We start from the raw sequence: 72,089 nt of genomic DNA, 5'->3' as shown, positions 1-72,089 counted from the left end.
CCAAGATTCTCAGTTTGTAGGCTCTCTGACTGTGATGAAAATCAGAGAATATTAAAATTTAATTCAAAGCCTAAGAATCTAAATAAGAAAAATAAAAGGAGAAGAAATTTGTGAATAGGTGGTGTTAACATCACAGTTTGTTTGTGACAAATTAAAACAATATCTTCATAAAAAAATTCTGTTAGGGTTGATAAAACTCCATTTTCTTAAAAGGGTATTATTTTTTCCAAAGCCTTAAATTCTGGGCTTGCAAAATCTAGAAATGTCCTTTGAAACATAACATTTATTCCTTATGGAGATTCTTCTTTTCCAAAGTTTTCAGTCAAACAACTGAAGACAAGAAGAGTTCTTATGTGGGTCACGAGGATCCTGAAGAGACATCAAGACCACCAAGTAAGAAAGTCCTAGAGAAACGTGGGTATTTGGAATAGATGAGGTTGGACATAACAATTCTACTGACACTTTCAAAGTCTGAAGATAGCAGATAATGAGAGATCCTGAAACCATCTACCTTTTCAGATAGGCTACTTAATTAATGGTCTTCCAGTGTAGACAGATAAGAGAAAAGTTTAGAAGTGTTATGTTTTATTGCTCTTCACTAAGCTCTGGAGTGCTAGAGATAACTGTAAAAATAATAATGTAATGATTAATAATTTCAGTAACTACTAAAATATTATTTATGGAAGTCTGAAAATCAGTTGCTGTAAGCCACAGAAGTTCAGGTAGTGGCAGAGACAGACAGTTGTATCACTGAAATCATTAATGAACACACGTGTGAGTACATCAGGTGCTGAACATTGCCATTGACTACCCAGGCAGGGAAACCTGGCTTCTTCCACTTCTGCATGGGAGTGGTAACAGGGCAAGTCGGAGCAGAAGACAGAGAAGAGCGGGAAAAACAGTTCCTCGGGCTGTGTGATAGCATATTTCAAATTTACAGTGAAAAATGTTCACTGTTTTCAGCACTGAGAAGAATGTAATGAAGAAATCACTAATGCATACAGCATACAACCGCTGCTGCTCATGAGGGATAAATGCCGAATATGGCTGGAGCTGTTTCCAGTAAAGCAATTATTTGTATTTTTTGTTCATTGCTCAAATGCAGACTGGCATCAGAAGGACCAAAAAGACATAGAGGCTGACAGAATATAACAAGTGGGATAAAAAGTCTCGTTCTTTACTCTTAGTAACTTCTCTCTAATATCTGTACTTGTGCATCTCACTGCTACTGGCTCTTTTCTGATGGATGTCATTTTCTGACGCTTGCTTTATAGCTGTTCAGCACTTTTATTGCCCTACCGTCTGTTCTAAACAATTAAAGACACTTTTATTCCCAATTTTTCTTCAGGGATGTAGAAGAGGCATCTGCCTCTGAACATTTAAAATGTCCTAATATACATTTACAAATTATTTATGCAAAATAACTCAGATACATTTTCAGTGGGATTTACAGATGTCTGACAAAAATGTAATTTGCTTACACCTTTAAATAAAACATTGTTGAAATCTGGCATGCATGCCAACATGGAAAACTGCTCATTTAGTATAAGAAATTAATAAAGTTAGGCTTGAAATTAGGGGAGTTCTTAACACAAATCCTTAATTTTAAACATGCTCTTAAGTATTTTGCTGAATGAGGACCCTTAAGTAACTTTGTATTGCAAGTTTTTGAATCTGTAGTCTGAACAGTGCTAAATCTACAGAACACATTTTACCAAGACTTTCCATCACAAAGCTCTGTGTAAACACTGATTAATCCAGTTACCACACTGGGAACTCTGAAGTGGAAAAAGAGACTTGTTAACAGCATCAGAGCAGATTTAATGAGTCTGTGCTGGGCTTAAAACTAAGCAGTTTCAGTCGTTAGGCCATGGAAATAAATCCTCTCCTGACCCAAGTGTATCAAGGAAAGAGATGATGGATCCCAGTGGGTCCTCACCGCTGTCTGCCGGCAGCTTCCTCCCCAGCATACCTGCAGAGTGCAATTTGTATGAGTTGAACTGTTTATACAGGTGACCTAAGACAATTTGGTATTTTTTTCAAATTCTTCAGTTGCTAGCAGCGCATGGGAGTTTGCAAACATTCGATAAGAACTGTTGCTAAATGCCTTGGGAAAAACATCCTCTTCCATTGCTATAGACCTCCCCTCCAGCCTCTGCTTATCACCTTTTCTATGGGGACAGGAAAAACCCAAGGGCTTATGGACATGACTGGGTGTAACTGAGACATGGTAGCTGAAGGAGCCACCCGTCCCCAGGGTGAGGTGGGATGTGCTAATTAAACCAGGTCTGCCAGTCCCTGCCCCTGCCAGGGATGTCTGCTGGGGCTGCTGCAATTACTGAGGGTAAGTGGCCAGTGGTCTCAACGTACAGGAGGATAAAAAACAACAAATCCATGTCAGAATAAATTTCTAAATAAGTTTTTTTTTTAGTTATTGCTATTCTTCTCTATAGCAGAATCTCACAGCTCTGCTTTAATCAGAAGTCATCTGTTGGGTGCCCAAGCAGAGGTCCCAGTCTCCTCGCTGTGTTGGGTCTACCAAATGGATTTTGCAGCTGCACAACTCCGACTCAGTGGCGAGCTGCTCAGCTGGCTTCACCTTCCTGAGCGTGAAGGATGCAAGGATCTGTCAGCACACAGAAATGTTTTGGTCAAGAATAAGAAGTAAGATGTTACCATTTAAAAACATGATGAAAAAATTTTCCAAGAAAGCTATTCCCTGTTGCTTGCCATAAATCCCGGAGGAAAGGGTGGGGTGCTGGGAAAAGGATGTTTGCGAGGTTCCGGGGAATTTCCTGCTGCCCAGAGGGAAATCTGCATGGATACGACCCAGCAACCAGGGCAGAGTGGGGTATGGTCCCCCTGGGGTGCCAGGGCTTGGGCGCCCCAAGGCATTTGATGGTGCCATGACCCAGGAAGGACTGCCAGTCCCGGTTACCGGGGGATAACCACAGGCAGAGGGCATTGGTGTTGGACTGTAGGAAGCAAACAAGGTTAATTATCACTTTTCGGTGTAGTGGCAAAGTTTGCCTGGATTTTCATGGGGATAAAAGGCCACGTTTCTGCAGCAGAAGCTGTCTGCAGGCAAATCTGAAATCCCTGCTTCAAATCGGAGGTTGCTGGAGCTGCCAGAAGAGGGTCTTGGTACTTTACATCAGGCAGAGGAGAAATGGAGACAAGTTTTTTGTTCAGCCTTTGCCCCAGAAATGGGCAAACTATGTTGGCTGAAGCTTTTGGTGAAGGACTGTGGGGGGAAATTGGCTGATAACAGATGCTCATTGTGTAAAATTTAATTCCAAGTTGTTAAACAACTGTAAGCAAGACTTTCTAGCTTTTACAGTTGTCGCTATCGCTTTGTATTCATCAAACAATTGCTAATACTGTGTGCCTTCTGTTCTCTCTGTATGCCCTTCATTCTGTTCAAATTTCTAACAATGCAGCAATGCTGTCAAATTTGAAATGCAGCAGCTGGAAGACAAAGAGGGCATCCTTAACAGCACGATTTTCATGCAAATACCATGCTCAGGGGGCTAATTGCAAAGTTCATTTACCTGAAAGACAGAAAACCATTTGGCAAACAAATGTCTTCACCAGGTCAGTAGATTTGAGGTAGAAATCTCTTACTGCTCACAATACTTTGACTTACTTATCAGTCACTCATGAGGGAAGATGGACTGCACTGAAGAAAAGCATTAAATCGAAGTGACTGAGTCCATAGCTCCCATTCTATTGCTTTTCTGCTTCAAACTGGACCTGATTTCTCGCAGGCAGCCCACAGACCCTTCTCCAGGCCACCCTTTCACAAGGCCCAAAAGGCCCTTGGTGCTGCTTTCCCCTTCGTGTGGACCTCTACCACCGCCAGCAATGCCGCGGGTGATAGAGAGGAAGATGGAGAACTACTGTCAGCCCAGGGCAGCCGCCTGCTCTGCGGGCTGCACATACCAGGAATGTGGCTTTTGATGGACCGGAGCTGTAAAGAGCTTGCTCTTCAGCGTTAACACCTCCGAGATACCCACTGGCTCATCTACAGTGCCTAATGTTTTACAAAGAGAAGTCAGAGCCTGCCCAAATCAATTTAATCAATGAGGGATATAAACATTATGGCTGGAAAATGCCATGACACTTGAGTCCTCCCCATGGCTTTCCCGACTGATCTACCTGTCCCACACTGTGGCTGGTCTGGATCTGATACTGAGGAATATGAGAGGGGTTTTAGAGATAACGATTGCTGTCTGAGAAGGTCTGGAGAGCCAAGGGAAGTACAGACATCTAAAAATAGTTTTCCTGCTAAGTAGGAGTTAATTTGTTAACACTTGGCATGTCTGTATGAAAAACAGTAGTTTCTGCAAGTGTAAATATCATATACAGTTGAAAGAACTCTCTGATATAATACATTTTCTATGCAAACTTCAGGTGCAATTAAAGTAAAATTCAAATTGTAACAGAAGCATCAAAAATATGTCCCATGTGAGCACACAGATCTGTTTATGCAGTTGCCTCTGTTAAGTAGCAATGTCTACGGAAATATTTATATGCTCCATTAACTGGGACAAGAAAATAATATATATCTGTTTAGCATTGCACACTATTGTGACATTCTTCAAACAGTAATGTATTGGGCCATGCTGGAAATGCAGTCCAAACAAACTAAAGATGTGAATTGATATGGCATGAATCAAACCGCATTACACAGGATTATGTGGACACTGTTAGCCAGAATTACAGTGTCCTTAATTCAATCTGCTTTAGTTCTCCTTGGAAATTAAGTAAATGAAATTAAGGCCACTTTAATTTTTTAATTCTGAATGAGAATATCCACAAAAAAGTGTAAGGAAATTAAACTAATCCACCTCAAAAGACTCATTCACATGGCTTTTCTTGAGGGTGCCTCCAGAAAGGATACACTGATTCACCTGTGGACTTCAGGGAAGATTTTAAAGGCTGACACCTACAGCTCCTCTCTTCTCAGTTGTCATCTTCTCTCTGTGTTGCTGCCCAGAGTCAGCAGACGTAAACCTGTGTTCATTCCTTAGCTCACTGCTATAACTAAAACCACTCTTGGTTGCCACTGGGGTTCTGATTTTGGAAAATGAAGGTACATGATAGAAGGGTGGACACCTGGCAGGGAAAGTGCGATGGTTACTTTATATGCAATATCGCTATTTTTTTCTTTCCCAAAAGAGATAAAAATGAGGGGTTGCTTTATATTCACAGTCAGATTACGCTTGAGTAGTTGCATAGGCAAAGAAACTAAGACACAAAATGCTTAAGAGGTTTCTCCCTTATTAAAAGCATTTTCTAGTTGGAGAATGATTTTACAACCAGAGAGGGAAGCAAAGGCTTAAGAGGGGACGCAGCTTCAGCATCCAACATGGCAGTGAGCAGCTTAGTCACTGGGCTGTCCTGAGAAACACAGGCAGGACTGCCACAAGCGTGTCACCCAGAATTTTGTGACCACCTCTTGGGGAGCACCTCCTGTGAGTCTCTCATAAAGTGGTGAAGTGAAGCACCAAGCCAAGCGAAAGTACACAGACCTCTTGGTTTTTTTGACGTATTAACATGTGAGACTTTTGCAAAACAGGTCATGTCATGGGGGATATATGCAGCTTCTGGGTCACAAGATAAGGAGCTCAGCCTAGAAGGAGGTTTTGCAGAGGGTGACTGTGAGGTAATTTTATGATTAAGCTTATTCTTGGTTAGCTGATCCTGGACATGCCCCATGCAAGTGAGGGCATGCTGAGGAACATGCAGAAGGGGAAAACAGAAGTATGCATTAAAAAAAAAAATCTAGATGCTTCACTTGAATTTTCTTTGAGGTATGGGCTTGTCTTTGATGCTAATGCAGATCAGTTACCCTTACGTCTGTCACCTTTACTTTTTTTCTTATCACCTCCTTGGATTATGGAAGAAAATATTTATATCGTGTACCATGAGGCTGCCAATGAAATACATTCGTTAATTCTGTTTGTTTATCAGGGAATCACTGAAACTCTTTCCTTAACAGTTGTTTATGATGAAGTGTAGAAAATAGGTTGAAACTTATTGCCTAGAATGTTGAGCAAATGTACCGTGTTCAGATCAAGCACTCATAATTTTCTTTTTAATATGAAAATACGCTATATTCAGCATAAACTACGGTTTGCATTAGAAACTTCAGTTTTCATTACTTGGAACCGTAAGCCATGGGCCGTGAAACCATGACAGCACAGATCCACAGCTATTGATAGAGCTGCCGTAAGTGAAGTGCTCAGGGAGCACTAGTGTGTGGGGCAGTTTTTAAAAACTGCTATGGTCTAAAAATTGCTGAGGATGGGGAACTCCATCTCATTACTAAAAATGTCGAGTAATTAAAACAGATTGGGAAATAACCACCCTTCTTTGTACTTCCCTTTTTCTTTGCTTTTGCATGAAGGCTTCAAGGCAAAAGACCTGGCAGTGCAAAGCTGTCATTCTTTCATGTCTAGGAAGGTGGTGCTAAACTACAAATTATGGCAAAAGCCGAGGGAGCGTGTATTCTTTGCAGACAAAGAAGGACTTACTGATGGTAGCTACTGTTTCTTGAAATCCGGAAAGATTGTAGAGGGAATGTTGTAGGGAGTCAGAAAAAGGTGAATGGTCTTAGGGTGATATTATTTATCGTCTCCTAATAAAGTGCCCATTTCAGTGTTAGGAAAGCTCAGTCCTTTCTGCAGCATCCGTTACTTTTGTCGTGTGAGAAGAATCAAGATCTGCTCTCAACTTTGTGGCTTTTTTCCATGATTGGTGAGAATCTATTATGAAAACTCCTAGAAAGCTTAATTAATGTGCACGGACATGAAATAATGTAAAACTTTCAAGTGTTGACTAAAAAGATATTTGAAGTTGTAAGGGTTCCCACTTACTTCTGCCAACTTTTAAGCAAACGTTCAATGAGAGCCAGGTATGATGCAGCTGGACCTGCTATTTGCAGTGAAGAGATAGTCATCAATTATTGCTGTCCTTTTTGCTTGTGAACTACAGATGAGCAGATTATTGCTTTATTGTTCCCATATATTTGTTCACTCTTACAAATAATTTGCTCGTTGCCAACACACTTGAGTTTGTGGATTGTTCCCTGGCTGTTTGCTGCGATGTGCTGGTTAGTTTGGAGGCACAGGCTGTTGGGAGAGGCAGCAGTTCCTGAACAGGGATCATCTGCATAATCCTGGAGCCAAAGCAGCTGTAGATTAAGGTCTATGAGATGCATGCCTGAGACACAAACCTGCAAATTTCTCTTTGCAAATGTTTCACAATCCACTAAAAGTCAGCCGAGCGAGCAAAATCTCGACCAGTCTACCTGTTAGACCACTTGCAGTGTAAGGTAATATACCTGTGTTCAGCTGGGTCTTGTTTCCAGACCTGTTTTTGCTCCCTCCCTCTCACCTAGGGCAGTTGTGCTCGTAAGGGACTCGTGCTTACAGGCTCTGCACCCTGTACCTGTGCTCGGAGATGAGGAGCCGTGCTCCAGCCCCACCTGCTCCTCCCCAGCCAGACCCACTGGGTTAGTGAAAGAAACCTTTCTGAGGGGTTAAGCTATAAAAGGGCAAAATGAAAACCCTGCAGTACCATGCGATGGTTAGGCTTAAAATGTTCTTCCAGATCACATTTTGTAAATTACAGCATTGTCATTTACAGTAGGTGGCAGTTCAATGACTTTTAATTGCTATTAGTCATGCGGCCCGTCATATCGTGGAGCCATGTGTGTGCTCCCACTCACGGTGTGCAGTGCTATGGCTCCTGTTCGCATCAGAAGAAAGCTGCTCAGAGAAATGTATTTTATTCTTTATATGCATAAATAAATCCATACTTTCCTCCAGTGATGGGTTATGCATAAAACTCTCTGGTTTGCTCTGTTTTTTAATCTGAGCTTAAAAGTGAGCTTCTGCTTCTTGCCACATTATTTTTCAAGTCCAAAGAGCTTTTCACTAAAACGGGAGATGAATTGCAGCGCAGGGACATGGGATGTCCAGGAATAACAGGCTTGGGCTACTGGACACTTTGGCCCTTCATTATCAGCACTAATACGATCAGTTTCCTATGAAACTTCCTGTATAATCACGGATTCCTGAGGTATGGCCTGAGAGAAAGGTTGAGATCATGGGGTTTTTTTCTATGTTGTGACATATTACGTAATCATTTCTTTACTCATCACTTTAACAGACAGAAGTGATGAATTCTTCTTCCTGGAAAAATGCTTTCGAGTACCTTACTTGAAATGTGTTTAAGAAATGTGCTCAAGAGTTTCTGAAAACCCATCCCCCTGGATTTCTCAAACTCATTGTTTTGTTTTGAGGGCTCCTACCTACCTGCCCCGGCTTTCTGCAGCTTCAGTTTGTTACCTGATTCTTACAGCACTCATTTGGAGCACGTGATTATTATAGCAGAGAGAAAGACAAAAATACACACTCCGGGCCCACAGAAGGGATGGGTGATAGAATTTAGTTTAGAATCAGTATTTGCTGAGTTCCAGCCTTGTGCTTATTACTGGTTTATGTGATGCAGAAAATATCTGTATCATTACTGACAAGTCCTTATTTCTACTAAGTAAATTATTTCAGTGTGAAAGTGTGCTTCCCATGTAACCCTGTATGTTGTGGCAGTGATGTATAGGCAGTTCCAAAAATATCCACGTTATTTCTTGTCTTTAAAAACCCAGTGAGATCTGGACGGAGGTGCTGCAGAAATCATGGCCTGAGGAACATGTGTGGCATGCAGAGGTCTGAAAGACCGGCCTGCAGCTGGCCTGCAGCAAACCACCTCTTATTCCCAGGGGAGAGATCAATGACCCTTGAATTAGAGACAGGAACCTTCCCCGGGGCTCCAAGACTGAATAGAATATAGTTTTTAGAAAGCCATCAAATGTCTGCCATTTGAAAGGTGGAGACTCCCACAAGTATGACACCAGCAGGCACAGCAGCAAAACCCTTTACGAGTCATCACAAGGACCTCAACATGGATATGTATGTGCTGGTTGCTCCTGAACTCTACCGCAAGGTACAGCGATGTAACCACATCAGATTGGGCATATAGCAAAAGTATTTCATACTCTCACACAGCAAGGTTGCTCACTGATTATAATGTTTCCTGACAATGTTCATAGAAGTGTGTTAAATCTAAAAACATAGACTTCACTCCATGGAATATATACTCATTTTCTTGACATTATGATGGTTTCATATTTTAGAGTACTAGCTTTTCTTTGATCTTATGCACGTATGTGTTGATTATTTTGGAGATGCCATGTAGGAACATGACATCTTCACTTAGGAAGGACAGGGCCAGTCCTCCATGAAAAGGATGTCACTATGTCACATCCCTCGTGTGGGTGGTACAGCACGATGGCTAGCCTGTGGGTAAACAGGGCTGACTGTGACATTGGCAGTTGGTTTAGAATTAATACTTTCAACATGAAAAGTGCATGTTTTTACAAAACCCCAAAAAACAAATCCATATACTTTCATTTTGGTATTCCATCCCAAAGGCTGACAACCACCAGCAAATCATAGAATCATAGAATCATTGAGGTTGGAAAAGACCTCTAAGATCATCGAGTCCAACCATCGACCCAACACCACCATGTCCACTAAACCATGTCCCTAAGTGCCTCATCTACTCGTCTTTTAAATACCTCCAGGGATGGGGACTCAACCACTTCCCTGGGCAGCCTGTGCAGCACTATTTTTCTGGCCTTTACCATTCCAATGCAGGATGGAGTGAGTGATTATCGAGGAGAAACTGCCATCATGATTCACTCAGTGCAGGAGAGAAGATTAGAGTTGACTGGCTCTAATCTTAGCGAGTCACATAAGCACATAGTCACAAGTACAAGTAGCCATAAGTACAAGTCACATCCTTGTACTTATCTGATTTCTTCTTTTTAGTTCCCCTTGAAGTATTTGCCACCGAGAGATGTCTGGAGCTTTTGTAGATGTCAGTCGTTGAAGGTTTGGATGTGGTGCTGCACATCAGTTAAAAAATGAAGGGGTCAGTCTGACCCACCATCCAGAATTCACCACTTGTGAGTTCCACGTGGCTTATGCGGATCACAGTGATCTCAGCAACATCACCGGAGACCTGCTCTCCGCTATGACTTGGTCAGTAATGGTAGGTGTCTGTTTTTGAATGGCCTCAGAAGCTGGTTTACTTTGATGTTACATGAAAAGCTTACCAAGGTGAGGTCAAGAACATATATGCGCATATATATATATAGGTAGGTAGGTATTTCTATTACGTATACGTAATATACATTATATAACATATATGCTCTACATTATATATTTATATATGTTTATATGTATATGCATATATATGTATTTATGTAGAGACATATGCCACATCAAAATGCAAATAGTTGCAGAATGTGGCAGAGGGCTGGTTTGGATGACATTGTTCTTCGGGATTAATTGTTCAGTTTTTGATGGGGCAGGGATGAATTCCTTGACTTTTATTTTGCATATAAACCATCGTGTATCATTATGTATATTGATATAGTCATACCTCCAGATTTTCATAGGCAATACATTGAACAATATACTGCCGCTCTTTCATGTAGAAATCAGACACTCAGTAAAATTAAAATTATTTCCCTGAAATAATTTCACTTTATTTACCTTAACATATGGTAAAATATTTGGTAGCTGTAAGATTACTTATCATCCAGATGATGCTGAATTACAGGCTGTAGACATTGACTTCATACCACCTTTTAAGTGAGTCAGCATGATGGAAAAGTTGGAGAAAACCACAGGAGAAGAGCCGCCAGCTCTAGAAACCTTGGAAACTGAAGGTGTAATGTTTCTTCCTCAGCTTTCATTCTGCTAAATTATATATAGGTAAAGAAGAGAAATGCAGACATGGAAGTTAGGCGTAATATTTTGAAGGAAAAGAGAAATATATGTAGAGGCTGGCAGGACTCCCAAAAAAAGTGTTAAAAGAGAAATTCAGGGAAAAGAAGTGGGAAGAATACAAAAAATTAGCAAAGTAGGATATCTCTCATGGATGTTTTCAGGGGAAAATAATTGTGGCTTATTACGAGGCTTTTATGCTCAAGAAAGTTGATAGATACTTTCTGTTTTAAATCTTGAGATGTCTCAGCTATTTTTCTCCACCAATTTTATCCTTACCAGTGTCACACACCTGAACACGGTGCCTTTGCAGCCACATGGAAGAGGAGGGGGTGCCTGGACCTTGCCAGGTATCATGCTGAAAAGCAACTGGTGGCATTCTGCAAATCTGTGCTCCGCTATTGGGATTTGGCTTCGTGTTATTAAACATAAGGTAATGTATGGCCCCAGACAGCATACAAAATAGCAGTTCGCTTCCAGCTCCTCTATGGATGCTGTAGCACTAATGAAGCAAAGCAGATCTCAGGGAATATAGCCACGTATTTAGTATGTGTATACACATACTAAACAGCTGTAATAAGACATTGTTATGGCTGAAATTGTTACGGCTTTAGTGGAAAAAAAGAATTAGGATTGAAATTGCAAAACTACCCCATTCCTATAAAAAATGAAAACACGCTTGGATAAATGAAGGTTAATGGACTTAATTGTGGCGAGTAGTACAAGAAGGCAATTCATGCTAGAGAACATAACTGTGATTCAGATAAAGGGGAATTGTAATTAAATGGAGGTTGGATAAACACGATCATCCTGGAAAGTTTTCCCAGCACAGTACTGGGAGGCTTTACAACGCAGAGGTGGATGCGTGTATGTGATCTGGAAGTAGAGGCGCCACCGCCGCCAGCCTCCCTGGGTGCTCCACCGCTGCGGCAGGTTGCCCGCGCTGCTGCGCCGCACGGCAACGCAGACAACAACGCCAATAATTGGCAATGAATTGAGTTAATTTTGAAGTCTATTTTGCCCGCTACTGTAACTGGCGAGCGATCTCCCTGTCTTCATCCCAAACCCCAAGATTTCTCGTTCCTGCTGTTCCCCATTTCCACCCGCTGGGGGTGGAGCAGGCGGGTGGGAGTCTGGGTGCTGGCCACGGCTAACCTGCCACAGTATGGCTCTGGGCCGGAGAAGGTGAGGGCATCCCACCCCCAGCCAGAGGGACAGGGCTGCACGTGCTCTCCCCACACCCCCACCTCAGGCAAAAGCCTGTATCAAAGTACATACAACAAACTTTTATATAGACGGGTAAATATTTGTACTTGCCATATATGACAACTAAACCTGACATTTTCTATTAGTTTAAAATCCCTGGTATTTTCTTTTAGATGTACTGTGTCATCTCCTTTATGTAGTTAATCATAAGCTTACTTACTACACTTTTTCCATAAAATTTTATAATTTCATGCTCAAGAAAGTTGATAGAAAGATACTTTCTGTTTTAAATCTTGAGATGTCTCAGCTATTTTTCTCCACCAATTTTATTCTTACCAGTGTCACACACCTGAACAAAATTTCCATATTTTATGTGGATTTTTTATTTTATTATTTATTATTTATATTTATTCTTTTTTATTTTCCATATTTTATGTGGATATTTAAAATGAAATGTGGTAGTTTGATACTGAACACTGAGAGGATATAAACCTTTACCTGATCCACAGCAAGCAGAGGCCTTCCAAACTGAACTGCTTTACTGAAACAGGTACTTGTGCTTATTTCTTTTATTTGTTGAGTTACAACAGTTCCTTGATGACCTGTATGAGATGAAGGGAACCAAATGTACTCCTCCTAGGACAACCACAAGACTTCCAAACAACCTTTTTAATTTTTTTTCCTTTTCTTTCCTTTTACTTGCAAAATATTTTTGCTACATTTTCAACTTTTAACTATATATTATTATTAAGAAAATCTAAATATGCTGAATTTGAATACAGGATGGTATTAACTCACATGTTTCTGTAATTCCTATAGATTATTTTACGTAACACATACAGAATAAAAAAAACCTGAGAACTTCCTAAAAAAACCTATCAAATACTTCTGCTGTTCAATTATTTACAGAACAGTTTGGAATCATTGTTTCATATTCCTTGGTATATTATATCATAATGATATATATTCCCAGCTGCCTAAGGAGAATGTGCACTGGAGTTTTATAATTGTCTATTCTGAGCTAGTGAACATCTCTCTAGGGATTAGGCCTTTTTTTAAATAAAAAAAAAGGGGGGGGGATCTTTTTGCTTTCAAATTCCTGTTTTTCCAGTGCCGACTGTATTCTAGATCTTCAAGCAGACTTCCCAACCCCATATACAGAGGCCAGTTATGATCCCTTACTCTCATCTTTAAACTTGCTCCTTGAAACTTTTTATGCTTTAACCTTTTTTTTTAAAAAAAAAAATCTTTGTGCTTTCCTTATGTGTTTCCATCAGCTTACAGGCTGTAATGAATCCTAAAAGTGGGCTTTGACTCAAAATGTGCCCCCAATGTTTTTTGGACCTAATATTTAACAGGTTAGGTTGCTGATAATTTACACATCGGAATAATCCCCTGAGTATTAGGACGGAGGGCATCCCTTGTGATAGTGAGATGAGGCTGAGAACAAAGTGAATTGAAAATAATTGTGAAAACTCCCAGCACATCTTCATTGTCTTTTTATTTCTGCAGTTGGCATGTGATACAATAAGTGTCTTACGCACATTTCTGTCTTCTCTGTCTGTTAAGTGAGTTTGTTGAAGTTTCTTGTATCAGACATGCCTTTATTTGCAACCATTCCCAAGATCATGACTCCATTGCCTAAATCGTTTGTTGAAACTTGATTTCCATGCTGGAATTATTTATGTATCAAGGTCATTTTTAAACTCAATCAGTCATGCACAACAACATTTTTCTTTCCCAGTCTAAAATTCATTTTCTTTGCATGACCTTCTGTTTACTGAACCTTAGTAAAAGAGTAGTCATTTTTTGATATTTTAAAGTTTTCGCAAAATTAATTTCCTGAAGGTATATTTTTTTTGTTACGGTACAGCAAGTACACGCAGGACCTAGACTCAAATAGAGGTCATGTAGATGACAGAGTAACATTATTATTCCCACAAACCAGCTCTAAGGATGTTGGCTGCCTATACTATATACACAAGTTTTGGCATCCACAAAAATGAAGGCAGAGATGGGAAAGCTAAGACGAAGTTGCACACCTACCTCAAATACATTTTGAGTAGTCTGCCATACGATGTTTCTGGAAAAACAGCTTTTCACTGGTGAGTGACATATTTTCATTTTCTAAAGGAGAACGGGGTTTTGAGCATGTATGTATTTATTAATTCTGCAACGATCAAAACTTAACTCTGGAAAATGTGTTTAATTTCCATGAAAATGTCATTGTTTTGGCTCTGACTTCCCGGCAGTTATTTTTTTCCACAGCTTTGGTAACAATAACATGACAGTTTTAGATCAGAAAGTAACTGGCATGTGCTATAATTTTGTGCTTTTCCAGAGAAAAAGAGGAAAGAGCTTTAAAAAGGAAACACTGAAATGTTTGTTGCTTGTGTTTACCAAAAAGTGACGGAACCTTCCAGCTACTTTGTTTTCTCCCCAGCCAAGCATCATCCAGTGAGAGGACAGAGCAGTCTGAGCTCCTTGCCATGCAGAAGGAGCTCTGCACGGCTTTTACTGGTAGCACAACGATCCAGTGAAGCAGGGACAACTTTTTAAGGAACAATCTAGGCTAACAGTCTTCAAAATTACAACAGGGGTGTTCTAAAACACTATGTTTAAACTCAGTGAACACAGTTGTTCTCCTCCACTGCAAAACTACGACCAGGTAAAGTAGTATTGCAGAAGAGAACAATGTTCTCTAAACCGCATGTCTTGCTGGACTAATCTTCTTCACCTAATGTTGATGAAGGTGTCCCCATATATTTGCTTGCTTTAAACAGGATTTGAGAAAATATTTTTTTAAACATGGATCCCAGCTTGGTCCAGAGGGACCGACAGAACTTCAGCCTCACAAGGAATATGGAAAGAAGTAACTAGTTCCCACAAGGCTTCTATGTTAACAAGAGCCGTTTAACTTATTTTTCTGCAGCCAAACTACATACATATAAAACTTTAATACCCTTGAAATCTCATGGGTCTTAAATAACCTGGCTGATGATAGGTATCTGTCTAGGAGGAAGATGACAAATCAAGCTATGAAGTTCCTTGTTTTTCTTCACTGAAGAGATTTTACTAGAAAAAGGATTTCCCAAAGCTTTCCTCCACTGAGATTTGAAAGCATTTAGGCCTTGTATTTGTCATTTGTCCAAATTAAGAACGCTAATATATCTAAGCCCAGGTAAAGGTGGATTTCTTCTGCTGCTACTTTTATTTTGCCTTCACTTTAAGTATATTGTCAGCTTTTTCACAAAGCAGGAAAAGTTGTTTCCTTCAGAGCTATGTCCCCCCATTCCAGACATATAAAGAAAAATACCCTCGTATATCTGTTTAGCTAGCGAGGGGATGCAGGCAGTAAAAAAAAATAATGAGAACCACTTTATGGACTGAGGACATCCTGATAAATACTACTTCTAGATGTAGACAAGATGGGAAGGAGAGAAGTTTAAATGGAATATTATGTTTTTCAGAACATTTTGAAGGTAACGATATTTAAGGCTAGATAGTTTTCTTAAAGAGACACCAGTGAAGGTCTCACTACCATTTGGCTTCCTGAACATTTTGTACATGTATGCCCATCTCTTTTACTGTTGCATTTAGCTAGCATTTTGGTAACAGGGCTTGAAAACAAAGCGTACTGATGGAGTACACTACTTCTTGAGCACTTTAGTTATTCCACAGTAAAGGCAGCTTTAAAGGAAATACCAAATGTTCTCCTGAAATTACAGGAGAACATTTCTAGAGCTCAAAATCCCCTCCATTTATGTGGCCTTCTGCCAACAGGAGAGCAACTAGCACTGCATAGTAAAAAGACCACCTGTGTCACACAATTCATCCAGGGGCACAGCCCATGTCACCGATCATAAATATGTGAAAGTCAGAAGCTAATTACAGATACAGATCTTTCTCCCTTTTCTCTGTGGGGGTGATGATGTTGAGGGAGGTGGCCAAGAGGAAAGGAGGTTGTCAGATATAGGGCTGCAAGTGTTATAGCTCCCCTAGTCTGTGAATAACTTTTAGTCCTAACCGTGGCAGGGTGCGTAATGCAGCTTCAGCAAAGAGGATGACTGAAGGCACCCTGAGAGAGCTCTGTACCCCTTCCCACCAGGGGGGAAACTGACTGACTTGCTATGTTCCTTGGGCTCCAACAAAATAAAAGAGGGTTAAGCTTTAGTTAGGAAAGAGCAATTAGCAGTTCCTGGAGATAATTATAATTTTACATTTATAATGCAGTTGTATTTTTCCAAAATCTTATCCTGCCTCTCTACTATTCTGCTATTTACAAAGCAGGATGATATACAAAGATGATTTATATACGATATACTCCTCTACTGCGGCTTTTTTCCAGCCTGTGAGATGTTTTGTTTGTTATGAAGTGTATGGAGGGTGCCACTATGGCTGTGTATCCTGCTGCTTTTAGCAAGTGTGTTCACCCACCTGCTTTCTTGCAACTCCACAGGAGAAAGATGAGTTGTGAAAATGACAACAGTGCACTCCATGTAAGTACAGGATGAGAAACATTTTATTTATAACCCTGTCATATTGGGGCTACCCTAACCAAAAATAAGCTTGAAAGTAATCCCCTGACTTGTTTCTCTGGATTCTCCAGTTTCTTGAAATGCAGTGTATAAAACAGAGGTTTGTACTTTGCTTTTAGACAGTCACAGCATCATCGAGAAATTGTGAAGGTCAGTTGCACTGTGGACACCTCCACATCCATCCGTGCCTTTTAAATTACACTCGTGTCTCTTCCTTATTGCCAGTTTTGGTCTGTCTCCATTTTTCTCATACGGGTCTGGACTGGCTGCCAAAGGGCCAGACAGAATCATTACGTAGACTTTGCTAAGACTTCTTCTGACACCTGTAACTGTAGCATTTATTCCCAGCTAGGGAGCATGACACTGGGGCCTGACACAAATGCCGAAGCGTGACAAGGGCGCTCAGTGCAAGAACTATGGTACTGACAGCTTTACGGACAACTTTAAAAACTTCTGTTCTGATGTCTCAAAGGGACCAAACAACCAAGGATCTGATTTCCAGATAGACAGTTCTTTCACACAACCCTTGAAATACATTATATTTCTCTGTGTTAGGAAGTCCTTGCTACTGAAAAAAAAGGTAAATAAATCTGGTTGCAAATAATCAAATTCTTAGTCTGTCTTCTCAAGCTGAAGCCAAACATACACATTAACCCCAATGGCCAATTCTTGCTGTTTTACCACAAGCCTGATGCAGAATTTCACATACCTGCACTGTTGGAAAAACATCATTATGTGAGGTCATCATCTTTTCCTTCCCAGAAAGTTTCTAGTCCTGACAGTTTCTTTCTTCAGTGCAAACAACACTCTAAAACAAGACAAAAGTAAACCTAACGGCTGGCCTCTTTACTGTACCTATACCATTTACTATAAAAAAAAGGTTTTTTACATCTTGCTTTAGGAAGTACTCCTTTCTCCAGCAGTGAAGTCCACTGAAAACAAGCCACAGCTGGATTAATAAGGAAGCAAAGCTGGGATGCAGTTACAGGAAAAAACCTACCCTGTCAGGTCTGTTGTTGACATGGAGGTTTACAATGGCTTTCAGGCAGCTTGATATGGTAGAAACTCATAAAGGAAGGGCAAATATAGTATTACATTTTCTAGTTTGAACTGTGTATTTTTATATAGTCTTGCTTTGTAAAAAGTGAAGAATGATTACATTTCATCAAGGTATAGTACGGGCTTAAGGCTAGTAATCTTAGTATTAAACTTACATAGCTTGCAAAATTTCTGATGTGCTCTGACAAACTTGCTCTGCCTTGCATTCGTGACAAAACTCTTGCAGAGGTGGTTGTCAGTAACCGCCTGGTATGACACATGCTTATAGCAACTGGACATAAGTGGTGGCAGGTAAACGTGATATGTAACGCTATCAGTCAGTACTGCAGCAGGTTGCAATGAAACAATGAGGGCCTCAGATATTTTCTTCTTCTTTTTTTTTACTGGGTTATAAATCAATTAGGTTGGTTTGAAAATTTCTTCTGAAACAAAAGTTTTGCAAGTGTGATGCTAAAAATTGGGAAGAGTCATAAGCGTAAGTTGTAAGTCAAAAGGTGTTATTGACTCTACCGCTTTCAAGAAAATAACACGAAGGACAAGAGTCAATAGCTTTCATTATTTAAAGACACCTTTCCAGGTGGACATTAATGATGTCAATAACTGTAGGTAAAAATAAAAGTTTATCAGTTACTTCATGGCGATGTATCAAGCACCACAACCATTTCTCATACGTACAATAGGGAGCCACCGACACAGACTTCCATAGCTTTTGACTATGTGTAAAATCGTGGGCTTGTTAAGTCTTGACAAGCATCCACCGAGGGATGAAAGCAAGCAAATTCATAACTCTGCTGAAACTAACGGATATGAAATCACTCTGGTCAATCTCAACTGATGTTTGAAGTTTTGTAAAACTCCCTTTGGCCTGCACAGTAGAAGTCAGTTACATCGTATACAGTGTACAAAACTCCAAAATGCCTTGCAGCTTAACACAGATTGACACTGGCGGCTGCTCTGCTGCAACATGTGGTTACTCTGCTCTGCTCACAAACTGGGACGACTGCGTGATTCCTCTTCGTTGGGTACTTTCAAACAATATGAGGACCCGACTGAAGTCAAGGTTGTAGTGCTTAATATAAAGCAAAGTTATCCAGGTCTAACAAAGTATTATGTTCAGTTGCTATGGTTATGCAAATGAGATTACTGGGAGACAGATGAACAGGATGGCTGAAGTCCAGTGAAGTGTTACTAAAGGTCTATATACGCTATTTGTGGCATGGTATGAGGGAATATTGTATGAACTTTAGAACAGTCCAAATGTACCATTAAATGAACTGATAATAAGGGCTGATAACTGAACATCATTGTGTGCTTAATGTAGGGATAATTAACTAGTGAACTAAAAAGCTCGTAACATGATAGCTAACTACAGAAAAACGCATTAGTTGGTGTCTAAGAAAGTGGTTAAATGTTAAGAAGCTAAAGCTTGAAATTTTTTGGTTGGTGCTGCTTGACAGATGGGCACGACCGGGTCCGACTATTAATACACAGGGTTATGCTTGCTATCTGCCATGCTGCACTAAGGAAGAAACCCAGGTGAGAAATTTGGTCATGAGTCGAGCTTTTGAGTTTGGGTAAACCTATATGAATCTGATTCCCAAAGATTTAGATGAGTTAAGTTAATGGAAAAACTGTGGGCAGTGCTGAGCAGCTACAACACTGTCATTAGTTAGTGGAGCAGCATGGCAAACGTTGGAAGGGGCAGACAGTACTGCTGTTCTGTGTGCTGTTAATCTATTTAGAAGATACCAATATTGAAGTCTTTATCTTCAGTCATTTGCCATGGATGTGTCTCCACAATCCATATTCTTACATGCCTTTGGGCTAGATCCCATTTACATCACTAACATACATTCTTATTTTACCTTCTTATCTACACAAAGGCATCCAGAATGAAAACAGTGAGTTTGTCTACACTTAAAATACCACTTTCTTTATTGCAGTGCTAGTGGGAAATCCAAGCAAAGGAAGACAAAAACCTCCCCATCCAAACCTAAAATATTGGAAGACTCAGTTTTTGGGTGTGTAGAAGTATTATCCAGCATTAAACTGTTTATTATGAGCCATTATTTTCCTGTGTCAGAAGTATTTGCCATAAGCGATGGCTCTACTATTTTCCATTGGCTTCACTTCAAATCTTGTATCTGTTATTATGAAAGACCTTAATGGAGGCCCTGAGAGGCTACGTACATCCTGTAACACAACCCCAAAGCTGCAAGATACAATCGAGAACACCAAACAATTTATGTGTAGACTGGCTACACCAGTATCATCCAATACTCAACGAGATGAGGCGGCAACTTTGATTATTGGCTATCTGTTGTCTTCTATGACAATGGTTCTTCTAGGATAGGTGTCAACGTCCACAAATATGTAGCGGACCTCAAATCTTCCTCTTTCAGGATTCTGTAAGGAAAACAATTTCAGGCTCCGTTTTTTTCTCTTCGGTAGTTTAAATTCAAGATTAAGCTTGTCAGCTGTATCAAGCAATTGTACGTACCTCTTTCACTTCTACATGGACTGTTCCCCGCTTCCCTGGTTCAGAGCCCTCAATATAGAACTTCAAACGCATATGTTTCAGTCCATCCTTTACGTATTCAATGTGACTAAAAACAGCAAAACAAAAGAAAAAACCAACCCACCCAGCAAGGATACATATTATATGCTAGTTAAACTTCAAATTTAAACTTCTTCAAATTTAAACTGCATTCAGCTCTGGGGCCCCCAACATAAGGACATGGACCTGTCGGAGCAGGTCCAGAGGAGGGCCACAAAGATGACCAGAGGGCTGGAGCACCTCTCCTACGAAGAAAGGCTGAGAGAGTTGGGGTTGTTCAGCCTGGAGAAGGCTCCAGGGAGACCTTATAGCGGCCTTCCAGTACCTGAAGGGGGCCTACAAGAAAACTGGAGAGGGACTTTTTACAAGGGCATGTAGTGATAGAACAAGGGGTAATGGCTTTAAACTGAATTAGGGTAGATTTAGATAAGATATAAGGAAGAAATTCTTCACTCTGAGGGTGGTGAGGCACTGGAACAGGTTGCCCAGAGAAGTTGTGGGTGCCCCATGCCTGGAAGTGTTCAAGGTCAGGTTGGACGGGGCTTTGAGCAACCTGATCTAGAGGAAGGTGTCCCTGCCCATGGCAGGGGCGTTGGAACTAAATGATCTTTAAGGTCCCTTCCAACCCAAACCATTCTATGATTCTATGATTTAAGGAGCTGCTTAACTATTTTGTGAGAAAGTGTATTCCGATGCAGTCCTTATGCTACCATGGGTTCCTTCTCTACTGCTCTTCCCAAGCTTTACTGTGAGTGTATAAGGAGTAGCGGAGTTAGAAGAAAGAACTAATTAGCAGTTGAGGATTAACACTTGAAGTGCTTAAATGTCCTCACACCAGTCCTCCCCTCAAAACTCAACAGCAATCCAATGGCTGAAGATTCTGGAATTTCCCTGTATTTATTCTAAAGAACCCCCAGATTCAGAGCCTGACATCTAGAAAGGAACGCCCAAGACTGTCAGGGGTTTTTTTAGGCACTTAAACTAAGTTACCAAGCCAAAACACACAAAGAATGTTTTGTCACCTTAATTATCAGGTTGGTTAAATCACATCAAAACAGTTTATTGTATGCTTTACATATTTTGGCAATAATTTTGTTCTACTGAAGTTGTGTAACTTTGGTGCTGATATCAGATCTCCAACCTAACTGCTGATATTTAGACTGGAGTTAGGTTATGCTCAAATGTTAGATAAATAGAAAGGTCATGTCGCTTTCAAGGTCACCAATTCCAGAAACTAATGGTCAAACTAGAGTTCTGGTGCCAATTTGTTTCCTACTGAAATTACTAACTGCTGCATGCTACCAAGCTCTTATTTCCATCAGTCATGCCCAGATACACACTATGAATTAAACTTCCAATACAGTTTAAGGTGAAATGATGGGTTACAGAGAACAAAGATAAATGAAGAGCCTTACTGCAGTAAATTCACATTCAAGGTGTTTATACACAAAAAAAATCTGTAAACTTTAGAGACATTTAAGGTCATCCTTATACTGCAGACACAAATGCTACAATCTTAGAAAGTCCTCAGCTCAAAAATTTATTTAAAATACTAGACTTTCAAAATGATGGAAATGAAATACTAGGAAAGCTGGTAGTACCTTTAGTTATTTACATAGTTTGTTTTACAGACAGATGCTTAAAACATTTGTGCATATCCCTTTCATTTAACAGCTCCACTTTAAACACTCTTTCACAGAGTCTGGTAAAAAGATAAACTTCCACCAGTAAAAATCACCTTCCTCTGGGAAAAAAATTCTCAATTTCATGGTTCAAGTTGTGTATCTGGGCTTATGTGTCCCATCCTATATGAAACCTCCTTAAATAAATTCACGTCAAAGAACCCAATAACGACAAAACCCCTATTGGGTTATAGCGCAGGGAGGATTTACATTTTGTAAGAATTAGTTCTGTTGTTTCCCTCAAAAGGAGAATAATAAATAGACACACTCATGAAAGGTTTAGGTGAGAGACGTTCTGTTAAACACATAGGAGAGATGTGGCCTCAAGTACCAAAAAGCAATATAAGAAATGGGCAGTCAATACTGCATATCAGCTCGGGGCAATAGTCGCTGCAGTGACTACAACCTGTACAGCCAGACCCAGCACAGCTTTAAACAGAGCAAGCTGGATTCTTGAAAGTCTGAAAGTTAGTACCTCCTGCTCTTTCTGGCCTGATAAGAACTACTGCTTCAAAAGGAGAAAAACTCTCAAAGAACATTTTTTTGCAGAACAATTTTACTCTATTTGAGGGTTTCAGACTGTAAACTTCAGTCAGATCCCTGCTCCCCAGATGCATGCCTAGGCCTCTGTACTACTCTCTTCATACTCGTCCTATTTTTTGGAGAGACCGGTTCTACGTTTACCATGCTGACCATTGCTTGTTTTGAGGCACTCAGAATTGCCGTTTTATATTGTATGTGCACTGTATTTAGTGGTATGTGCCACACAAAGAGGTACTGCAAAAAACTGCTTTCATTTTCACTCAGAAGTGACAGGGTGCATTACATATAGTTCATTAATCTAGATCTAACTTGCTATGATGTGACCCAAAATGCCTTTGCTGTGCAAAAACTAGTGTCTGTATGGGGCAAACACCAAAGGGCACCTGACAAGCTGTCGTCTTCCTCTTCTTGTTGTCTCCCCATAACCTTTAATAGATTCACCAAAAACACCAATTATCTACAAGAGAAAAGAAGTCTGAGTTGTCAGAAGGTACCGCATTCAAACAGATATTCCAGTATCAACTCATGCCCCTCCTGTGAGTGCATTTTCTTTCAACGACATGCCCCTTGTCAGTCTGATGTGTCAAGAATAGAAGAGTTTATGAAAGAAAACAATGTAAGGAAAATTCCTCTGTATTTCAGTGCTTTTCTTTACAGTCACATAGTAAATGTCTAAAATAAATCCTAGTAATATCTTCCATTTGTACCGTTCCCTGAGATTATGACATTTTAATCTCTCTTCTTACTGTATATTTTCTACTTTACTGACATTTTGTGTAAAAAGGAAAAAAAAGCATGCAATATCCAAGGCATCTTGTCTCCTCCAAGACAGTATGTTTCAAAGTTTAAAATGCAAATGCACTCCCCTTCACATTATCGAAAAAACACTACTGTTTAAGAAATTAATTTTTTTTTTTTTTCAGATCTATAAAGCCAGACCAAATTAACCTAGTTTTAAACTTTAAAGTTGGTTAGAAAGAGAGGGTGATTTTTACTGTATAAATACTGGAGAGAAGTTTTAATTCTACAAACTTTTTCCAAAGCAGTCTTCATTTTTATTCTAGTGACAACTTGTCACTTCATTTCTAGGTTATCCTCAGTGGCATCTGTGGCAACCTTGTTTGAAAGCTATTCCATGCATTTCTTGTTTTGCCTGAAGTAGTGGTTTTTAAAATCTAGTTTTAGATTGATTTTTGTTTACATCTAGCTATCTTATGTGACTGTGTGATCACATGGCTGTTCTCTTTCTCTTTTCCTGTTAGCCACAGGAATGCTAACCGTGTTTCAAATTAAGAGTTTAAATTCCTGGATACTATGCAGTGCTTTGCAGAATGATGGAACCCTAGTGAAGTGTCACAACAGAAAAACTGTGCTGAGGAAACGCAGGAGGCTAGATCTACAAAACTTAAGCGGGACCAGTTGCCTCCCTGACCAGCAGAACTCCTTAAGGACTACATTTAGTAGGCACTCAGGTATGTCTATAAGACTTTCTGTATGGAGACAGAAGCACATGCTCTGAAAGGGCAGACACTGTTGTTGCATCAGTTGTTGTGCTGTGGTACACTCACTTAACTTGGCTTTTAACAGGCTAATTCACTCAGGCTCAGTGCTTGCATTAACTTGTCCTAATAAAGGCTCCAATTTGGAGCTGACCCACCTCTGGCCAGCTAAAAGCACAGGCAGATCTGCTGGTGTTTGCCTGCTAAGCACCGCGTAGTCTTCCTGTAGATCCGCTTGTGAGATTCCTTGTGCAAACTTTTGACTCAAAGAGAGACAGTAACTACTGAGAAACATAAACTTATGACTAAGGTTCAAAAACCAACCTCAGGGTGAGATCTGCATTTCTCCAGGGCATGTCCATAGATCTTACTTGGACTAGAAGAAGAGAATAGCTCTTTAAAAATCACATAGAACAAACCACCTGTAACAGAAACAACATCAAATGGAATGAAAACTAATCAAATCAGATGGAATTAATGAAAAGCATCTTCTGATAAAAAAATATAATTTTTAAAATTAACCTGTAACACCAATTCCGACAAGCACCACAATAAAATAGGTAAAGTCTCTTCCAGCTTCTTTCACTGAAATAGACAGAAAACAACGCAGGAGTTAAAAACCTGGGTAGGAAGACTTGCATAGCTTTCTTATATAAATGCTCTTCTATTAGTCTGCAGCTCAAGTAACATTTTGGCAGAAGAAAAAATTCCAGCAACAGCTTCCATAATGCCTCATCACTAAAAGACCACGGAACGTCTCTGTGCTGGTTTGGGCTGGGGTAGAGTTCATTTTCTTCCTAGTAGCTAGTATGGGGCTATGTTTTGGATCTGTGCTGGAAACAGTGGTGATTAACACAGAGATGTTTTAGTTACTACTGAGCAGTGCTGACACAGAGTCAAGGCCTCTTCTGCTTCTCACACTACCCCCAGCGAGTAGGCTGGGGGGGCACAAGAAGTTGGGAGGGGACACAGCTGGGACAGCTGACCCCAGCTGACCAAAGGGATATCCCACACCATATGACGTCATGCTCAGCATGTAAAGCTGGGGGAAGAAGGAGGAAGGGGGGGATGACCAGAGTGATAGCATTTGTCTTCCCAAGTCACCGTTATGCGTGATGGAGCCCTGCTTTCCTGGAGATGGCTGAACACCTGCCTGCCGGTGGGAAGGAGTGAATGAATTCCTTGTTTTGCTTTGCTTGCGTGCGCGGCTTTTGCTTTACCTATTAAACTGTCTTTATCTCAACCCAGGAGTTTTCTCACCTTTACTCTTCTGATTCTCTTCCCCATCCCACCAGGGGAGAGTGAGCGAGTGGCTGTGTGGTGCTTAGTTGCCGGCTGGGGTTAAACCACGACAGTCTCTTATGCTGTGCAGAGCATATTTATATCTCTGTATTAAGCCTTATTATTTTCTGTTTTCCTACTAGATGTTTTCAAGACTCAGAATAGCACTTACTGCTACTTTTCGTGTACATGAGAGCTAGTTGTTTTTAAGAACCAATGAGGTGTATAGCACTGCAGTATTCAAGCTACCATATAAACCCACAATCACTGCAATCCTTACGCAGAGAGAGGGAGAAGTAAAAATAAAAAAGCATAAGCTTATAAATTGCACTGACTGAAAATAACTGATTTTATGAATTCTCAATCAAGTGAGCAATAAAAAGGAGGGGTATTAGACCAAAATATGTATGTTATTTATTGAGACCGTTAACTGCAGTTAATCTGATTAGTTTTGATCTAAATGTCAGTATACACTCCAAAAAAAAGTCATGAGATTCTCTGTTACAAAGTATTTTTGAGAACTTGGAAAGAGACTACTGATTTAAGTGATAAGGCATGCCTTTCAGTGAAGTGCAAATTACCAAGGAAACTTTAATAACCATTTTTCCTGCAACCTTCTAATCAGTTGAGGATGTTTTTCATAAACCTTTTCAAAGCACTTAGAATTTCTGAGGCTAATTACGTAGTCACCACTTTTCAGTGAAGTGAATGAGACCAACTAAAGTGACAGCCATCCTATAAAGAAACTAGTACCACAGGTAGAGCTTTTGACAACTTTGCTGGAAGTAAACTTGTTTTAACAGCATCGAGATAGGTTGTGTGATAGGTTTTCCTTCTGAAAATGGAAATGAGAGGCTATTACATTTTATCCCTGATGTGAGCTAAACACTAAATTAACAAGTTGTTTGGAAGAAGTCACAAAATTTCTGTTCTGCTTGTGCAATACATACACTGAAACGTATCAACTGCTGCAAACAATACGGTGTGAAAAGGAAAGAGCTTGTTGGGTTTTCTGAGCATTGTTTGTTTTTCGGTTTTTTTCCCAGTTCCTGAGTTTTGGTGCTCTCAAAACTCAGCAGCTGCAGCAGTAGTTTTCTCCGTGCCAGCCTCTGAGCAATGCTCAGTATTTGCACTCACGAGCGACCACAGCCCGTCTTACCTTTCTGCGCAGCCGACAGCAGAGTTTCTTCTTTCCGATCCCTTTGCACGGACACAGGTTTGCTATTATCGCCAGGTTTTTCAGATCTCGGCCCCCCCGCTTGCGTCCCGAGACTCTGCCGGGCGGCCCGGAGCAGCGGGGCGGGCTCCCCGAGGGGGAGCTGGTGCCGCCACCTCAGGCAGGGCCCCGGCCCCGGCCCCGGCAGCGCCCAGCCGGGGGGAGCGAGCAGCCACCTCACCAGGGAGGCCCGCACCCGCTCGCCGCGCTGCCCCGCCCGCGCAAGGGAGGCGGGCAGCATTGCGGGGCACGGCTCCCAAGCGCCCTCACGGAAGTACGGCGGAGGCAGCCGAGCTAAACGGAAAGTTTCTGCCGCTCGCCACCGTTCTCCCGGGGGAACCCTCGGGGAAGAGTCAGGGCAGCCTCCCGCCCTGAGCGCGGCTCTGCGGCCGGTGCTTCGGGTCAGCAGACCCCATTTCCCTTTACCGGCCGACAGCCGCCGCTCACCGTTGCCCCGGCAGAAATCTCGGGGGTGGAGGGGAAGAAAGCAGCAGCGGGCCCTGGGAGCGGTAGTTTGAACAGGCTCCCTCTTGCGCCCGCCGCTAGGAACGGCTCCCAGCAGGATCACTACAGCGACCGCCATGCCGAGCGCCGCCACAGCCCGCCCTCATGGGGCGGGGACCCGCCGGCCGTTAAACGGTGGGGGCTGCCCGCGGCGTCGTGCACCTGCGGTCCCGATCACCCTTTTTAAGCTGGTTTTTTCCAAATTGTTTTTTGATCTTGCACACATAGGTGCGTAAAAGCGATGCCGTTGACGTTTTTGCGAACGGAGACCGGAACACCCGAGAAGACCGTACTCCGGCTTCCCGGGGAACGGCGCACCGGCGCGGCGCTGGCTGTGGGGCGCGGGGGGGGAGGCTGACAGGGCGCCTGTCAGAAGCCCTGACGGGTTCATGGCGGGAGCCACTGCGGTTCCCCAGTGTATTAACGCTTTCCGTGTGCCCCACACCGCACTGCTTAGGAGCCCAACGCCGCCGCGGCGGGCACGGCGATGCGCGGCACTCATCCCCCGGGGCGGCGCGGGCAGCCAGTCCAGCCGCGCAGCCGTCCTAACCCGGCTCCATCCCGCTGGTGTATGCGGCGCCTGCTCCGGCGCAGGCTGGAAGCTCTCGGGGGAGGCGGTGTCCCTTCTCTCCAATTAAAAATAAACTTCTTAGGTACGAACACGAATTCCCGCAGGTTGCCTTTCCCTCGGGCAGCGACACAGCTACGGGGAGGAGGGGGCGAGCCCCGCTGCCTGCCTGCCTGCCTGCTTCCCCGGGGCAGCGCTCACGGGCGCCGCCTCTCCCGGGCTGGGCGCTGTCCCGCCCCGCAGTCCCACGTGGGAGGTGCAGCCCCCCCCCGCCCGCCCGGAGCGAAGCCGCTATCCCGCGGCGGAGCTGGCCATGGCGACGGGGCGCGGCAGGGCCCTGCGGCAGTACGGCCGCGGCGCGGCGCCGGCAGCCGACGTGGCGGCTCCTCCTCCTCGTGCCGCCGAGGTCGGGCCGCCGCAGCCTTTTACCCCTGCTGCTGTCGCCGCCGCCCCTCGGGCCGCCGGGCCCAGGTAACGGTCTCCCTGCCCGGCCTGAGGAGAGGCCGCCGGGAGACGTTGAGCGGGGAGCAGGGCTCTGCCGCCCCAGAGCTGCCTGCTTGTCCTTTGTCGTCTTGTGTGTGGTGGGGTGGTTTGTTTTCCCTTAACTCCCATCACTCCTCTGGGAAACCCCTTCCACCCACCTCACGGCTCTGGTTTCCAACTCTGAATTTGCCACAGCTCGGGCCTGCTCCTTCACGGCCATGGTGCTCTCCTCTCCCTCCCCCTGGCCCTAAGGAAGGGGATGTCTGTAGAGGTGATGCGCCTTGCGATAGGAAACACAGGCATTTCCAGGTGTACAAAAGGCCTAGGTTTAACGCACTGTTTTCTGTCTGGGTAGTGGGGCTTAAACTTGGGTATATGCTTGAGCTTAGAGGAGATAGGCTACTGCTTATTACGCTGTCTACAAAGTATTAGCTAGCATAGTGGCTGATGTATATATGTTCAGGGTAGTAAGGCCTTTGTAATAAAAGGGAGGATTTCATTGTGGAATGTGTGATTATCTTAATTCTTATAGTACAGGTTCAGCTTCCAAACATTTAAAGCACCAATCTTAGAAGCAAAGTTGAGAAAGCAGGTTTTTCTGCTAACCCATTTGTACAACCTTGGGTTTCATAGCCGTTTCATTCCCCCCCCCCTTCTTTAACCTGTAAATGGAATGGGTAACACCCACCTTTTTAAAAGACTTTGGAATTGTTAGCTGAGGAAAAAAAACATGTCAAAACATTACTGTCGTTTCTCTTTATCCCCAGGTGTGCTTTAACATTTGGAGAAGGAGACAGGTTTTGTCACTACTTACAACTTTCTATACGTTCTTTGAAATAGATTTGTTCCCTGACCAGCAAAAAAACAATAGTCACGTTGCGAGTACTACAGGGTATGAAAGTGAAAATACTGGTACAAAACAGTCCCACAAATTGAAAGCTAATGAAATAGCGGTTGAGGTTGTTGTGCCTCTAAGCAAGAGCATCTCAATTGTTACTAGAAATCTCTGAAGAGGGGGAGTAACAGCTGTCATCGATTTTTAACTTGGGCAGGCAAGCTTTGTCAATGCAGTGTAAAAGCATTTTGTTAATACTTAGCACACACAATACTTGAAAAATAGTTTATGCAATGGATTTGCTGTTGTTTCTTCATACCTTGAGAATATTTTTGTTTTGGAAGATGCAAAAATTCAGTACTTTTTTTGAAGTGAAGCTTACAAAAGAGGTAGATATTATGTCGAAGTTTTCAAGGCATGTGTAGGCAACGTTTCTCTTACTTCAGAAATTCTTTCCTGGGGTGAAGAAGGGGGGGATGCAAGAAGTGGTTAAAAAGAGAGCAAGAAGGACTGAGTATGGGCAATGCAGGTTATGCTTGTACCAGGTAAAGTGTGTTGCAAAATCCAGGATCCAGCAATTACTCCTGTGCCTGGAGTCTGTGTAGGTATGTCACTGTAGGGTATGCCCAAACTAGGTATCTTTGTGCCTTCAGCACAGACACAGGGCAGAATAGCCTGGGACGTGCTGCCCAGGAAGGTACAGAAGTGGTAGTTCTGCTGCTGTTGCACAGGACTTGTGTCTCTAAATCCTTTTAATGGCTTTCGAAAAATGCAGTTTGTTACAGCCTCATCTCAGCACCTAAGTGTACTTCTTGATAATAATACACGAGTAAAATATTTGCTTGACCTTCAGGGCGTATTTGATATACAGTTACTTTTTTGTAGTTGTTAATTTTGTTAGTCTTAGAGATTGGCACCCATGCTGAAATGTGCATGTCTTTTTGTGTTACGCTTATAACAATTCCCAGTAAAATTTCAGGGATTTTTTTTTTTTTTTTACATAGCACAGTTGACAATGTAGGGCAGAGTTGTTCTTCTCTTCTGATTTTTATTTTTCTTTGAGCATACACCAATCTTAAATCAAGAACAGTGTGCATTAAATGTACATGGTACCCATGTCCTTCAAAGTTAGATATTTTTTTCCCCAACATCGATTGGTTGCTTAGAAACCCAGAGTTGGATTGACCAGGTGTTGGAAAGTCAGCTGTCAATACAAACCATCACTAATAGAGTATATGGGGAGCTCTGCCTGCTCTGTGGCATCAGTGGGTATGAATGTAAGGATTTGATTAAGACTGAAACTCCATCTGAATATTTCTATGTGGTTTAATGACAGTATTTGCTTACAAAGTCCTTACTGTCAGAAATCTTGGAAAAAAATGTGGGGCCAGTTGAATTGTAAGAATTTATTTGTGTTAGAAATATGCAAAGTTGCTTTCTTTAGTAAGAGAAAGTAATTTCTGTCCAAATTGTTATGTGTTAATGAGCAATAAAAACATTAATACCCATCTTGCCTGTCAAACTAACACTTATCTCACAGAGCTGGGAGTATTTCAGCAGGGGAAAATCTGAAATGAGACTATAACTTTGTTTCAAATATGATTCTGTTGTGTAGTCAAGGGAATTCTTTTTGAGCCTTCTCAGTTTTTGAGAAAGTTTCAAGGTATTGTTTTATTTGATATCTTTTAATAGCTTAGCAAAGTTGGATGGCTCAAAAACATCTCTGGAGTAATGTTGCAAAACAGAAGATTAATCAGTGAGTTTGACTTACTGCAGGGGCCTGTCTGGAGCTTGATTATGGTGGCCACAGTGGTGCAGCTGTCCAACATCAATAGATCTCTACCAGATTCAAACTGATTTGGTGGTGCGGCACTATTCCCCTCTGACTACTGTGAGAGATTAATCATAGGAGAGACACCTATGAGTTTAAATAATTAATTTTAATATCTGATCTCGGGTATTTTAACTTGGTGATAATTGTTCAAATTTGTGAACTGATAATAACGAGTTACCATGTGATGCATTCCCTGAATCCTGTCTCAGTTGAGACTTGGTGTCTAGGTATGCACGGTATGCGTATTTCTTCATTTTGTGATGATGTGACTCCTGACAGCTTTTCTTTTTTAGAAGTAGGTCAAGGAGCTTTGCTGCCGGACCTGGGAAATGTTCTGAAACTGTAAATGCTGGAATTAAAAGTCTGTATTTGATGCCTTCCATAAAAGCGAAACCTAATTTGTGCATTGAGAGGTGAGTATGTCTTTAGTTTAAGAGTAAGAGTGGAAGACCCCTTGCAGACTATAAGCCATCTTTTGACTGCTTACAGTTACTTTGTTCATACCTTGGAGATTTCTGTGTCAGATGTTCCGAGACGAACAGAAAAGATTTGCTTTCCTGGCCTACTTTGTGATCCTATGTTGACCTTCTAATGTTTTGTGGCATGGTTCTCCCTCACTTCCTTTTCGAAGTTCATATGAAGTATGTAGGTTTTCCAGGTCATATGAAGCCTTCAGCAACAACTTTGCAAATCATGGGGTGTGTTGTTCCTTGAGAATAAAAATTGTTATTGTATTACTTCAATAAAAGCCAGTTTGGAATTAAACTTCTGATGTTCTCTTGATGCTTGTTGCTTTGTATAGAGAGGCTTAGGCTGGTGGAGTGGGATGAGTGGGGAGGAATAAAGTGGATGCTGCATATTTGCTCCCTGTTTGACAGTGAAAGGGTGCTTGCAAGATAATCGTAAGTTGTTTTCTTTTTGAAAATTAGTTACGTTTCTACAAAAAACATCTAAGAATATGTTACACGAAAGATTAATTAATTTACTTTGTTTTATACATTTTGTAGCTTCCTGTGTAGTCATTCCTCTGTTTTCCATTGTATGGCCAGTTCAATCCCTTATGCTGTTAGTTTGGTGTGAAAGACAAGAGAAAAAAAAGAAAAAAACTGCCTTTCTATCGGCTTCCTTCAAAATAAAAATAATATGGTTGTAAAAACTACTGTTGAGAATTCTAGATCAAGCATATTATTTAGCTAATTTGCAGCTTTTTAAGGGATCATTTCTAAATTCTCTCTGGAATAAATGCACTAACTGCTTTGGACTTAGAGTGTTTGAGTTATTTCACATAATAACTGTGCAAGTTTTGGCACGGTTGCCTCTATGTTGGTGCAACTAAGATTCTGAGTTTTAATACAGACCTTGGAGTATAGCATTGTTATCATTCTATGCTTAAAAGCTATATGCTTCTGGAATAAAGTATTATAAATCAGCAACCGTTGTAAATGACACAGCAGTAAATGGACAAGAGACACAGCTGAGGTGTTGACTTTCACAGCAGCTTGTATTTTCAGTGGTGATTTTGATGTTACCATACTCTTACGCTCCAAAAAGTTAGAGTATAAAATACATCATTTTTAAACTGTGCAGTTACCAGATACTACCTGATGGGTATGAAGTTTCTGTCTGTTAATACAAAAATCATGGTGACTCATCTCCAGGTTATGTTGTGCTTGTTGTACTTAGGCTGGCACCTGCATTTCAGGCAGCCTTACAGATTCCCAGAAACATTAATGTTCTCAAGATGCCACTCAGCTCTTATTTTGAAGTTCACATCTTTCTGTTGACATAAATGAAAACTGTATGAGACCCCTGAGCACACGTGGTTTGAAGATTTTGATGAGGTAGAGCATGATCTCACTAGGACATTTCTGTCCTGGTCCATCCTGAGACCTGACACCACAGTCAGGAGGAGAGTGAGTGTATGCAGTTCTGGCAAATGCTGGTAGTTATGGACTAAGTCTTAAAATCATGGTACAAGCAGTGAGAAACTGAAGTTGAATGAGATAGTTTCATGTCAAACTGGGGTAAAGTTAACAAAGTGTAATGAAAATGCAAACCCGTAACTTTTTTTACATAATTGTGCTGTGCCACTTGAATAGATTGTGGTGAATTGTTTTAAGCAAATATTTTAGATCAGAGAGACAAATCAGAACCCAAACTGCAAATTAACTCTTCAGGTGAGTTTTGATTTGTGTATTTACAAGCTGGTAGTTTCTCTCTCCTTTGTTTTGCTCTGGTTTGGGATTAAAATTCTTTGCCATTGTCATTTCTGGAGTTTGCAGGCAAGTCTAACGCTATTTCTCTTGTTTTCCAGCATGCCATCAGAAATGCTGATGAAGATATTTTCCTATTTGGATGCTGTGTCCCTGTTGTGTGTTGGTTGTGTGAATAGGCACTTCTATCATCTGGCCAATGACAAGTAAGGAAGGGGGAAGCATAAGTGCTAGTCTTAATCATGCAGCAGTTGAGTTTACCTGAGTTATGAGTCTTTCTAACTTAGTTTCACTGATGCCAGAGCACTGATGCATGTACCTACTGGCAATTACTCTGCTGAAAATGTAGTGCATAGCTCACAGTACAACGTGTTGTATGGAATTCCAGCTGTGCAAGCCCTGTTAAGTTTAATGGGAGTTATGAGGCGAAAAATAAATACAGTGTTTTGAAATGTTTCTATTAGCATTTATTTTGTTGTAAAATTTGCATATATTTGTTTGTATTCACATGCACCTGCACAGGCTTTTTGGTTCAGGCAATCCTTAGTGGTGTGTAGCCAGTAGCTTTGTAGAATTGTCATAGCTTTCATAATTTTGAAGTCCTACTTATTTAGCTCTTTCATCAGGTTTTTGCAGAGGGTTTGATTTAGTCAAGTGATTCACTAGTGGGTTTTATCTGTTGCTCTTTCTGTCAAATTTTGGTGACTTCTAAATGAAAACAAAAGGAGTGAAGATAAATACTGACACATTTTTTTGTAAGTGATTGCTTATACAGAGTTCACAAATTGCTCCTACCTGTATCATGATAATTTTATGAAAGGATCAAGAGGACAGGTTCTGTTGGTATGCGATAACTAGGACGTCTGGGTATCCTTTTTTTCTAGGATTCTGCTGCATTAGTGTTGTTTAAATGAGAAAATGTCTTCCTATATAGGAAGTTGCTGCATCTGGTATTCATCCATTTCTCACTTATTTGCCAAAACTTGTACAGTGAATCGGTTGATATTGGCATTGATGCCTTTAGAACTGATGAATTTAAAGGGAAGGCCATAATCCAGATTTATTTTTTGAGGCTGTCAGCAGGTGCATGTAGCTATAAATTGCATAATTGACACAAATTATATATCTTAATATGCGTTTTCCACTTCAGGATAGCAAGGTAGGATAAAATCATTGTGGTTGTTCAAGGGAAGCTGATTCATCTGTCTCCATCTCAACAATGTCTATTTCCATTTTCTAATCTCAACAGAGATTACTGTATGTGCACAAATGGGATTCGAGGAAGAGATACTTTCCCTTATCTAGGAGACTGGTTCAGAGGGACCAGGTCACTTCTTCCCACTGGATTTCCATGAACCTTCTTGAGTCCCTGAATCTTGTGGTGAATTAACAGAAGTTTTAATTGAAGTCCCTGCATATCTCTGTGACAAATCTGATCTTGGTTTTTAGGCAGAGTATCTTTTTGAGGATATTTCTGCTGTCCTGGATGTACAGGATGTTGCCCTTGATGCAACAGGACCATCAGTCTTTCATCATGATATATCTGTGCTGCCTAATGCAGTGCTTTGTTTTTGGGCTCTTCAAATAATGTCTGCGCTTTAACTGTTCCTTGGCACTGATGTCTTCAGTGTAACTGTTGAAGGCAAGGAAATGTTTCTGACCCCCCTTTCTGCATCCCCCTTGCCTCAGCATGTGGTATTATTCCAGCCTTCCTGTCGTGCAGTGTGGGAAGCTCACATAGATGGTCTGTCTGAAAGCCTGAGGGTTTTTATCACCAGCAGAAAATGCTTGTATAAAAGGAAGTGAGAAGCCAGAGCACAGGGGAAGATCTTTTTGCCTTGCCCAGATCTTTTTGCCATTGTGGTCAAGTGATGACTGACAATGGTGTGTGTCTGATTCTGGCATTTGAGTTAGCACTAAGTGGTTGGGTTGTCTATAGGCCTTGAGATGAATATTATAGTTAACACTTTGAGGCAAAAGTGACACGTATTCTGCTGTGAAAGAGGCAAATTCGTGCTTCCCTGTTGGATGCCTTTTTGATTTGTCTGCCCTGAATTCTTCAGAAGTTGAGGATGAAGGGGCAGTGATACCTCCCTAAACACTTTTGATTCCAAGTCCCCCTTTTTTTCTCCTCTGCCTCCCTGCCCTGACTGAATTTTTGAGCTTCTTGAACTGATTTCTCATCTGCTTGCACAATGCTGTTTTGGGAAAGGAAGAAGCAATATGTAACTGAGAGTGAGGAGAAGGGTGGTAGGTATTGGTGGCAAGTCTGTCTTCATTCAACTTATATTGCCTGAGACTGTACCTTCAAAATGCAGGAAATGCCTACTACTAACCCCTGTCTTTTCAGCATCATGCAGCCAGGTGCTGAGTATCTCTCCCCACGAAAGAAAGGATGTCTGTCTTGGGAAGGGGTTTCTAGTTAACAGGAGAGGGTTATAGGAGGACATCTTACTAGACTTTTTAGGCTGAGTAAGACCAGTTGGATGATACACAGCTCAATTTCCCCTGATGATGGTGTGTCAAGGACACCTCTGTTTTCATCATCCTGCAATTCTTAGCTGCTTTGGAGTTAAATAAGAATTTTCTCCCTCCATCAGAAATTTTTTATACTATCTGATAACTGGGTTGTCTTGTCTTTTCTGGTCTCAAAATTGAAGTATCTTAAACCTTTGTTTTACTTATGGGATTGTTCTTCATGTTCCCCCCTCCCGATTTTGGTGAAAGGAAAGTTGGAAGCTCATGTTGACTGTGAAACCCCCTTTACCAGTCATAGAAGCTTATGGGTCTGTGTGTTTTAAACAACTTTGACTCAAAAAATGGTAGTGGGAGGTTGTATATATATCTGCAGAGCAGCAGGCTGGAAGGTTTGCATCAATAACAAAGAGCCTGGCTCTTGGCATGTGGGGGCTTGTTCTCAGCAGCTGATGAAGTGACAGTGGTTTTTATGGGTAGGAGGCAGTGTGGGATGGATTCAGTCCTTGAATGCTTTAATGCTTTAAGGAGGTGAAAAATGCATTACAAAGCATGTTAGTCTAAGTTTGTCTGGGGATAAGTGAGGACTGGTAAAGGTAATCTTGCTGATAAATGGTAGAGAATTTGTTTGTGTTGCTATTAATTTTCTTTAGTGCAGTTATGTAGACTGTGTGGCTAGCACTTTAAAATTAGAAAACTTATTGGAAACCTTTATTCACAGATTTTTGTTTGAATTCTTGTAACTTCTTGTACTCAATATTCCCTGAATTGTCCTAGAGATACCGGGCTGTGGGGGGCGGAAATGTGACCTCATATTTTTCCTAACAGGAAAGAGGTTAAACCCATCATTCCTGTTGCATGTTTCTTTGATCTCTTCAAAAAGACATCTCTTCTCTGAGCTTTTCAAAAGAGAGTGCAGAAGGGATTGACATGACAGTGGTACCTCCACCAAACATAGGTGATTCTAATTGCCCTCCTCCACCCCACTTTCAGCTGGATCTGTGTGAGAAACCTGAGAGGTCCAGATTGCCTTTGTTGACTAAGAGGTATTAAAACACTTTTTCCACTAGCTGATTTTGTGTGAGGTGGAATTGTTTTGGGGTGGAATTTTCAAAAGTAACTGCTTAACCTTAATCCGTTTTCACTTAAGTCACTGAGTATGGCTATGCTGTCTCTGAGCTTCATCCTGGATCCTATATTTTCAGGAAGACAGACAAGAGTTATCTTTTCTTTGTTTCCTCATGATAGCTTTCTCTCAGATATGTACTGTTTTGTTTTGTTGTTTTTTTTTTTTTTTTAAATCTGCTTCAGCGAGCGTCTGTGAAGGAAGTAGTAGCATAAGGGGAAGGGAGGCTTTTTAAAAACCACTTACTCTAGTGTGCTATTGAGAGGCGTAAAACAGTGGGAAGTTCCCAGTATCTGATGATCCTACTTTCTACAGCGCTAGTCAAACATTTTCTGTATATGTAGTTGAGATGTTTTTCAACCTTCTGGCATAGAGTAAGAATTAACTGAATAACTTCCTCCCTCCCCCCCCCCCCCCCCCCCCGTGGTAGAGCAGAAAGTTGTAAGTGGATCTCATTTGATATGTGTAATCCAGAACAAGAAATGTGTTCAGAGATTTCATACTCTTTGAGATAACGTAGTAAGCCCATGAGAAATGCTGACATCTAGCATCTTTTGGTTCCTGAGCCTTCATGTTTGCACTAGGGAAACTGACCTCATTTGAGCTGTTGGAAGGTCAAGAAGGGGAAAAGTGTACAACTGTGCCTTTGTATTTTCTTGACTAGAACCTAGGAGGCTACAGTTTCTGGTCTTCTATAAACTTAGATTTAGATCAAACCCAGTTTGCTGATAATCTAGGACTTTGTATTTTTCTGCTAACATTATGCTCAGTGGTAGCTGAGACGTGTATAAGAATAATTAAGTAACTATTCTTGAAATTTATGTGGTTTTCCGCTTTATTCTACTTTTATTTTCAGTGGAATCTGGCTGAAAATCTATTCCAGTTGTTTTCAACCAAAAAGGACAATTTGGAAAATGAAGTCTGAACAAACAGAAACTGTTTCCTTGGGCTGTGCTGCTCTACATGATAGAAAGCCTGGATACTGGAAGAAAGAATACATCTTCAAACAAATAGCTGCTGTCAAAACTAGAGTAATGCGACTTGTTAAACCTGTAGATCCTTATACGGGTCTTCCATGTAAAAACAAAGAAGCTATGAAGTAAGCAATGCCTTGTCACAGAAGATATTTACTCGAGAACAACGTACAGAATATTAATGGCTTTGGAAATGCTGGGGGGATATGGAAATAGAGCTATAAAATGTATATCATAATGGGAAGATACGATGATAGCCTATAAATGACCTAGCCTGAGAAACATAAGTAGCAGTTAGTAGAAATTTAGAAATTCTGTTGGAAGCATAGTTTAAGTTTTGTCACTTTGAGAATCTTTTTTTTCAACACCCCTCTCCCCTCTCAATTCCTAAATAACAGAGCCTCTGGCTTGAGTTGGATAATTGTTCTAAAGGATAAAAATGGAAAGGAACATGTAGTGGAGAAGGCAAACCTATCGTTTAAGGACACATCTGTTACTATACTTTGGTATAGTACAAATTGGCCATGCTTAGACATCCTGTCAACCCTAAAACTATTCGGAGTTACGCCGTTGCTTCCTGACCAAAGCAGAGCTCCCAGCAAGAATGGGTGAGTTTTAACATAGGATTTTTGAGGGTTATTTGGTGTAACTGGTTGATAATGTATCTGTAGGAGTTGTCTGACCTTGGTTTGACTTAATAAGTTAATTTTTTCTTAGAAAGCCTCTCTGTAGTATTTCTTCCAAAGCTTTCTCTTCATTGGTAGAGCTTTTTAGCAAGAAATAGATATAATCCAGCAAGCTATGACATTAATTCATAGGTTAATGTAGCTACTGGCATGCAAGATACAGACTGATAGGTCCTGCCTTGGAAAGCTGAATCTAAGGCATAGATACAAATGAGCATGAAACAAACATGTAAATCTAGGAGAATTTAATGTGAGACATTTAGACTGGAACAGTTCATCAATGTTTATGTGGCTACAATCAGGTAATCTATGTTACTAACATTTTTTTTTCTGTCTGATAGGTGCGTATGTGAATTTAGGGAACTTGGTGTTTGGCTGTGTGTACAATATAAGTACACGCATATTAAAAAAAAAGTAGTCCACAGCACGATGTGGGATAGCTGTTGTTTTGTAACTTAAGTGTGTACAATATTTTTCTGGCATTACATTCTGAGAAAAGATGTTTAAATTAAAAGTGTGTATTTGTATTTGAGATATGTATGTATGTATTTGGTTGCTGTCAAGGAGTTTTCTACACGTCTGTGTCTTATGTGTCATTTTAGTATATGCAGTATCAGCTACGTGCTTCTTACACAAAACCCCTAACAGTAGAGCTCTGAAAAGAGAGAATTGTTGTTCACCTAAAAAAACCACGGTTCCTCAAGCAGAAGCAAAGTATTTGCCTTAAAAAAAAAAAAAAATATCGAGAGGCCTTTTGTGTAAAGTCAACTAAACAAGTCTTGCAGTCAAATTATGTGGGAAATGTAGTTGTTTTACCAAGATGATGATTCATATGTAGAAAATAGTGAAAGAAAACTTGCAGGCAGTTAGTGTATTTATTTCACAGAATTGTAAGTTGTTAGAGCTTGTGAATATACATGAAGGTAATGATTTCACAAATATCAGAATGTTAGTCAGAATGTTAAGACTGTAAGGAGCTAGTGCAGGGACTTTGGGAAAGTCCCTGTATTTATACCAGCCTGATTGACTTAAAGATGGAAAGGGTTGATGTCCGCAAATCTTACAGTTCAAGGTAATGTCATGAAGTTCCCGTCGGTTGCTGTCATCCTAAGCAGTGTGTAGTGGTAGGTGATACTACTGTGATACTATTGGGAAATCTAGGAATGGTTTTGAATATAATAAGAGCCTAAGTCTGCGAAGGGTTTTAGAAAGAGTTATTTCTCCATTCTGAATAGGTAACACAGACTCCGCTTTCTGCTCTTTTTTATGCACCATTAGCCATTAAGAACGCCTGTGAAGTATGAACTTTAGTTAAAGGGTGTTATGGAGCTAAATCGCTTTAATTATTGGCAAAATCTGGAAATAGTTTTCTAAAAAAGGAAAGCTTCCACTAACAGAAGCTTTTAATTTATTATGTGTACAGTTTGATCCTTTCCTTTGAATTCTGCTTCTGTGGAGGAAGAATTTTCTGTCTTAGTAGCTTGCTTCATACTGGCAAATGTTCAGTGATTCTATCTAGTACCAACATAGTATTAAAACCAAATTATAAAGTAATTCTGTGACTATTTTGAAATATTGGGTAAGCATACAAGTTTTTCTTCTTTTTTAAGTAGTATATTAGGCCATCCTATGGTGGCTTTTGTTTCTTTTCTTGTTAGTTGTTGAGATCCTGCTAGTATGCTGTAGTTGTTCATAAGTGAAGTTTATGGCTGTGCATGCTGAATGCTTTCAAAACCGTTTTCGTCATGTGCTGTTGGTCAGACTTCAGAGTTAAAAATGAAATTAGACTGAGCTTTTACATAAATAAGGAGACATAGTCTTGTTGCTACATTCTGTATGTTCTTTTCAAAGACCTCGTCGACGTTCCTTAATTGCTGAATACCATCTTGCTAACCTGACTGAAAGTAGCGTAGCAGTGGGTGCTGATAAGCTTGTCCAGCTCTTCAACCTGAATCCAGGACTCTTAGTAGGACTTTGGAAGGTAAGATAACATTTTGTTTCAATACTTTATTATGACTTGAAGAAACAGATTCTTTTGCCTTGTAGTTTGGGATTTTGCGAGTTTTTTGTTTGGGGGTTTCGTTTTTTTTATCTTTTTTTCTTTGGATTTTGGAAGATCTTGTCTAAACTAACAACAAGAAAATACAGGTAGGGACAGCGAGTTGATGATTCACTGTATTCTAAAGAGCTGTTGCAGGAGTATCTGTACTTTTAAAAAAACCATGTCTGATTAAAAGAACGGTTATGTATCATAGTATATTAGATACTGTACTGATCTTATTTCTGTGTTCAATTGTATTTATTTTGCACTCTTCACATGCCAGAGTTTGATATCCTAAAGACATTTTAAATAGAATGGTTTGAGGAGAGATGTGCTTCGTTCCCTGACTCATGCCTTGCCCTGTCCCCATCACTCAAAGTGATGAATTCCCACAAGGCAACTTTGCTAGTTGTTTCCTTTAGTCTACATCACCAGGTAGTTGTATCCTGCTCCAGCAGTAGGAACGCTGTAATTCGTGCCCTTTTGGGGATATTCAGTTCTTGGTATTAAGTGTGTAAGTTAGGGGGTTAGTTTCTGTAGGCTGTGTGTAGAGATGAATGTCTTTCGAGAGCAGTGCAGAACATCTGAAGTAGACTTCTACTCTAAAGGAATCTGTGTTTTTGCACTGAATACACTGGGACCTAGGTGTCTGCCTGAAGTTGCATACGGTTAGGTGCTATGGCAGCTTATCTCAGGTGTTCTGCTCTTGGACTGAATTCAGAGGTGGCAGCCCTTTCTTCCTCCCCCAGCCATGTTAATGACATAGGTTTATATTATTTGGCACTGGCAAGGAACTTCCCTCAGGGAGCCTGTGAACAGTTGCTCTAAGCTGTGTCTCATTTCCAGCTGGAAACTCTTGCTACTTCAAATGTGCACAATCACCAGAGGACTTGTTTAAAACCACGGCAGGAATATTTGTTTCACTCTTACTTAAAGGTGTCCATTTCCTAGAAAACGTGACACTGGCTGACCTGCATGAGCCTATTATGGGTTGTCTCAATCTATGAAAAGCTCCGATAAGTGAACAGCCGTTTCTTTTGTATCTTCAGAAGTTTAGTAGATTGGCGTCCCTGTGGTGTTGTCCCTATGGTCTTGCTAGCATGTTACCCCTCCCCATGCTGGGAAAGAGAACTCTTTCAGCACCTGGAAATGGTTTAATCATAACTAAGTTCTACAAACTTGTTAAGCATCGAATGCCTCACTCTAGTATATTTTTCCTGCTTACTTTTCTGAACAGCTGTTCTTATTCTCTATGTGGGCAGAGTAACATTAGGCAGTTAACTATAGATGGGTGTAATAATTGTGAATGCTACACATCTTGGTTTTTTTACACATAGCTTAGCTGTGTAACAGAAATTGTTAATGCTAGTAGCTGTGACAATGAAGGACGGGTTATGTGGGCCTTCTGGTATTTGGATAGAGAAAGACTGAGAGACTCTGTGATTGATAAATCTCTGTCATTATATCTTTTATAGCTGTAATTTTGCACTACAGAAGTACAGGAGTAGCTAAAAACCTCCCATGTTTGAGTAGAAGATGTCATTTTCTGTTTGGTAACCCAGAGAGTTGAAAACAACAGTTGCCCAATTTTCAGGACAGTAATAGACTGCTGGCAGTGAATAATTTTGCTATTGACTTATGTGTTTGCAAATGAAGTACTTAAAAATGCATTTTTCTTTAAAAAAAAAAAAAAGAACTGAAATCCTAGCATTCTGTGTTCTTGAAGTAAATAGACACCTTTGGCTCTGTTTAGTTCTCACATTGAAGTTTTCTTTGAGCCTATAGAAGGTATGTCTTACCGTTTTCCCAGGAGTATGTAATCTGGTGAAGACATCTGGGGTTTTACTTTGAAATTCAGTATTTCTATTGAATAGCTCTGTATTCCTCACTGATGTTAGCCCTCTTTGCAAATAGTTCCTTACATATGAAAATAAGCTTGATGCTTAGGTATTTAGTAGCTGGGAGTAAGGGCTGTTTGACTCTTTTTAGGTATCTGGTTTAAAGTGGTAAGTAGAAGCTATAGAAGTACAATTCAAGGATTGCTGCTGATAACTTTTGCCCTGGCATAGCTAGTTTCCCTCCCTTTCCCCATAATGTAGAAATGCTGTGATCTTTTACATATCTTCTGTATTCTTGTGAAAAGACAGTAGCAGTTATAGGAGTCCAAGTGTTAAAGCAAGCCATTATTAACGTTATTACAGTAACTGGCAGAGTAATAAGCAGCAGCATTTATCTATGAATTTTAATGCTCAGGAAGACCTTGTCAAAAAAAGTATTTCCAGATGAAAATACATCTACTGTAATTAACTTTTCAGGAGAAAAATGAAATTGCTTTTGTTATGGCGAGTCTTCATTATCATCAACTTCTTGAGAGAAGCACTTTGGGTTCTGCTACTGTGTAAGTTTTGGTTTCTCCTTTGTGGGTAATAAAGATAACCTTTTGAATAAAGCTTTGAGTTTTACAGTTAAAATTGGCTGCTGGTAAGAGGTTTATATTTAGGCAGTAATTAACTATTGTTTAATATAAACAACAGTTATGGTAACTGTATACAAAGCTGTAGAAGTATTTTCATACTAAAATGTTGCCACTGTTATGCTATTAAGGAGATAATTTAGTCATACAAGTGTGCTAGTACTTGCTGTATTGTGAAAGTTAGAAATACACTGCCCATACTTTCTCCCTTTCACAAGCAGTCTTTTTATTCCTTCTTCCTATCTGAAAGACCTAGAAAAGAGGGAGGCATTTTAGGAAACTAATCTTTAGCTGCGTAAGAGGGGAGAAAAAATTCTAGTAAACTGGTAAGGTGCCTGCATTTATCTTTCAGTCCTATTGAAAAACTAGCTGGATTTCCTATGAAGTATTTGTGTATGTGTGTATATTGCAGCGTATAATATAATACCTGTTTATACACTGTAAACTGTTTAAAAAGATGGAGTTTTTTAGCTTTAGACGATGATTTTGGGGATTTATTTCCCCCTCAGCTTTCTGCTCAGATGCTGTTGTATCTACTGGTAGTCTTATGTGCCCGCTATAACTTAGTATGGCTCTTTTCACACAGAAGGTACCATCTCCCTTACTACCAAATAGGATCCTATGTAGGAGCTGCTCAGTTACCTCTGGGGTTTGGGCTCTTCTGGTCGTTTGTGTGCAGTAGTTTCTCTTTTAGGTTTGGCACAGACAAAAATATTCAATAACCGCTATTCCAGAGAAGTCTGTAGCTAGTTGACTTTTAGATTTGTAGTTAAGCTGATGCATTTTTTGTGCGTAAACAAGTCCGTATTTTGGAGTTTAACAGGTGTACCTTTTAAAGTTGACTGCCGTATTTTCTGCCTTTGGCTAGGCTGGACAGTTGATTAGCAGTATTAGACACTATATTAGACAGCTTAAAAGAGATATGATGAACTCGAGATATTTGATTTTCAAAAGCATTAATAAAGAAGAGAAGTTGTATCTTCTAATAATTTTTTTCCTGTTATAACCTCTCCTAAGATGATAGTCTCAGTGTAGGGCTATTTACTATATCTCTTTCTATAAAGTCATTCCCCCATCCTTAATTCTATTATTATTATTTTTTTAAGTCAATATGCCCTTCCACCTAATAAACCTGTACTGGATGATGTTGACCCAGAATATGGACTGCATGACTACAGTCTACATCTTGATATGCACGGTGGAAGCTGCACCTACCTGTGTGGAACATTCAAGAGCCTCTTCTGCAGAAAAGGTAGAGTTCACAGAACAGTAATGTCTGTTTTGAAAATGATCCCTGCTGTTATGTTTTCCCTCTTATATCCAATATCTCTGTTTTAAGGGGAGAAACTGAAATGGATTTTTAAGAGTATGCTATCTTTTTGTTTGTTGTGTGATTTCTTTATATCTGGATGGTGCATTGTGTGATGTCGTAAGCTTGCCCAATATGAAGTCTGCCTGCTATTACATTGATACAGTGTCAGGCCTGAGATACAAGTTCTGCAGATTGTCAGAATATTTTTGGTTGGTTCAGTGCTGAGTTAATAATGCAGTGGCACAGCTTTTGGTGCAGGTTGATGTTCCTTCCACGTGTATACTATAAGGGAGAGTGAGTTTGTCCTCATACATTTTGGAGACGTATTTCTGTAGAATTCTTCTCAAGTATACTTTAGGTGCTTTGACAGATTAAATATTTAAATATATTTGTAGAAGATACTGTGAACTTTAAGATTTATAGCTTTTATTTAGGTTAACTTAAGGTTGCCTATTCTGACATCCTTTCATTGTGTAGTAAACAATTTCAGTGATTGTTTTTAACTGTGCTGCTTTTTTTCAGTTCTTAGTGTTTCTTTTAAGGAGACATGATTGGCTATCCTTGTTGTTCACATACAGCCCAACTTAATAAGTCTACTAGAGTTTTGCAAAATATATGGGTGATGTCTCTTGATTTAACTTCAACTCACCCTGCCTACACAGACAGCTACACAGCTGTCTTTCTGTCAGCAGAGACAGATTAAAATATTAAACTTAACATTAAACAATTAAAATTAAACACTGTAAATTAATTATTGCTCCCCAGTATTTTTCTGATAACAGTACTAATGAGCCTTCTGTTGATTTCAGAAAACACTGTTTTTGATGAAGACAGTAGAGGGCACTGTTATCAGCCTTGAGTGCTTTTACAGTGTTAGAACAAATTTCCCTGTGACTTTTTTTTTTTTTTTTAATTTGTATTTGATGACTCCAAGAACTGTAGCCTTGTGCACAGTGTGGAGTGTTGTAGTCCTTTGAATTTGAAACATAGATGTTTTCAGATTCCTGAAAAGCTCCAAGCCTGAAATACAGGAATACTTATAAGGGTAAAACTTCAGTGAAATTCTATCCATGTAGCAATAGAAATCTCTCCTGAGGTGTTGTTCAATACAGGAGTCCTCTTTATACCCTCAAAAAAAAAAAAAAAGTCTCTTCTGTAAATTGGCCAGAGGGTTGGGTTTTTGGTTTTGGGTTTGTTTGGGGTTTTTTTCAGGTGAATGTCATGTTTTGTTTTCTAAAATGAAAATTTTATGCTCCTAGCAATACAGCTTTACAAGAGAAAGCAGTATGTGGCACACTTTTCTTTGTTGGTATAACTTTTTTGCTGCTTAGAAGCTACTTCTGTTAACAATTAAGCTGATATTTATGCAAATTGTAGCAAATGTCCAGGAGCTATCCATCACATCCAGTTGTGATGGCATCTCACTTTGCTAGTTAGTGAATCTGGTGTTTTATGATCACGAGTGTTTTCTGAACTGTTTTGGTTTTGTGTCCTTTAGCTGTGCGACAGCCGCTAGATTCTGCTCTCACAGGACATCAGCCAGCTGAAGTCATGGTTCTGCAGGCAATAAGCTCATTTGTCATCTAGCCCCTTCCATGTACTTGCACAATAATTTCTTTTGGAAGATGCTTGATTTCCTCCATAATTTGTGTTCAAAAATGATGTAGTGAGGCAGCTTACGGCTGTCTGCCGTCACATATCTTCACAGTAATTTGTTGTTGACTTTGCTCTTTCTGGTAAACATGGTGTTTCTGAATGTGGCCAACAGTGTAGGGTTGTCCAAGCTGGTTGTATTTGATGGTTTGCGCTTTGTTTTTAGGCTCCATTCTAATCATACTCTGTCCCATTCTCTGGGAGGGCTCTGAAGCATGGAGGTCTCTGACATAGTGAGAAGTCTTGCTGTTTCTTAAAATTCTCTACTCAGTCCAGATTTATTTTAAGTTATGGGTGTGACATGTGAATGGCAGTTTCCACAACCTGAGACACAGATCAGTTGTCAGCTATTATACTGGGGTTTTACTTATTTATTTGTTTCCATTAGGAAGCTGTAGACACTCCTAAGCTACGAGGGAATACCCATTTGTTATTCTGCAGAATAACTGAATTATTTGTTCACCTTTAGTTTTGTTTTTGTCTGCTTTTTTTTAGTGTTCATTAATGTGCTTCATTTTGCTGCTCTATTTTCAATTCTTTCTGCAAAATTCTTAACATTAAATTTAAAAAGTTATATCACACTTCATTGAACCAAGTGGATGGAGTATATATGGCTTCAGATCTTTTTTTTTTCCTGTTATTAATACTTGCACTGCAGTAACTAGCTGTTTTGCTGCTCTGTTTTAGCTGTTTTTTAGCATTTTATTTTATGCTTCCTTCCATTTAAACAGAATTGGTAATATGGTCTTGTTGACAGATACTGTAGGGTGAATATGCCAAATACTTTCAAATTGAATTGAATGTATTAGAAAACTTTTCTTGGTTTTAGGAAGCTGTGACAGGCTTTTCATATGACTCATAGAAGCCATGAATACTACATCTATCTTTTTAATAAACATTCTTGAAATGTATTTACCTAGTTTTTCAATTTTTAAGCATAGATTTGTAGCCATATGGTAGTCTTAAGCTTTGGCTTTTCAATGTTATTCCTTGTTGATGTAAGTTGATGTGTTGTGCTTGCAAAATGTAATGGGGTGATTTTGTGAGTTTAGAGAGCTTTTAAGATTTGTTTGTAAAATATCACATCATGTATTTGAAATGCTTTTGCTTGACCTTGAAGATTGACTTGCAAATTTAAATGACCATTTCAGCATGGTAAGGCTGGTTGTTGCCACCGGAATTAATGTTAAACACAGCGTTCCTTGTGAAAATAACAATCAAACTACAACTTGCAACAAAGGCTTGGTTAGCAAAGCAAACTCTCTCGGCTTTTAGCTAAAATAAGTGCCTTTGAACTATTGGGCTCTTTGTTTCTTTCCCCTGAGGTTTGTCTACGTGATGTATGTTCTCTATATTGGTATTCCCTTTATTTGGAAATATTTGTTCCCTATAACCTATAGTGATTAAAGTGCTGCTTTGCTGCTATACGTGTCTTGCATAAACTCTGGACTGTAGATATTATAAGGGGACAATGAAACAAATTCTAGATCAGGCTGAAGAAAGCCCTGTCCACTTTGCTTCCTCTATGTTTCCCTTGGTATGTTTAACATAGCTTGCTCTGCCCTTTAATTTCCTTTTCTTATCTGACTGGGATGAGGAAGGGGAGATTTCAGTACTTAGCACTTCAGCTTCTTGCTAATTTCTAGGCATACTTTTTCTTTCTTCTAGATATGAGGACTGCAACAGAGCTTTTATATTTAAAAAAAAAAAGTTATAAAGATTGGATTAACTAACCCATGAGTAATTAGCCTTCAGATTCCTGATCTGTGTCACCTCTTTCCATTCTGGCTTAAGGTTAAGAAGTAACTGCAACAGGGGATTGATAACTTACACTTCAGCCAGGTGACCCATCTAGCAATGCAGCAGTTCATGTTATTAATACCATGCAATAGTAGTGGTGTCCTGGGCTTCATTAATTTATTAGCTTTTTTTAAAAAAAGCATATTAATTTATATGCTTTTTTTCAATCTGTCTTTATTCCATTAAAATTTTCATTTGTTTTGAATGAGTGAGAGGAATAGCTGCTTCCATTCAAATCTGAATTACAGATAACTGAATAGTCCTTTGGAAAAAATGCTTGTTGACTGATGTTGTTTAAAGTCTCGTATAAAAGCTCAACTTTAGATGTGGGCTTTTCATGTTCAGTCAGTAAAGCTTGACTATTTATCTAAAATATTTTTATCTTGGATGAAATCTTGTCATTAGATTTGATTTACTGAGGTTTGGAGCGGAACCATTTGGGTAGGTATCAACTTAATAGCCTTTTTTGCACTTTGAGCTGGATCCTGAAAGTGAATTGTGCTTACATTTTCCTCATTGAGTTCTCCGGGACTTCACTGCAAGGATAGTGGAAATCACTGTCTGGAGTGATGCATTTTCCTTCAACCACACCAAATATTTCCTGGGCATAGTCATGTTCTTTACTGAAAGAGTGGTGAAACATTGGAACAGGCTGCCCAGGGAAGTGGTGGAGTCCCCATCCCTGGAGGTATTTAAAAGACGTGTAGATGAGGCGCTTAGGGACATGGTTGAGTGGGCATGGTGGTGTTGGGTTGACGGTTGGACTCGATGATCTTAGAGGTCTTTTCCAACCTCAATGATTCTATGATTCTATGATTCTATGTTGGTTCCACTGTATTCACACTCCTATTCTAGACAGTGTCACTACTGAAAAACCTGCTGCTTCTGTCCGCTGTCATGTGTTGGGCTGCTTCCTCCACACAGTAAGTATTCTTTGGACTCCCTGCTTGTGAGTGATGTCTTTCCAGCATTGGTTTGTGGCCACGCGTCTCTTGGGAGTTGCTTGGCCCCACAATACCAATTCAGAGAAGTTTCTGGCTTCTGTAGTAAACTGTGGGCTCTCTTTCTCTGCCACTTTGCCTCCAGCTGTCTGCCTTCAGCAGCCACCAGGCAAAGGCTTTTGCTGCTCCTTCATGCAGGCTTTAGCTTTTTAACTCAAAGCCAGCCTTTGTGATGTTGCTGCTTCTGTCTTCAGCCTCATGCTGCTGCTTGGGCCTGACTGAAGGAGAACCACAGGCAAAACACTTCTCTCTTTTTTCACTTTTGCCACTTGCGTCTTAAACCTCTACAAGCCCCTTCAGTTATCATCCAGGGCCTGCTACTAGATCCTAACAAGCTGTATTTTTCTGGGAATTCCTTCTGTCCCTTCTTACCTGTCTTCTGCAAGTGTTAGATACTTAGTTCTGTTCCTTTTTTTTTCTTTGAGGTCCCTGGTGCCTTCGTTTGCTTTTTTAAGAGAGTATCTCTTGTTCAAGGAAATTTGTTTAAGGGATGTCCTGCTAAGAAATCTGCTTGCATCATGATGTGATGCATTTTTTTTTTTCATAGTCAGAGATCTTGTTTATTATGATGTACCCCAAAGTATAATTAGTCTGTTGGACTCCCTGGTTAAATTTCCTCCTCCAATAGCAAGGGAAAAAAAAAGTCAATCTCTTCTGGGAGGAGAGGAAGACATAGCAAAGAAATATGGTTATGTTTAGGAAAAAAAAATCACAAAGGAAATTTCATAATTCTGTCAAAAAATGAAAGCGAGCTTTTGGGAAGCTATTTAAAAAATGAACAAATCCATACTTTAAAAACTTGATTCAAATCAAGGCATACTGCTTGTCAGTTTAAATGATGCAGTATCTTTTCCAGGGAGGACTGATAGTTACCCTTATACCCTGTTGTATAGGGTTATTTGAGTTACCATACAGAGTAGAGAGACTAAAAAAAAAAAAAGAAAAAAGGGGGGGTGGGTATCTCATGATTTATTTTACATATTATGTGTTGAACTTGACTTTTGGGGAGTGGGCAGTGATGGAGGCACTGGTGGCATGAAATTAGGAATATTGAACATAGAATTTACTTCTTGCATCCTTGCGTAAGTCCTTTACGTGGCATTCAGATTTTTATACTCAAATATACCAAATTTTTTAGCTGCTGCTTCTGCTGTGGATCACAGAATCAAAGCCCTGAACTGTGACTTAAATTCTCTATGAAGTGCTGGTTATCTAGTTGTTGGTGTCAGGGTTCCTTATGAGTGAGCGGGAGGAAACTGGAGACATGGAGAGAAGCAGAGAGAACATTTACAGTGTACTTGGGCTTAATTTGATTTGTAGTAGTATAATGTTATATATTGTTAATATTTTCAGGTGACGTTGAAAATGGATATTTGAGGCTTATAGTTGTAAGCTTAAAGGATAATACGAAGCACTTGCCTCTTATTGGGACGGTTGGCTTATCCTGGGAAACAGATGTGTTTAAGGGCAATGTAAAGGTCAGTCAGAAATATTTTTTGTTTCTGGAAATGCTTATCTCAAAATAGAATGATGTTTATGCATCCTAAATATGCTAATTTAAAAAAAAAAAGGTTTTTATTTTTGGAAGGTGTGTGTAACTAGAGAAAGAATTCAATTCAAATATTGCAAAAATGATGTGAATTTTGAGGAAAAATAGTTTTATCATTTCTGTCTTAGAGTCTAGATTGTATGATAGACCCATTATGCATGTGTGATGACTCCAGTGCTTCCTACTCAGCAAAGATGCTGTGACTGACTTTCACTGCTTGGAAATGCTAGACAAAAAATGTATCGCAGATGTGCTTTTTGTGGGGTTTTTGGTTTGTTTTTTTTTTCTGGGCAATAAGTCTTGAACCCCAGGGAAATACTCTGCACATCTGTTGTACAATTTATGTGCAATGAAAGTTAGGAACTGTTGGAGAATATTAAAATACTGATGGACACAGGCAGAAACTACAGTCCACATTCATGCAGTCAGCACCTAGCTCGAGTCATGTCCGTGGGTCAGCTGGATTAACTCTTTGTATTCTAGAGGACTTCTCACTCGCTCTCTTGTATAAAATTCCTAAAAGAATTATTTTAAAGAAAAATTGAGAGTAGTTCTGTAGATTTTGCAATAGTGGTGAAGGCACATATTTTTAAATGTACTTCAGCTGCATGGGTATTTCAGAAGTACCAAAAATTCTGATAAATGTATACTGAAAAATGATTTTGTTCAATGGTTGGTTTAAATTTTGGCACTTACTTTGAAAAAAAAAGTAAAAATTAATAAAACTGTCCTTTCTGCTAATCCCACATAAGTGCGGAATGGAATACTGTTTGATAACATATTTCGCTCATAGACATTAACATACTTGCTTTATGGTTTACAGTGTCAGCCAGCTTTCCTATGCAATGAGGAATATAAAATTTATCTTAAAACTTAGTAACCTATTAGTATCTGTTGGGAACATCAACTGCAGTTGAGCTTGAATTGCAGTTTCCATTCAGTCCTCCCTCTCTAATTGCTTATAGCAATTTGTTTTCTTCAAATTCCTTGTTTGCATAGTGACAGGTTGTTCAATTGCATTTGTTCTCAGTTTGTACTAAACTTTTTTGAGTTGGGTGTTTGTTTTCAAAAGAACAACAAATCTCCCCTATGTGTGTTAATAAAAATACTGTATGTTGGTAATTAGAATTCAAGCTAACAAGAAAATACTTTCAAGGCAATTGTTTGCCATCTTTCTTTAATTGCCATGAATGTTCCTTGAGAATCATAATGCAGAATAGGTGCGTTTTTGAGGCTTCTGAAAAATTTGAGACGAATTAGTTTATTTTATTTTTATTGTGTATCCCATTAATTTCGTTAGAACTATTTGCATGCTTAAAGTTAGTGGGATCTTAGCACATAATTACAGAATATGCTTCATTTGCTTGAAAAGCATACGATAGGAAGTAGGAAATCTTGCTGCCGTGTTGGGCAGATATCAGAAAATTAAGGCTCCGGGGATATCTTATTGTGGCCTTTCAATGTATAAAGGGGGCTTATGAGAAAGGCTGAGGGAGACTTTTTACCAAGGCCTGTAGTGACAGGACAAGGGACAATGGTTTTAAACCGAAACAGTGTAGATTTAAATTGGAAGAGGTTTTTTTACAATGAGGGTGGTGAGACATGGAACAGGTTGCCCAGAGAGGTGGTGGATGCCCCATCCCTGGAAACATTCAAGGTCAGGTTGGACAGGGCTCTGAGCAACCTCGTCTAGTGAAAGATGTCCCTGCCCACGGCAGAGGGTTTGGACTAGATGATCTTTAAAGGTCCCTTCCAACCCAAACCATTCTATGATTCTATATGATTTCCAGCTGCTTGGCAGAATTTTTTTCTTCCATGAAAATAATCATGAGTACTACGTAAAAATCTGGAAAATTAACCGTCAGAGGAAACAGAGAGCTATGGCTGTAGCCTTTAGTTTAGCTCTGTCCTATGTGCTTACAGCATAAGTTATACTGAATATTTGTTTCTAGGAAAAAATAAATAATATCAATTTTTTTTTAAACTCCTCATTTTGTGGTGAGAGACTGTGCATGTCAACACATAGCTGTGGGTAGAATTCAATTTGGCTTTTAACATAAGTCTCTCAAACTCTTAAAACACGTGAAGGCCAAATAAAATCAGCCACAGCAGCAGAACATGCCACTACTTTGAATTTATTTGAATTTTGTCCAATACTCTAAGGGGAAAAAAAAAAAAAGCTTTTTTTGGCACGTCTGGGTATTTTTTTATAATAAGTAAATTGCTGAAGTACAGATAGTTGAAAATACATGGGAAGAAAAAAACCCCAACACTCAAGGCCACCTTGCTTTAGTTTTCATAATTGCCCTTTGATATGCAATGTGTCAGACCAGAAAATAGTAATTCTTTCTTGTTTCAAGTGAATTTATAGCTCGTCTAAATTAATAAATGATCGTCAGATTTGGTTTGAATTTTGTATTTTCAGTATAGTCTACAGTAACAAACTTAGGAAAACTGTATGTATCGCATTACCTCTTATGTTTGTGCCATCTGCTCTGTATTGTTTGATTGAAGTACAGTAATAGTGAAAGAAATGTTAAAGCAACAGAAACACAACTATGTGAAATATATTTCACAACAGTGAAATAAAGCATTCCAAATTAATTTTTTGGCATGGAATATGTGATGTTGGTTTGTTTATGCTTTTGGAGCATATGATACTGCTGGAAGTAAAGCATATATACAGCATAATTAAGATAATCTGATTCATTTAGTGATTCAGAACTCATGAGAACAGGTAACAGCTGATGATATTAACAATGACACACAACCCATATGCTTTTAAGGCATGTGTGAAACCATCAGTTTGCAAGTGCCCAAGAATTGGCATCCTGACTTCAGCGTTATAAGATGATGTAATGTGTAGTGTTGTAAAGAAATATTTTCAAGAATTTTTAAAAGGAATAATTATTTGGAGGGTAGGAAGATATATTAATATTACCTTTTTGGGAACTGAAGCTTGCAGCCATTCAAAAAGTGCTGTATACCTTTCATTTATAGCTGGCATATAAGGGTAATTGTTGTGTGTACAATGCCTTGGGGGTGGTCTCTTTGAGTATCTTTGCAAACATTGCTGCATTCATACAAGTTTAGCACCCGAGTTTAAACTTAGGTTTCTTTCTCATATTGAAGGATTATCATTATTTGAATAGTAAGGTAACTAATAATTGAGAAACACAGATGTTAAAGGCTTAAAAAATGTTCAAGAAATAACGTCTGATTTAGGTTGGCGGTGCTACCTTCACAGTTTTTGATGTCTGTAGGTTGCAATTTTCATTTCTGTAGGAAACCTCTAAATAAGTATTTGTTGCTTTGCAGTAGTCAGTGGAGCACTATCAATTATATTTTGAGTTTTTAGCCTTCATACCAAAAATTGCTCTCCGAACCCTTGATATTTCTCCTAAAATCAGTGACAGATCTACTTACTGTGCCATGGCATAGGGAATTAATATCTTCTGCTTGTGTTTGTAGGACTGCTACGTGATGGATGTTACTCTCTTGGATGAAACTGGAAAGCCCTTCTGGTGTTTCAGTGCCCCAGTCTACATGGAACTGTCTTCCAGGGCATCCAGCCTTTATGACTACATGGGTCATATCTATACCACAGACTATGCAGATTCAGAGGGTAAAGTCTGTGTTGAGTTGGTATGGTTGGAAGAAACCAAGGAGTATTTTATAGTCAATTTGGTGCTTTATATAAGCACCAAAAAGGTAAATAACTGGTATGGAACAAATTACTGACTTAATGGGGTGACTAATTTCCTTGCTTTAAAAAAAAAACAACCAAAACCGCACTAAACTTTTGGTGCTTAAAATTGATACCAATGAGCAAGACTGTTCCTGCAAGTTTTGTGCCTTTTAGTTTTTCAGTAACAAGTGTAATTGCATAATTTTTGTTTTTAATTGGCGTTGGAAGGATTGAAGAGACATGTTGATATACATGAATGTTTGTCTTCTCTGTTGAACATCACATGGTTAGTCTGTTTCTGGTACTGGGAATATTGAAATTATTTTTAAGAATATTTTTCTTTATAGGTATTTGTTACTATGGTTAACTGTGAAGATGCCTTAGCTTATGTAAGCTACACTGTTTTTGAGAACATAGACTTTTATGCCTAGTAGTAAAACAGCATGTGTGCTGTTCTCTTCAGATGCATTAGGGTGTTATTGGCAAATACCAGGTTTTAACAGGTTTTGTTAAATGCGGAAATACTTTTTTTCAGAAAAGACTTTGCTTAAATGTATTCTAGTAGAGGATTTAAAAGGCAGACAGGAAGTTACAGATCTGAACAATATGGCAGTTAAGGCATTTGTTAAGAAAATCACATATATCTATTATGAAATTTCTTTAAAATCCTGTTTATTCTGTTTTCACATGTTCTAACCTTCTGTCTGATTTGAGCGTAGATTGCCTCATGTATTGGCCTATGAATAAGTGTGCCAATTATCAGGACAGCTGAGCTGACATCTGCTCGTACTGAATGTATGTAACATTCAGTTGTTTTGGAAACAATGCATATCTGATACTGTTTATCTAACAATAAGTATTCATATAAAAATTGAATGTACGTTCCTGATCTTTCAGGTTCCTTGAAGTAACTGTAGGACCAAGTCTTCTATACTCCCTGTATAAAAAAAATAAAATGACATGATATCGGGATTCCAGTGTCATTACATAGCGTCATAAACCACAGCAAATTTGTGTAGTTTCACAGTAGTCTGTTAAGAAAAAAGCGTAACTATATTGTTGACTTCTGTGACTTTATTATGGTAGTGATTTCCTTAAAAATAACTTCTCTGTTTTCTTCTGTACTACTACTACTATCTACTTCTCTGTTTTCGATCTATACTACAGCGATAGGGTTGTTTCTTAATTTAACTTTCAAAGATAATAAAGTTAAGGCTGATTCAGTTCGAGTTTGACTTTTATAACCTTGCCTAATGAAGAAACGGAAACATTTCTGTGTTTGGTGGTTAGCCAGTGTAACAAGCATGATCAGCTGCATTCTGTCTTCTTTCTTATTGAATGCTGATGGTGACTGGGATCCCTTGAAGTAATACAAATGTTTTAAACAAGTGGACTGGGTGTGATGAATGGCAGAACAACAGACACTGAAATTCATGCTGCACAGACAAGTGGCCAGTCAAGATTTTCTTTTGCCTGAAGTTAGGCTTTGAGGCACCACCTTTAGCAAGGAAATGGTAGCTCACTCCCAAAGTCCTCTCAGTCGTTGGCCTCACTGCTAAGCCTGTAAACAAAGATGTAGAATTATTCTGGCTGCATTGATCCTTTGAGATGTGCAAGTATGTTCTCTGACCTTCTGTGAAGCTGCCAAAGTCAATGGGCACTCAGCAGCCATAAAATGGTAAGAGTTCTGTCACTGCTTATTCTAAATGAATTTTTGTTGCATTTCCAAAGTACTCCTTTTTCTTTAAAAAGCAATTTCAATTTCTAAAGCATTTGACTGTTTTATACAATTGAATGTTTTATAGCAAATTCTGGTGTCACTATTGGAAATGAAACAAGAGGGTGTGCTGTCCCTACCCCCAATACTCCAATCTAGTAGCCTGAAAGTTTACTAACTGAATTAACGAGGAAGAAGGTAAGTCTTTAGCAGCACTGTCAACCTAAAAAGTGTACAAGGCATAGCAGAGTTTCCACAGGCTATTGCTAACTTATTTCTGCTGTTCATAAACAAGAGTGTGTATATGCAGCAGACCCAAGCAAATGGTGGTTCCGAGATCTTAAAAAATGGACATAACTGTTACAGAGCTGTTCTCACGGATCTTCACTGAAGTAACGGGACCATAATCTTGTCCTTTCTGAAGATATGAAGACTAAGAATCCATTTTTACCTCTTCAGATAGGCCTGAGATTGACTTGAACCTGCTGTAATATTATGCCAAGTCTACACTGCTTTAATTTCAGCTGACAGTAGCTTTTAACTTGCACAGCAGAAGCAAATTCAGTAGTTACTGCCAGTATGATCAAACCTGGAAAGTTACATGTGACTTCACTCAAACTTCCATTTCTTCAACGCCCATCTTCCTTTCTTTGTGTAAGTGAGGACATACACTGAACCTCCACAAAGAAGAAGGATGACATTAGGTAACTGCACTGGGCCTTTTCATGAAAGAAAATATCATCTGTTCCAAAAAGCTACATGTTTTGATAAAATCTTTGGCTAATCTTCTGCTAAGTCCCTTTTTATATACCTGGTGCAAAAGACGGTAGGATGAGTTGCATGTCCCACTCTGGGGTAAAAGATTCTTGCTGTATAAAAGACAATTGTTAGAACAAACAGGAAAAATGGAGGCACCAGTTGAAATCTGATCATCAAAATACACAACTGGTCATGACACTAAGCCTTACATCACATTTTTCTCTTAATGCCTCAGGATTTCTTGCAGCGGCTCTAAATGTTTTTGTTAGTGTTCCGTGCTGAAGACAGGACAATGTCTTTGTTGTAATTGCATCATTTATCCAAGTAGTAGGACAATTCCTGTGAGAGAAAGTATAAGCACTTGTAAGTGGAAAAAAATTAAAAAGTTAAAGATTTCACTTGTATTTGTGTGCGCTTCAGAGACCAACTCATCCAAGTAAAAAGAGAGTAACTGCCACCAACTTTTAAATGTGTATGTTTAAGTACTCTGCAACAGATAGAACTGTAATATTTTTAAAAGGGTGATTTACCTGGTAGGCAAGCATAAAAACAGTACTTATGTTTATTTTATTGCAAATATAATAGTGCTCATTTAACATAATGAGTTTAAATTGCATTGAAAAGGAGTCAGTACGAAAGAGTGATTTAATGAAAGGGCTTTTATGAGATTATTCCAACAGTGGAGGAGTTGTCTTTTTAATAGAACAACATCTAAATGTTAATACTGCCATTTGTCATTGTTTTGCCAGATGTCTGCTGTGTACCTAAATGCTTCCATGTTCTGTGTTCTTGATTTTTTTTTTTTTTTTGAAAGAGGTACTTGTAAATGGAAAATGTCTTCAATGAACAATTCATTAATATTCTTGGGCACTTAATGTGATCTTCCATTGATACAAGCTGGAACTGTGTTGGTTTATATCATCTGAAGAATTGTCTTTAATTTTAACACTGCCACTCTGGAATCATTGCTCTTTACTGCAGCTGACTTCCTTCAGTGGGGAACTAACAGCAGCTATGTATTTCTGAAGTCTTTGTAGCCTAGGCAGGCTTGTAATCAAACTGGCCTTTCAGTTCTTTTGCTTTTTCTTCCCATCTTTTTGCAATTGCTATTAGAGAACCGGCTCCGCTTTCATAATGCGTGACTGCTCCAATGGACTTCTGATACATGTGATTGAATACAGAAAGCAGTGGTATGGTGGATAGCCTCATCACAGATATTTTTTTTTTTCCTGCCTGGTGTCTCTCTCCTTATTTAGCACGCATGTTTTGATTTGCATTCATCCATTAAATATTTAGGTATGGTTTTGATTTTGTTGAAACTGTTCTCATTGTCATACGCTTGCCTTTTGAGACAAGCACTGGCTATCTGATGCTAGTGACTGAGTACTCAGCAAAAATATATGTATAGTATAATAAGGAGCTGAAATGGATTAATACTGTTTCAGATTAAGAATCTAGACAAGTGAACAAGTTGTATATCATAAGTATATCTTAATGAGTTACTGTCCAGCAACAGTCATGTAGTAGCCTGCCTTGTATTTCCAACACATTCAAACAATTAGGAGGAGATGTAGGTAAAAGCATTTGCTCTTCTGCCTGTCTGGCATGCTACTACAGCTCAGCTGATACGCAGTGACTCACTAAGTTGTGTTAACCGAGTCTGAGCTCAAATATAACTGCGTTAGAAACTGCACAGATTAAACAGTGTTTTGAGAAATTAAAATGAGAACAAGCGATGGGTTTTAATCTCTGCTTGTGCGTAGTGGGTTGGAAGGACATTAATATGAAAAGTGAAATTCTGTCATTGTTTCCTGTCTCTTCCTTCCACCATAAATCAGAATGGGAAATGGTGGCAACAAGGATAACAAGTGAGTTGTGTGTGATGAGGAAAGATTTATTGTACTGAATGTCAAAGCATTGCTTATTCTGTTCTTACTTCAAATTTTAAACTATTTAGGAGTCTTTCTCATGCTGTGCCTCTTTTGAAATGTCCGTGAAAAAGGAGTGATACTACTTTGTATTAATGCTACTTCAGTTGCAGAAGTGTTTACAATAAAGTTGAAAACTGTAAGGCTTTTAAACACACCAAGGGAGACTGAAATGGGAGTTATTCTTTCTAGGTTTAAGTTGTTTATCTCCCTTTGAAAAGAGAGGAACCTTTTGAAGGGAAATGCACTTATGAGTCAGATACTGATCGTATATTAGTAGATAGGATTGCTTTTGTTCTGCATACAGACCACTTGGAATGCATAGTGATAATTTTTTCTCTCCTGAATCAGTCATGCACAAAGTTAAATTCAGCTGTCGTGATGAAATCTTATCCAAAAAAATGCAAGGCAGGGAATAATGTGTAATAGCTAGGTAATGTCCTGTTTATTCACTGAAATACCATAAATCGGTTTAGTCTGCAAGGATTGGAAAGTATTTTACTATTAAACAAAAAACCACCACCACAAAACCCCTCAAGCTAAGGCAAATGCTTAGCTTCTCAGAGTTCAGTATCATCAGTATTTCTTCTGTACCAAAGATAAAATACACATTTTTACAAATATGCTGAAAAAAACCTCTTGATGTTCAGAAAAATCGAAATAATGAATAAAGTCAATATTCTTATTTGTGATTATCAGTGGTTCTTTGGTCATTGTTATCTCATTTGTTTTATAACACCTTGATTTACAACTTTCCCTTATTTTTTTTCTGCTAGAAATATGCAAAGAGAGGTGTCTGTGTGTACCTAGTGAAAACGTTTAACAAAAACCTTAAAAGAGAGGTAAGGTACTCTGAAACTAAATCATTCTATTCCAAGTTTGCTATCTGTATGATATGGTAAGTAAAAGAATGTTTTTGAGAAAAAACCCCTGTCATAGTAATTATACCACGTGTCCACCATGTTTTGTTCTAATTTTTACACATGTATATAAAGATCTTAAAATTTCAGTTTTAATTCTATTGTAGAGGAGATTTGTAAGAGTGGAATATTTGTGCGCGAGGAAAGACAGAACTTTGTACCGCTAATGCTATGCTATCCTGAAAAGACATTTAATGAGTAAGTAATGGAATAATACAATTACTTAGTAATTTTTTTATTTCAAGTTTTGCATCTGCTTTCACATATTGTAGGACATATGGTGAAGACTGAATTGGAAATACACTGTCTTTAGCAAATAGTAGAAGTAATTGACATCCTGCTCCTTTTTCTAATCTCAGCATTTCAGTTTTACAGTTTATACACATTCTTAAAAACCCCCGATGGCACAAATGTGCTTGCATGGACAAGCCATTAAGTTGCTGAACGTGATCTATGTTTTGCTCTGGGACCAGCAGATTTATGTCTGAATCCTACCTCCTTTTGTGTTTTAAGCAAGTGATATTCTAGTGTTAAGAATCCATTTTCTGCTTCACTTCTTCCTCCATGGTATCCTGAAGAAGTCAATTGTATACATATTTTCAAAGTCCCAAGCCCAATTAAAGATTTGCAACACTTTGCAGAATAAAGATTCATCTGATGTGAAATGATTGGTTCAGCTAATTGGAAATTAGGCATGTGACCAGTCTGAGACTGCTGGAAGTGAAGTTTGAGGTTAGGATAGCATAACAAATGTAGCAAGGTGTGGGACTGGGGAGGAGTGACATAGTAGTAGTTAGTTTCCCACAGATAAATTTATGTAAACAGACTTTGATATGTAAAAGCATGAGCAGAAGGCAGTCATTTTGGCCTTCAGTTTTCACTAATTTTTGTATCTCTGTAGGAATTTGTGGAGCACAAGGATTCTTGCCCAATTTACTGAGTATCCCTGAAAGATCAAAGCTCAAGTATTGGACTCCAGTTTTATGCAGCTGGAGACCTCTACATGTGGGTTGGTTTAGGATACTCTTTAGAATTGAAGCGCTAGTTAACCTGTCTGTTGTTGAACTGTATATGAAAAAGTTTGCATTGTTTTATGCAGCTCTATTCCATTAAAAGCCAGCCTGCAACAGTGGGTTCTTTCTCAGAAACATGAATTAAAAAATGTATCCATTACTGATGAGTACATTCATACATTGCCTCATTCTCATTAGCCAGCAAACAAAACTAGAAAAAACCCAGTGCCACAAAGCTTATCGCTTTTGAGAGACAGAGGCTTTTTTCCTGGCATCTCCCCACAATGACTGTTGCAAGTACAGTGTAAGCTCTAATGTACTAGGGGCCTTCCATTTAAGTTACTAAATACACTTACATGTGGAATTTTAATTGTCAGAGCACTCTCTGAGACTCTTCTGCTGTGCCTTGGTCCCTCATTTTGCACCTGCAGTAATTCTGTGCAAATTGTGTACAGTAATATTTCAGCGCAAAGAGGAAGATGTCTGCAAATTTTAAAGTCCAAAGAGAGGCCCATCTGCAAGTCAGACTGCACATCCGTGTTTGTGTTACGTGGGACATTTATTCCAGGATTTGTTAAAATTGGAGTTTCAGTCAGTGCTTTAGCTCAACTCTTTATGTTCATTCCTACTAATTCAGCAGTAAGGATTTCCAGTGTAGATGTCCTTTATAATCTCATATCTCTCTGAGAGCTGAAATAAATTATCTAGCAGTGAAACTGGGCAGAATTACATTCAGTAAGAGAAAGAAGATTTAAGTGAAAACTTGATTTGTGTTGATAGTTTCGCCTTGACTATTAAAAATCTGATTTAAGCAAATGACCTGTTTCCAACTAACACTTGGGTATTAGCATAAAACCAGTCTTGATTCTTGCTTTGTTTTGGCCGGAATTTATATAGAAACTAGTTCTCAGATGTTAGCAGACTGCCCCAAATTTATGACTGCTTGATCTAACTGAAAATAATGCACCATTTGACTGTTGTAGCAGCTACTTGTTCCTCTGAGATTCTCCTCTGAAAAAGTAATTTATGTTTTAGAGATAAGAATAACGGAAGTTGATTCACTCCTTTTGTCCTTCATTAGTAATTTTTGCTGAGCTTTCATTACATTTATGTTCTCATAGTGTAGACTTACTTACCTAGGTAGAGAGTACGTGTGTATCTGTGTGTGAAAACTTATTTATAACTCCAGGTAATCATAATACATTTTCTAGCTGTGAATAATTTGCTACCTTCTTTAAATCTGCAATCTGAGTCTTTTCCCAAAGACTGAGTTTTTAGAAAGTTGTTTTTCAAGACCCAGAGATGATTTTAAGACACTGGATGTCTGTCTCTCTCCCCCCCGCCCCCCGCCTTTTTTCCCCTCTCTTTTTCTTTCTTCTGTGTTTGTTTTTTTCTCTAGAGGCCTATGTCGCATCATTGCAGCAAATTTCAGACAGGGCACTTTTTCCCCCCCTAGCCCTATGGAAACACCCACCATCTTTTACTAACCTTGTTGTGCATTTGGCATTCCAGGTAGCTCCTGGAATGTAGAGCAATCTCATTCCTTTCATTTCCTTTTCTCGTTTCAATGTGATACATAAAATAACACACACTAACTTGTGCACAAAGTCTTGTTCATAGACAGTTCACTGTTTTTCACGTGGGCAGCAGCTGGCATCTGTGCAAGGTCACCTGCAGTTAAGCATTCATTTTTTCTACCGTTAGGGTGCTTCTTCTCGAGGCACCAAAATAGCTGGTAGTCTGGCTGTCCTTGTAATCTATTTTCATTGAATGATTCTGTCTTGCATATGCTTACCTGCTCTCTCCTTCCCTCTTCTGCTATATGTATTTCTTGTAAAGGTGTTTGTATGAGGAAGCAAAGAACCTCTTTACTACTAAGGGGGTATAGGATAGGCAACAACTGACAACTTTTAGGCACTGGTCACTCCCAATGTTTCCCGTGTAGCCGGCTAAGACTTGAACTGGAGAGCAGCACCGAGTTCTGCTGTCTTAGACAAAAATGAATGCTTCCCCCATGTACCTCTTTCTTTCCCGTGAAGGTAGCGAAAGACTGTAGTAACAGGATTCCTACCCTAGGTAATTTGCTAAGGTGCATAGAGGCAGGTGAGATAAATCTAAGGCCTTTGAGTCCATGAACTTTCTTGCATCAAGGTAGAACAAAGAGCTTGTCATGAGACGAGCCCCAAAAGAGAGACGGAGTTTGGGTGGAAACAGAAAGTCATTGCGGATGGCCCATGGAACCCATTGGTTTGTTGCGATCCTTATGGAGAGGTGAATTTCTTTTATTTCTAGGATGTCTCTCAGAATGCAAAGTTTACCCATGAGCTGGGCAATTTACTGAGCAGTAATTTACTGGAGTTTTGGACTAGCCCTTCTGTGATTTAATTGTGTTACTGATGATACCAGTCTCCTGTGCTATGGACCACAGTTGAGAGTTCAGGAAATGCAATGTAAGGCCGGTATGACAAATGTAGCCAACAAATGGTAATCTTTGCAGCTCCTCCTTGGAAACTGCAGCAGGAGACTGCAAGAAAAAGGTCACTGTATATAATGGCACATACAAGGGTTGCAGCTGAAGGTGGAAAAAAGTTCTGTACTTCGGGCTTCAACCTCTACCTCTTTCTTATTTTTTTCCCTGTTGCTTTTGCTTCTTTACCTGTTTCTTCCCATCCACACTTTTTTACATCAGATACTGCCTCTGTCTTACCTTAATCCAAGTGGTATCCATAGGGGGGATCAGGGGGATGTCCCTTGTTCATTTATCTGCTGAATATTCAGCAGGTTTGCTGCTGGGAGCTGCCAGGACCTTTTTTAGCTTCATCAGTGTCGGGCAAATGGTCTGGCCATATAGTGACTACAATAAATCTTGTTTGATCTCTTCCCACAAGTATGGAACTGAATATCTTATAAAGGTGTGGGGCGATTCCTGATGTCCTTGATGAAAAGAACAGTAGCTGCCCAGTGTATTAAAGCAACAGAGAGACAGAAAATTCCAGTATAATATAAACTTGTAAACCAGCAAAGTTTATACAGAATATGTCATACTGGTAGCATCTGCTTACTACTGGCAGAATTGGACAATTTCTAGAACAGGTTTCAGCCATTTGTAAGGAAAATGTGAACTGAAGCATGAATTTAATATGTATGGTAGCTGCAATCTGGCAACAGGGACTTAGTGAACTTTCTAGCTAGCTATTCTGTAAAGGACATAAATCATAAACCAGCACTTTTCCCTGCCACTTTCACTAATGCTTATTTTCACATTACACTCCTATGACTTTGTGACAGCGAGAGAAGTCACACAGGCATGTGAGATTTGGCTCAGCTAGTAGAATTTTCAGGCTGTAAAATAGGGAGTGGGGGAAAGAGAGGGTCCTTTTGTGAAAATGTTTAGCTTAACTTCTGTTGCGACTTACAGATTCAGTAGAAGAAATTGCATACTAATCGTTTAGCCTTAAGAATGTTAACCCGTAAGGCAGTTTAATGAGTTAGTTTAAACTGAAAGGGATTTTGTAATTTGCACTGAAATTGGTTAATCTTATTCATTGGGTTTAAAAAAACCTCCTGTTGATATTGTAGGCGATACTTTTCCTAGTTTGCATTTTAAGTGAATTTAAGGCTGTGGTAAGTGCTTCCTTCAGGCAGAGATGTTCTAAGTAGATCAAGAATGGTGCAGCATGGATGGCACTAAGGTTCATCAGCAACTTCACCCTGGGAATGTCACCTCCGGACATACGCAAGTGGCTCAGCAGTCATGTCCTTTCAGCTTTGCTACCTCTGGAGATACTAAAGGTGATGCAGCAAGTTAGCATCATCGGCATACAGAAATTCCATCCTGCAGAGGCATAAACCTGCAGTTTGGTTACAATCTTCCATTAACTTGGGGGGAGAAACAGGTTTTGACATGCAAGCAGTTTATATCTGTGTTACCTGCTTCTCAGTTGTGTGGCTGATCTTATCCTGCTGCCTTGAAATAACTATAACGTAGCATATCTTATGTGATAATGAAAGAAGGCTATGTTGAATTTCTTTGACTGGATTTTAACCGGTGACTGGGAAGGTACTATCTACTACAAAATGTCACTCTCAGTATCTATACATGCATCGAGTTTGGCTTTTTGGGAATAAGATTATTACCTGTTTCTCCCATAGTCCCAGATTTTTTTCAGTGAGAATATTGACAGAAGCATATCTGTGGGAACGGGTTTGATCCCAGCAGGACTTGATAAGTCCCACAGGACTGTGAAAAGCGTAGTTAAACATGTGAGCGTACATTTGAAAAGTCTAAGGTTCTGTCAATACATAATTTGCTTTTTGTATTCACGTTTCCCTCATTGCCTTTGTGAGAAGGTTTGTTCCTGTGCTCATTGGAAAATTTCTTTCTCTGTCTTTCCAGCATTACATAGGAAGCACTGTTCTTCTGTTGAAGCACCTGCAGTCATGTAATGTAATGGTAAAATGCACAGGTTACTGTGAGAAAGATAATTTTGTGAGGTCTCTGTCAAAAACCCCAATTTTTTTCTGAGAAGTGAAGGTTGACAGTTGGAAATGGATGCTTAAAAAGAATTCTAAAAGTAGCTGGGCCAGTTTTGCTGGGCTGAGAAAAATGAAGCTCATGTCCTTTCCCTTTCCCTCCTTCCAGCCAACGTATCTTGAAACTGCGGCAGTAAATCTAGGGGTAGTCACGCAAACATCCTTTCCTAGTAACTGCTCTCCCCATGTGGTTACACTGATTAGCAATCTTTAGTATGTAGGTCAGGATTCATTTGATTATATGTGCTTGTTTATCACTGCCCTAGAGTCACTCATTGAAGAGCTAGTTACCGAGTGTACGGTTCTAGTTTGTACTCGTTGTGACCTTTGGGCTTCTGCACATTTTGTCTGGAACAACGTTTTTTCAGTAGCGTTCTAGCTACCGTCTACAGTTCCTGTCTCCTTGGTGAATTCTGTTCCAGGCTCTTCCTTTTCATTATGCCTGGGTCTACCCCAGGGTTTCTATATCCTGCTGCATTACTTTCTATGGTATATATGAAGTCACTTTGGATAGAAGAGTCAGGATGGTTCCACTGTAAAATATGCAAGTGGGGTCAGAGTTGGACTTTGCTGCGAAGGTTTGCGTAAAAAATGGGTTCTATTTCACTTCCTCTTAGTTAATTTGTATGGTTAGAACATAATTGTTCATCTAAGCGAAGCAAGAGATTGCTTTGAAATGTTTCTTATGCCAGCAGATCTTTGATCAACGAACCAAAAATCAACAGCTTGTATAGATTTTAAAACTCTTCACTGCCCATGCTCTGCAAACGACTTCTGTATTTGTCTTTGATATCATAACAAAGTTTTTGTCTAGTGCTCCCTTAGAACTGCTCAGTTTTCTGCACAGCATGAAGTTGGATAGATTCTGAAAATGTTCTGTTTTACCTAAAAACCTCAAAAAGCAAAGTTTTTAGGGAGTAATCCTAAGTATTACGTTTATTATAGGATTTGGAAGATCCGATAATTTGTATTCTGCCTTTGGCAGTGCAACCTTTGGCAATGTGATTCCTTACTGTTCCCCCGCCCAGGTGTCTGACTGCACAGTGGTGAAAGCAGGCACGAGAGTATGAATCTTGAAGACTTACAAATCACAGGAAAATTAAAAGGTGTCTGAAATACATTATTTAAGGCCTGTTATACTGAGCTGGTGGTTTATGCTGAATTGCCCATTCCTGGGTGGTAAAAATTTATTTGGAACTAAAGCAGGAAATGGGTCACCAGCTAGCACCCACCAGACAAGCAGCATTCCCCCCATGTCCTAAGCTCTCACATGGACGGGAGAAGTGGCAGCGTATATTTGAGGAGACTTTGGACTATCTATCTTTTGTTAAGTGTGAAGAACATAACTAAGTCATAAATCTCACTACTGTCAGTGCTGTTAAAACAGACGTATGATCCCATTTAAAAGCGGCTATTGCATTTTTGTTGTTTTGCGTTTTTCCCGTTTAGTTTCCAAACCCTGTTGCGCCTTACTGAGATGCTATACCGTCACTGTTGAAGAGTCATTTTGTGTGCAGGTGATGACATTGTTTCTTCTATACCTAAATGTTGACCTGGAATTTCTGTTACCTATTGAGAGTCAGAAGGCTCTAGTACAAATGGCAGCATCTTAGAAAAATCTACCACCGTTTCTTATTACTTATGAAGTAATGGGTAGAAGCTTCTGAAGTGCCAAGCTTTAGAAACTGAAAAAACAATTCAATGTGTTCTCACTTGACTGCGTTTATTTAACTGGCAGTTAGTGAAAGAAACCAAAATACCCCAGAAAGGTCTTTGCAAGATGGAACAGTATCCTAAGGAATGCCAGAGTCCAAGGTAAGTGCTTCTATTTATGCAGTTGTTCTGTCTCCTGCTCGTGCGAAAATGTAAAAATGTTGGGAAAGTTATATTTAGATGTTTAATATGAATAACTCTGTTCTACATCTTTCACCATAGGTATATTCTTTATTCACCATTTCTGTGTTGTAACAGTGCAGTGGAGAAAGACATCTGACTTCAGACATGTTAGCACCGTGTGATGCGCTACTGCTTTCAGGATGCAAACGATGACTCCGAGATAGATAATGAAACTCCACTGCTCAAAGACACTTGTAGATCTTTGTGTGCAGGTTCAAAGAATAGTATAGCTATGGCAACACAGGGTTAATGTGTTCATATAGGACCGTGTTGACACAGTTCTGGAACTGGAAGCGTAGTGTTAGCTTGGGTATTTTTCTGAATTCTTCTGCACAACACGCAACAAAATGTTAAATGATGTAATTTTTTTAAAAAAGCAGCCCCAAGGCTGAAAAACTGTAAGTGTTCTCAGTTATTAGACAGTCCTCCTCCTGATTTAAAAAAAAAAAACAAAAAAACTACAGGCTACACTGCTCCTGGAATTGATGTGCAGCATCTGAAGGTAGCCAAGAGCCAGTCTATTATGTATGAGGTGGGGTTAAATGAGACACAATTGTGATGTGACACAACTGTACAATATTTCTCATACCTGATGGACAAGGGTAGTTCAGCTTGTGTTGAAGCCCAATAAAATGGCAAGTGGATGTTGTTTGCAGTAAGTAGATTGACGTTAAGTAGCATGCAATGCCACAGTGACAGCTGAAAGATGATTTTAGCAGGTAGCAAGAAATACATACTTTTCTGAGACAAGAAACAAGATGTGCATCATAACAGCAAACTTCTAGTAAGTTGGAAACTGGGGATAATTCATTATGGTGCTATGGAAAGTGCTGTGGTTGATGAACAGCTTATAAACTTTATTATTATTAGGACATTGGGGTAATTCTTTGGTCGCAATGCTTCCCAAAAAATGACACATTTGATGTTCTAGTTTTAGAGACTCATCGCATGCTGTATACTACAATCAGCGGAGATGGTTTTAATCTGGCATTTGGATGACATGATTTGTTTCAAATGCTCTCTTATCGTGCATTAGAGAGTAGTTTATTTTAGCAGCTGGAAAATGCACTTGAATCCGTGCTATACGTTGACGACATGTAATTTTCCATTTTCTTACATGCTGATGGCATTTAAAGGCTTTGAATTGTTCACAGCAGTAGATGTTCCTTCTAGAGGAGGTAGAACAACATTCTTGTTGTAGACTCAGTTGGATCTCTTTAGTACACCCTACGGGTTTTGGTATGTATTTGAATAAGTAGATGGATATGGACAATGCAGACTCATGCAAACTCATAATTATCTGCACTACGTGAAATGTTGTGAATATTATTGTCTCAGAACCCCATTGTCAGGCATTGTAGCACATGGGAATAAAGATAAAACTGCAGCACAAAGCAGACTGTCTGGCCAACAGGGAAAAGGTGTATTTGCAGTTTGGGGAGAACAAAAAATTGCATCAGAAATAGGGGGCTGACTCAATGGAAATATAATCATCTGTCAATCAAAATGACTGCTATCAAGGGGGCAATCTAATAATGTAAGTCTCTTACGCAGTCTTTGTGTTTCTTTAGTATGCGAATGCACAGTGTATCTTCCTCCGTGTCCTTTGTGGTCTTTTCCCCACCTGGCAAAAACTAGAGAGGGGAAGAGGAACTGCCTTCTTATTTTAGACTAATAATATCCCATTTCCACTTTTTGGAAGGCTTTATTTCTGTAAGTAGCTGTGTTTAGTAATGTTTACCTCTAAAAGAATAGTGGATGTGCTGTTATCTCACACATTGAATACAGCTGATATCTCATTTTGCCCCTTGCCTGTGACCCATCTCTGTTCTGGGACCCATGGGAGGAAAGGATCCCTTTGAGAGGAATGATGAAACCGGAGATGACTGGAAATCATTTTATAAAAGCTGATCTGAAGTAAACTCCTAAGAAGGTAGTAATGCATGGTTATGGAAAGCAACTGGTTCAGTGCTCTGATAACTGCAGTGCTTAGATCCGATCACTGTATCAAGTGGCCAGGCCCTGTCGTAGGCTAACACTTCCTGCGTTACAGTGCTTCTGATGCTGACGCCTTCAAGATGTTCTGGTGACCTCACGTAAAACACTGAGTTATCGTAAATCTTTCAAATGGGTAGCTTTGTAAAGAGTAGTTGGTGGTGGTGGTTGCCACTTTTTAAAATTTACCATTTTCTGAAATGTCAAGACAGAAATTTATATTACAGAGTTTCATTTAACATTTTTCAACCCTGCCTTTTTGTTTTTGCAAGGTGCTTTACAATAAAATGACTAAAATAATCGCTCCCTCACCCATCCAAAAAAAGAAAGCCATTGTCAAGCAGGTACTTTTTGACATTTTGAAAATCTGTAGCATATAAAGCCATAAAATGTAGGCGGCCAGAATAGAAAAATACTTTGATATAAGTAGATGAACTTAATTAAGGCTTTCAAGTAGTTCAGCTGTTAAAAACTGTCCCAGTAAGATGAATTGATTCCAAGATGTTCGACTTGGAGGGGGGAAAAAAAAAATCTATGATTTCATCTATGTCTAGTACAATGTACATGACATCAACGCAACTAATCTTTCCTTACTGCTTGTATTTGTTACCCTCTATTTGCACTGCCAGTATTTCTCTCCAATTAAAATGAGTATTTTAGCAGAGGCAGGGAGTGAAGTCTTTGTACTGAGATAGATTCTCTTAGTGATGAATACCTTGTGGGGTTAGAACCTCATTGCAGGAGTGGTACATTGACAGGGGCAGGTGGCAGATGTATTCTCCTGTTTGTCATTCTCGTGTCGTAATAGTTGAGAAAGAGTGAACTTGTGGAAATGCTTATTGATAAGAGTTATATGTTTCAGTCCATTTTTTTGTGTGAAGCCTTTTCGATGCAAGTATATTAGAAGTAACCGCAATGATTGTTGCGCAAATCCTCTTCCTCTTTATGGCAATTACTCACCTTTTCAGAATGACTTCCATTACTTTCACCTCAGCATTAATACTTTAGCTGAGGGATGTTTTATACTACATTTCCCAGAACGCTTATGTAGCTGACATCTGAATATTCTCAAAATAAATCACAATCTGTTGTTTTGATGCCAGATTGATGGCTTATGACTTTCTCATGTAGGAGGATTGATTATGACACTACGAAGTACCTTATTGTACAAAACTGCATAATAAGGTATAAAACTGTGTATTATTTATTATTTCCGTCTCGAGGCCTTATTATTTCATTAACTCTCTGACCTTTTCTGTCAGATGTTATTGCTTCAGAATCTTCCTGCAGAATTAGAAGTTTGTTCTCAATATTAAAATGTGTCCCTGCATTATCTTATTATATGCAAATGGAGTTTCCTTCAGTATTTTTGGTAGGGACTGGGGTTATTTTGCAGTTCTTTCAATTTCTGATAATATTACCGTGTGCGCTTATACCACCGAGACTTACAGAAGCTTTGGTTTTTCACAAACAAAACTTCTTGCTAAGTATCAGCAAAAAGTGAGTCTGCTTGAAGTTACCTCTTTAACAAGGCAAACAAATTAAAATAAAGTTGTTATAGTTTAAATTCTTAAGTTAAATTTAATTCTTAAATTAAAGAATTTGCACAAATTGTTCCAGTGCAAAGCAGAATTTTAGTCTCAAAAACTGCAGTTCTAATTCTAGACGTTATGATTTCTGGGCAGGTTCATTATTTATGCAGCATGACTTTTTCCATCTATAATTCTTAGATTATGCTAATTAACAGAATAGAATAACTTGCATATAAAAGCTGTAAGGTGGCACTGATATATCATTACTTAGGGCAATGTAGATTATACTGATGAAGAGTGCAAAAAAGTTTTATGTCTCAGTGCATCAGGAAAATGAAGTGCTAGATCACTGAATTCTTGAGTTTATATACTGCAAAAAGGTACTAATGTGACGTGTACTAAATTATCTTTCAGATTTAAATTACAGCTATGATCTGCACCGTTCATAGAAAGAGCGCTTCAAACAGCTGCTCATCTACGTTGTATTCTTCTCTTTGCAGCCACTTCTGGAAGTATTTGAAGGCTTTTAGCCGGACTTGAAGTTCACTGGAGCCCCAGCCTGTGAAAAATTACGTGTTTGTCATGAACCTACAGAATGAAGAAAAATGCTGTGATGATTCTTGTATTGTGCTGCTCTTCTCCCTGCTTGATTTCCCTCTTTTTCCTCAGCCTTCTGTGCATCTCTCTCCCGGTAGTACTGTTTCCCATAGTCTCTCCTCTCTGAGGTGTAATAGCTTGTCCTGTCTTTCTTCATCGCTTTTTTGGGTGCAAATAGGGATCTGCATCAGTACTGTTGCAATTTCAGTTAAGAAATGTGAGAGCTAAAGGAAAGCTTTATTGCATTTTTGTTCCTTTTAGTTTGGTGTCAAGTTTTCTGTCCCTCGTTTGGTCGTTTTCCCATCCTTCTTTCCTGGTTTCCTTCTCTGTTGCTATTCCAGCACTGAAAGGGTCTCTCTTTCCCATTACTTCATCAGAGAACTGTTTTTTTTCTGGTTTCAGACCTTTCTTTCACAGCCACTTTTTTCAGTGAATATTTGGAGTAAATTTCTTCCTCATATGTGTCCTCCCTCCACAATGTCCTCTGTTCCTCAAATTTTTCCATGCTCTTTCTTGTTCAGAATTCAAATGTTTATAAATAACTGGACAGAATTTGAGAAAACTGGAACATATCTCAGTTGTGTGTGGTTGTCCTAGGTTCTTTTTGAGTTAAGAAATCATGTATTTTGCTCCTTCCCAGCCCTTCATGTTTTAGAGATACTTCCCTTTTTTTGTGTGTGTTTAAAGGCCTATCTGTGCTTGTGAACTGTCAGATTAAGACATGTACTTAAGATCTTACAGAAGATACCTCTGATACATCTACTCGTAAGTGGAACGGTGTTGTAGATGAGACCAGAATTTCATCTGTCCTTTTCTCTGTCTGAGACTGTTTATAGTTCGGGGGTTTTTTGACTGACAAAAAGAAATGGGCTGATATTTTCATAGAAAACACAAACTCTACTATTTCTGAGTGATAATTGATTCACAGCTCAAAACTATGTATGTGAAATTTTTTTTGTATGTGCCTCACTTCACGTTGAGTAAGTACACTGTGCCGGTAGCATGCCTTTGTGGTGAAGAAGGTTGAACCACGTACTGTGGTTTATTTGCAAGACTGTGGCCAGCAGATTAAGGGAAGTGATTAATCCCCTCTATTTAGCACTTGTGAGACTGCGTCTGCAGTACTGTGTCCAGTTATCAGTTCCCTGATATGAAACAGACATTGACATACTAAAGCAAGACCAGCAAAGACCGTGAAGATGGTCGGAGGCTGGAGCACGTGATATTACAAGGAAGGGCACTAAGAGAACTGGACTAGTTCAGCTGGAAAAAGAGAAGGCTCAGGGGGGATACCTTATTTGCCGTTTTTGGCTATCTAACAGGAGGGTGGAGAGAAGACAGAGCCAGAACCGTTTCTTGGTGCGCAGTGCTTGTGAGGGGAAACAACAGACACAAACTGAAACACGGGAATTCTCAATTCAATATAAGACAATTTCTTTTTTTTTCACAATGAGGATTGTCAAACAGTGGAACAGGTTGCCCAGAGTGGTTGTGAAATTGCAGTTCTTCAAGATACTCCAAACCAAACTGGGCAAGTCCCT

General features: G+C 39.5%; 2 protein-coding genes across 2 annotated transcripts; one reads left to right on the top strand and one right to left on the bottom strand.

Annotated features, from left to right (window-relative positions):
• Positions 1-16,572: 16,572 nt before the first annotated feature.
• TIMM21 (translocase of inner mitochondrial membrane 21) lies at positions 16,573-26,891 on the bottom strand. The gene is made up of 6 exons (XM_076330074.1): positions 26,387-26,891; positions 24,469-24,531; positions 24,271-24,368; positions 22,831-22,904; positions 20,166-20,271; positions 16,573-20,071 (listed from the first exon to the last, which is right to left on the bottom strand). Exons 1-6 carry the CDS (start codon positions 26,682-26,684, stop codon positions 19,979-19,981), a joined length of 732 nt encoding a protein of 243 aa, XP_076186189.1. The 5' UTR covers positions 26,685-26,891; the 3' UTR covers positions 16,573-19,978.
• Positions 26,892-30,997: 4,106 nt separating this feature from the next.
• Positions 30,998-53,972, top strand: FBXO15 (F-box protein 15). Its single transcript, XM_076332229.1, has 9 exons — positions 30,998-31,080; positions 32,982-33,086; positions 37,338-37,580; positions 37,854-38,063; positions 39,993-40,122; positions 42,498-42,580; positions 43,762-43,907; positions 49,775-49,899; positions 53,442-53,972. The coding sequence occupies exons 1-9, from the start codon at positions 31,040-31,042 to the stop codon at positions 53,709-53,711; spliced, it is 1,353 nt and encodes a 450-aa protein (XP_076188344.1). The 5' UTR covers positions 30,998-31,039; the 3' UTR covers positions 53,712-53,972.
• The last annotated feature ends 18,117 nt before the right edge of the window (positions 53,973-72,089 follow it).

The sequence above is a fragment of the Aptenodytes patagonicus genome, chromosome 2 (genome assembly GCF_965638725.1).
Source record: "Aptenodytes patagonicus chromosome 2, bAptPat1.pri.cur, whole genome shotgun sequence".
Lineage (NCBI taxonomy): Eukaryota > Metazoa > Chordata > Aves > Sphenisciformes > Spheniscidae > Aptenodytes > Aptenodytes patagonicus.
The sequence above is the reverse complement of the archived record's forward strand: the minus strand, read 5'-3'. Positions and strand labels throughout refer to the sequence as shown.

Excerpts from the sequence above, each read along its gene's own strand:
- TIMM21 (XM_076330074.1), bottom strand. The coding sequence starts at position 26,684 with ATGCTGCCCGCCTCCCTTGCGCGGGCGGGGCAGCGCGGCGAGCGGGTG. Across the intron at positions 24,369-24,468 it reads TGTCGGAATTGGTGTTACAG|GTGGTTTGTTCTATGTGATT; the intron begins GTTAATTTTAAA and ends TTTCTGTTACAG. Across the intron at positions 20,072-20,165 it reads TCCATGTAGAAGTGAAAGAG|AATCCTGAAAGAGGAAGATT; the intron begins GTACGTACAATT and ends TTTTCCTTACAG.
- FBXO15 (XM_076332229.1), top strand. The coding sequence starts at position 31,040 with ATGCCTTCCATAAAAGCGAAACCTAATTTGTGCATTGAGAG. Across the intron at positions 37,581-37,853 it reads AAAAACAAAGAAGCTATGAA|AGCCTCTGGCTTGAGTTGGA; the intron begins GTAAGCAATGCC and ends CCTAAATAACAG. Across the intron at positions 38,064-39,992 it reads AGAGCTCCCAGCAAGAATGG|ACCTCGTCGACGTTCCTTAA; the intron begins GTGAGTTTTAAC and ends TTCTTTTCAAAG.